Source organism: Cyclopterus lumpus, chromosome 22, assembly GCF_009769545.1.
Source record: "Cyclopterus lumpus isolate fCycLum1 chromosome 22, fCycLum1.pri, whole genome shotgun sequence".
NCBI lineage: Eukaryota > Metazoa > Chordata > Actinopteri > Perciformes > Cyclopteridae > Cyclopterus > Cyclopterus lumpus.
In genome coordinates this window covers 3532618-3586417 of record NC_046987.1, presented here as the reverse complement: position 1 = coordinate 3586417, position 53800 = coordinate 3532618, and the positions used below count along the sequence as shown (strand labels likewise).

Below are 53800 nucleotides of genomic sequence, written 5' to 3'. Positions count from 1 at the left end.
TATTAGGGATGAATTACGTTACACCTTCACTGACGGGCCATATGCGTAATACTTTGCTGTTCATGTAAACGCTGATCACTGTTAAAGCTTAGTGATGATTAAGAACTAAGACCTGAGAGGACTTTTTAGTGGCTAAAGATGATTTATGTGAAATCTTATTGTGTGCCGTATTCCCAAGCCTTGTTGAAAATGCATTAATGTACAAATAAAGACTACGCTTGATGGTGGAATGTGACTCACTCTTTTACAGCCGACGTCATCAATAATATGAGCACGCGTGTGAGCAACATAAGTCGTGTTTTGCTCCAGCCATTCAGAAATGTATGCAAGCTTTCAAGAGTGGCCTCAAGTTCTACAGAGTTCTGAAAAGATCACGACCGCTTCAGAGCGACGGGTGTTTCAGTTTAATCAGTGACCGTGTTAACTGGTGACTTTCAGCCAAACGTGTCCGTGCATTCCACCCTCTCACTAAGATCACATAGATCTGGAAAGTGTGTTTGTTGAGGTTGCATTCACCATCTTTGTTTGGTCGATGCCCCGACGTATTTAACAAGCTATTGGACTTCTGTTGCCAAACTTGGATTACGCTACACTTCTATATAGGCTGCCTTATAACGTATCTCTTATATACAAGAATCAAGAAGAACCCTGAACAAAGCTTAAAGCTGCAGTAATCGATATCTGTCCGACGGACAAAGTTAGCGACCAACCGGTGAACAAAGTGGAGCCAGAGGATGTTCTCAAGAGTTGGTGGAGACCAAAACGGAGGTAAAGGATGCTGGTCTGTGTCTGATGACTGTAAACATGCAACCGTTAGCCAAAAGGTTCGCGATAACGACTGTACGAGGTGATAATATGTTAGTGTTGTGTTTACACCTTGTTCTACCGCCCCCAAGTGGACAGAAACTGCAATTAATCCAGCTACAATATTTAAATAGCGACACATTAAAAATATTAAATGATAATTCAATAGAACCTGGTTCCTACTGGTAATAATAACATTGTACATAGCAAGTTAGTTGGAAAACTGATAACATCGCTAAAAAGAAGCCAATTCCAGAAACCCAACTCCAAACCCTGTTGGATTTTCTTTATTTTTGTATTGTTAGTTCAATGAGGGACATTTCAGTTGAAACATAGCTGCTTTCTTGTATACATCCGTCTGACTGCTCATGTTTCTTGTCATTTGTTGTAGGTTTTTTCATATCTCTCCAGACCTCAGCAATTGCTCAGGTGAGTAAAATGTTTTCAAAACCTATAGAAATGTGGCAAGAAGACATACGGCAAAACCCAAGTTGTAATACACAGAAATGATCCTACCAATCCCAGATTAAAAACCCTGCTTTTCATTTGGAAAATTCAAAAATTTAAAGATATCTTCTTTTTTAAAAGTACTGCGATGCTTAGTGACAATAATCGGTTAAATCACTCAATCCTGGAAAAGAAAACGTCCCTGTGAGGCATCGGTGACACACAATTTATAGTGGTTACCATCATTATATTCCTACAACTTCTCCATAATGTCTTTTTTATGCAAATAGTACACACATAGTACTCAAAAGTACACACAGCCCACGGTGCCATCTGTGTATTAAATAGTACATGGTGTATGAGGAGTTGTGTTGTGTCAGTAATGTAGGTCTGTCCATCTATTTAAGGCTGATTAATTAGAGCACTTTGAATAAGGCCAGAGAGAGAGAGAGAGAGAGAGAGAGAGAGGGAGGGAGAGGGAGAGAGGGAGAGAGGGAGCGCACGCGTGCGAGAGAGAGCGAGAGACCACCTTTATGAATAGTTAATCTATGTGCCAGTTCCACAGCCACCACGGGGACTGTGGTGATTTATTGGGCCAGATGACACAGTCTGTTTGTCACACAGTCTGTAAAAATATGCGACCAGATTTACAGTAATTCTTGAACCAATTTGAACAAACTTTTTCGGGATCAGAGCACGAGAGAGAGACGGGAGACTGAATTGAAAGAACCTCTGTAGTGAGATATCAATATTCACAACATGCTGTTGTATTCTGTTCTCCGCTCCCCTCACACGACCGTAGCATGTCCTTTTTATGTTCCCAAACTATAGGAAATACGACCAGGCTTTATTTGATTTTATACCTAAAAACTATGAGCTGCTCTTAATGGATGCCCGGAAGGATGAATTTGGATCCTTTCGATACTTTGTTACTCATCTTTCTAAAAATCTGCAGGGAAAGTTGACATGTTAATAGCTCAGTTGGGTTCTTCTTTTTCGCCCAATCTCACCACTGCCTGGAGATTTCAAACGGATAATTACACCCACTTTGCACATATTGGCCAGGTGTGTGTAGGTGTGAAAGTGGGCAAGGTTTGAAATCACATTTGTATGATTCATTTCATCAGAAATGCACAGAAGAAAGAGATGAGCAAAGCAGTGGAATGCAACCGGTTAAGATACACCTTTTAGTATTTTAACAAACACATTGTTTATGATGATGTAAAAGGGGTCGCTGGTAGCGATGCACCTACAGAGAATTAAGAGCTGAATCTGCAGCTCAGCTCATTATTTTTTTTCTGTCCGGCCCACAAGTTCTCACTGAAAACCCCACTGTTCACTAGCTGATGAGCACCAAGCAGCAGACAGACACGACAGCTACACACTGAGGAGCATTTAGCAGCTAAACAGACATAGATATTTCCCTCAGGAGTTGGTGGGGACCAAACATTGTGTTTACATTCTCAAGGTGGACGCAAACACAATGTCTTAAAGCGGATGTTGTGCTGGATGTGTAAATATCCAACTGTTTGCTAACGAGCTCGCCACGTCAACTTAAGAAGTGACGCTGAGTCAATGTTGTGTTTGTAACTTGTTTCCGCTGCCTCCAAAGCCAAGGAACGTTATTGATTTGCCTGCACTCCTCCCAGTGTGTCCATAGCTTTACGGAGTCCCAAGTGTGAGTTGTGTGAAGAGGAGGAACATTTTCTGTTGGATTCCACTTCCTGCTCTGTTGCTGGCCCCAGACCAGAGTTTGTCCATACTGTGTAAAGCAGTCTGGTATTATCTATTTGTTATATTATTATGATATTATGGGGTGACTGTGGGTCAGTGGTTAGCAGATCCGTCTTTCAATCAGGGGGTTGGTGGTTCAATCCCCGCCCTAGTTGAGGTTTTTTTGGGCCCTGTGGTATCTCGTTTTAAATTGTATTTACACCATTTGGCCACATTGTCAAATTTGTTTCAAAGCCTGGTCCTCCAGCTTGTGTTGCTCAGTAATATTGTGCTTAGTATTGCCACCCGTGGGAGGGGCTTATATTGCAACAGTGTAAAATAAATGATCGAAGAGGAAACTTTTTCCACAACAATAGTGTGTCACTTCATATTGTTTGTCATTGGAAGCAGCACAGAACCCCACTAGTTCTAGACGGTATGTCTAGTGGGATCTAGGTGCTGTGCTGTGTGAGTGTGACTGATACAGGTCTACAAATGAGTCGCTACAAATGAATATGACACCTTGGAGGAAGATAAAACATTTCAATACCAAGCTGCTCTGATCTTACAACAACCTTTATGGTCTAATGTAAGCAGTAAACAAACCAAACCAGTGGAAACCTTCACAGTCCGGCAGTCGGTTCCCAAGGGATCTAAAGAGAATGCAATCCCTTCTACAGAACATGAGTCTGACTGAAACTTAAAGGTGTATTCCAGCGAAACAGACCATCGATGTGTGGACCTGGTAAAGGTCCACACCTTTGAAACTGACGTCCCCAATTTGTGAGTCATGCGCTCTGCTCTAAATCTCTCTTTGAGCTCTTGATTAAATCTTCAGCTCTTCTTTTTTTCACACTGTGGCTGGCCACCTGTTTTAACGGGCTCCCGATAACGAGTAGACTGACCTTCATGGGTAAAATTGGTTTAGTTGATCTCCAAGAGAAGTATTTCTACAGCCTAATATTACATTCTGAGGCCCTGACAACATGGTTCTGAGTGGCTATTTTTTAGTTTTGTTGGTGGAGCACCTGCAGAACCAGAAGTGCAAAAAGCAGTAAAGTGTAGATGGATGGACGTTCCTCAGTCTCCTCAAGAAGAAGAGACACTGGTGAGCCTTCTTGACCAGGTGGAAGTGTTGAGGGTCTAAAGCATGGACTGTATATACGAAGTGGACGTAGTCGTCGAGATGTCAACAATTGGTTTGTGGACTGTTGTTTTGAAGCCTTGAGTTTAGCTTTTTTTGCGGTTGCCATGTTGGATTTCGGCCATTGCCATCTTGGTTTATTGCAACCGCCCATATTTGGAATGCAGAGGAGTGACGTGGAGACGCCCTATATGTCTCTGGAAGCGGTAGTGACCTGTCAATCACCTTGTAGCCCCGCTCTAAAGCTTTATGGTCTGTTTGGACCATCACTTACTAAATGAACATCATGCTGTATTGAAGAAGACTTGAAACTAGAGATTGGGACCATTAACTCATGTTTACAATGTTTACTGAAGGAATAAATCAAGAGAGAAGTCATTTTTCTCATAGACCAGAGGAGTCGCCCCCTCATGAAGTTTAAGGCACCACGGCCTAGTCTTCAGAGATGTGGCTCCCCAGAAACACAAAGCCGGCGACACACTGTCCCGTTGATACGGATGGGAGTGTGTGTGCCTCCTTTGGTCTACCTGAAGCCCACAATGACCTCCTTGGTCTTCTTTGCCAGATTATCCGGGTAGATTTGTTATATGTTCACATGCAATCGCATTTATGGTAATTTGTCAAAATATGAAATGGGAAACCATGAAAAAAGTGGTTCTTGACACAGCCTCAATAAAGAAAAGAAAACATAAAGTGTGAACAGAATGAAAATGCCACAGCAGCCACCATGTAGTGTCATAAAAACACTGCTTTTCATCTTCCCACTGACGAGATGTAGCTGCAGTGACCACAACGTCCACATTTGAACTCGCCCACTGAAGGGAAACCTTGCACAGAACTGAGTGATGAACACACGTTAACATGCATGCAGGAATAACGTGAACAGAGGAGCAGAACATGTAACTCTGCCCATCAGTGTGTCTCTCTGTTGGCCTATCCTTCACATTGGTGTGTATTTGACTCTGTGGGCGTGTGTGTGGGTGTGTGTGTGTGTGTGTGCGTGTGTTGTTCTGTGTGGGTGCTAGCTGTTTGTATGCACTGCATGTGTGAAGAGAAGAGGACGAAAGGAGCTGCTGAATCTCACCAAAAGATCTAACACACACACACGCACACACACACACACACACACACACACACACACACACACACAGGCATTCAGGAATATAAAGTGGAAAGCATCAGAATTCAAGGTTGTATATCAGGCTGCACAGTATAAATCCATCCATACAAGTTTATAATCTGGGTTTCTCATCACAACTACAATATTCCCAAATGATAATAAGGATAATAATAATTATGATTTGAATTATCAACAGTATTTACTGGCACCTAATTGTGCCACCTAAACAAATTCCTGTAATGGGCAATGCTGAGAAAGCATAAAGAAATGAGCATGTAGGAGTAGGTCATTTGAGCCCTTAAATAAATAGTGTACAAATGAAGGAAACATAATTCAACAATATTATTAACATTTCAACTAATTACAAAAGTGCAATACACAGCATTTATTATCTATGTAAAGATATAGTAATGTCTTCCCGAGGAGAGAGTGAACTGTACCTCTGTGTGTTGTAATTGTTCTTTGTTGACATAGACGTGCACGCTGTTAGTGCCTTTTGGTGCACGTGAGCGTCTCACGGACTCGTGAGGCGGCTTCAGGTGATAACAGTGAGCGACATCATCGCCTCCGTAAGGTAAATACTGTTAGCTCTGTTAGCTGCTCAGCCTCCTCCATGCTGAGATGAATTCATTCATTCTGACTGATATCATCCATCATGGAGTACTAAGCGTTTCTCTTTGCTGTTTTCAAATAAACAAACTGTATGACATCTTTCCTAGAGCAGCTGTGATGGACCAAACACACTCACTTTCTGCATTTGACATGAATTAATGCTCAAATATATATTCAAGAGAGCTGTGTAACATGTGTGTTAGCGAGAGAGGAAGTCACAACACAAATGGGCCCTTTGGTACATGTGGAACAAACAAAAACCAGGACCATTACAGCAGACCGGCTACATCTTTGCCATGAAAATGACTTAGACCATTTTTTTCCTCTCTTTTTCTCTGTCGAGGCTATAGAAGAGAGAGAGAGAGAGAGAGAGAGAGAGAGAGAGATATAGGTGGGCAGAATGGGACACCAGCATTAGGATGGAGAGGATCAGGAGGTGCCGATTATATAAGACCACCACAGATATCATGGTAAAGACCTGAGAGGGAGCAGGAGCTATTTTAAACCTGGGCTTGAGCTCAGAGAAAGAAACAGTGTGGGCTGATATGCTGGCCATCACAGAACGCTGTGCTTCTATATTTCTGTGTGTGTGTGTGTGTGTGTGTGTGTGTGTGTGTGAAGCGTGTGTTCCCCTGGCAGACAGCGGACTGGAACTGTTAAGACATGTTAGGTAATGCCGACTGGGGCTTCTTTGTTTGTTTTTTTATTACAGCGAAGCACCTTTCAAATTTGTTACCTTGTCATATCATACCAAAAAACATCTTGGAAACTGTTGGAGAGTCCTGAACAAATCCAGAATGAATCGCCCAGGGCTGTGGTTACATGTAGAGTATGGTGGGTGTATGTAAATAATACGGAATATAGAAATTCCCCTCTCCAGGGATTTAGCCATGAAACCAACTCAAATATATAGTGACTGATATTTCATCAAGACTGACTTTGTCCCAAACTTTTGAATTTACATGTGTGGCCCATTTGTAAAATTTAAAGATGTGATATTTATATATATTTTTGGCCACTTGGGGACATTGCAAAAAGCACAAAGATGTTGTCACATAATACAGTTGTTCAAGGCTAACCTAGTAAGAAACAGTTGCTTATTTACACATCCAGCAGACACATTAGCCGCTATATTGAAGGCCCTATTGAAACTGTAATATACGTAATATTATTAGTAATATTATATTCGATGGTACAACTTCTATTACTACTGCTACTGCATTTCGATCATTCCTTCCTTTACGGACAGTTTTCTACAATAATATATAAATATATATGAATAGATTGTTAGAGGTAGAGGAGTATTTCTAAGTCTAGAGGAATCCAGGTGATGTAGAATCAAGCTTTTAATGTGGGCACACCACCAGAAAAAAAAGACATCTCTCATCTAAATATGTGCAAAGTGAGATGTTTGGAGAGCAAAAAGAGGATGACAATAGTTTTAAATCACGCTTGTACATGGAGTTTTCATTAATAATACTTTAGATTATTGTTTTTTGTTAGTTTTGGATCTAGTTGTGACGTAATTTAATGCAACGTGGAGTTTGTTAAATAAAATCAAACTATGCCCAGCCTTATTTATATCATAGATTATTCTACACGGGCTCACCTTTTGGCTTAAAGTTATTTATTGAGAAAAACAGGGTTTTTTTCCACATGGAACCAGACTTTCTGCCATTTCTCGTCACCTTTCCCACTTTCAGTCCCAATGGTCAGATTGTTGGTTTTGAGGCCTGCATTTTCTATGACAGTCTGTGATGTTACAAACACTTTAGCGCACTCACCCGCATTCAGCTTTTTGGCGATCCTTAAAGGCTTACATTCATGGTTGCTTTCGGAGTTACACTTATTTGATGCTTCAGACCTGGCGATGTGACCTGGCTACACTGCTGGTCTCGTGCATGCAGACCAGAGTTCTGCCATAATCAATGCTTGCAGCTTTAATTACAAGTCGTGTTTCTGGTCTCTTGACGAATGCCAGTGTAATTTTCACTCTCCTTTTACCTCAGTCCTTCAGTCCTAAGGGAAATACCTGAGACTGCATTTACACTTCCTGTGTCATGGGCCACTTCCTGATGACCATGTGTATATGGCAGCCGTGCAGCATGAGAGGCGGTGTTGGTTTACGGATGTTTGTTGGCTCGCTGGCTAAACCGTTTTTGTTGTGAATAAACTGCCAAAGTAGTTTTTTCCTCTTGCCCATTCGTCAGTTACCAACTTCAGGTGCAATACCACTACCCTGTGGAATTGATGGAAGCAGATACATGCATGTGGTTATGCGTAAATGAGAGATTATTAAATAATATCTGGATCTAGATTTGAGAAGAAGGAAAGGCAAGGCAAGTTTATTTATAGAGCACAATTCGTACACAAGGCAATTCAAAGTGCTTTACAGTTACATAAAATTACAAAAAGGCAAATAAAATCATTCCATAAAAAACATTAAAATAATCATTAATTAATTATATTAAAAGCAAAGAGTGCAGATAAAATACTTTCAGTTGTCAAATAGAGCTGTATTCAGCCTGGATTTAAACATTGTCAGAGTTGAGGCCTGTCTCACATCTTCTGGAAAACTGTTACAGATTTTAGCATAAAAGTGAAACGCAGCCTCCCCGTGTTGAGTCCTGACTCTGGACCAGCAGGAGACCACTCCCTGAGCTTCTCAGAGCCCGAGATGGTTCATATGGCTCTAACATGTCACACATGTACATTGGTGCTAGACCATGAAGAGATTTGTACACAAGCAGAGTGTTTTAAAGTCTATTCTCTGAGCAACAGGAAGCCAGTGCAAAGACCTGAGCACTAGACTAATATGGTGGTATTTCCTGGTTCTAATCAGGACTCGAGCAGCAGCGTTCTGGACGTACTGCAGCTGTCTTACAGCTCGTTTAGAGAGCCCAGTGAGCAGGCCGTTACAGTAGTCTAACCTGCTGGAGACAAACATGTACAGATTGAATAATAGGGGTCCTAGGATTGACCCCTGGGGAACCCCACAGGTCAAAGCCATTTGGTCTGAGACACAGTTACCAATTTCAACAAAAAGAAGTGTATGTTGGCCCGAGTCTTCTGCAGCTCAACGTCCCACTGTCACTATCACACTGCCGACCCAAAACAATTAGCTAAAATAGGCCAGAGCAGAGCTGAGGGGACCTGCACAGTTATCCATTAACTGTGCAGTTACACATGACATCTATTGCTTCTGTCCATCCGGGGAGAGGGATCCTCCTCTGTTGCTCTCCTGAAGGTTTCTTCCCTTTTTTTCCCCGTGAACGGGTTTTTTCTATTTCTTTGAGGAGTTTTTCCTGATCCGATGTGAGGTCAAAGGTCAGGGCTGTCGTATAAATTGTAAAGCCCTCTGAGGCAAATTTGAAATGTTGTGATTTTGGGCAGTTCCCTGTCAGGTTTGTCACTCGCCTTTCACCTTAAACCTAGCCATTTAATCCATTGTTAATATCAAAATATTGATTTATTTTTAAGTGCCTCAAAATTAAGGATTAAATAGAATAACAGTTTGCATTTTAAATTACAACAAACAAAATATTTGTGGGGAATTTATGAAAATATTCAATTTGAATGGGCCCGGTCGGGCTCAGCCCAAAGAAACATCATGGAGCAGCCACCCTGTGGACTAACCACCCGCAGGGTCAAGCATTGGGGTCGGGTGCTATGTAGACTGGGGGGTGGGACGGGCAAGGGGCCTGGGCGAGCCGATCGCCGGTAGCATAGACTAGCTCTAGGGACGTGGAACATCACCTCGCTAGCGGGGAAAGAGCCGGAGCTGATGCAGGAGGTTCAGCGATACCAGCTCGATATAGTTGGGCTCACCTCCACGTACAGCACTGGCTCTGGAACCAAGCTCCTGGAGAAGGATTGGATTTTTGTGGAGTTGCCCAAGCTGGGCGGGAGTGGGGATACTCATGAGCCCCCGGCGGAGCGCCGCTGTGTTGAAGTTGCATATCCCTGGCGGAGGCCGCTAAAGTAGTCAAAAGGCTCACCTATGTTCACAAACTCTGGGTTGTGACCGAAAAAACGAGGCTGCGGATACAAGCGGACAAAATGAGTTTCCTCCATAAGATGGCCGGGCTCAGCCTTAGAGATAGGGTAAGGTGATGAGTTTCCTCCGTAGGGGGCCGGGCTCAGCCTTAGAGATAGGGTAAGGAGATGAGTTTCCTCTGAAGGGGGGCCGGGCTCAGCCTTAGAGATAGGGTAAGGAGACGAGTTTCCTCCGTAGGGGGCCGGGCTCAGCCTTAGAGATAGGGTAAGGAGACGAGTTTCCTCCGTAGGGGGCCGGGATCAGCCTTAGAGATAGGGTAAGGAGACGAGTTTCCTCCGTAGGGGGCCGGGCTCAGCCTTAGAGATAGGGTAAGGAGACGAGTTTCCTCCGTAGGGGGCCGGGATCAGCCTTAGAGATAGGGTAAGGAGACGAGTTTCCTCCGTAGGGGGCCGGGATCAGCCTTAGAGATAGGGTAAGGAGACGAGTTTCCTCCGTAGGGGGCCGGGATCAGCCTTAGAGATAGGGTAAGGAGTTTCCTCCGTAGGGGGCCGGGCTCAGCCTTAGAGATAGGGTAAGGAGTTTCCTCCGTAGGGGGCCGGGCTCAGCCTTAGAGATAGGGTAAGGTGATGAGTTTCCTCTGTAGGGGGCCAGGCTCAGCCTTAGAGATAGGGTAAGGAGTTTCCTCCGTAGGGGGCCAGGCATTTGTTCGTGCATCTAATTTGGATGCCTCCTGGGCGCCTCCCACTGGAGGTTTTCCGGGCACATCCATCATGGAGGAGACCCCGGGGAAGACCCAGGACACACTGGAAGGATTATATCTCCCAGTTGGACTGGGAACATCTCGGGATCCCCCCAGAATGAGCTAGAAAAGGTTGTGGGTGAGAGGAAAGCCTGGGTCAGCCTACTGGGCCTGCTGCCACCGGGACCCGATCCCGGATCAGCGGCTGATAATGTATGGATTTCAACTGTCCTTTCATGCATCAGAACAACACTTCTTGATATTGAAATCATGACTCAGTTGCTGCACATCGCCTGGTACAGAAACCATAAACCAGTCAAACTAAATAGCCAAACAATAAAGATGCCAAGTTGAATCAAAATAAAGTCCTTAGTTTAACGACTTAATTTGACTAAATGATGATAATGATACACATAATAATTATATACTTACAGCACAGGTTCATGCATGGTTTAGAGGAAAATGAGCGTAATAATAAGATCAAGTGTAGCTCTCTGAACAAAAGTCAGTCTCAAAGCTTTTTTAATGTAAAATGTGGTTGATACTTAAAAGTATGAGACTAAATGAGGAATTTGTAAACTCAGACATAATGTGACGGGTTTCATGCTTGTTGAAATACCACCCAGTCTGGAGCAGATGTTGTTTTAATGGAGTCTGCATTGCCATAAACAATAAGTGTCTGTTCATAACGTGTGATATTATCTTAATGATCTAAAGTAGAAACCAGGAGATATTGTTTTCTCAACAGCTACACATACATTTAGATCAGAGGACATACTTTGTTCATATCCTGTTCTAAGAAACTGTATCTGGGGGGAATTGTGCTGTCAGATATAACCTTGACAAGATTGAATCTGTTATATTCTTTTTTTTTAATCTTGCAGCATATTCTTTACGCCGACGTTTTGGTTTTGTTATCCGTCTTATGTGAAAGGAGTTGAAGGAGAAACCTGTACGTTTGTTTTTGCTTTTGGAACAGAAAAGGAAGCGACGCCCATGGAGACCCTGCTCTCTTCCCATTGGCTCACAGGCCAGCGGGTGTCTCTCTCCGTTATGCGTGCGCAGGTCTTTCTGGCCTCATTCATGTTTCTGTTACGGTATGATCTCCCTTTGTTGGTGGATTCATGGAACAGATCACGAAGGTCATGATAGATTAAAATATCAGAAGGGAATCTGAGACAGTGTGTCAACATGTTCTGGGTCATTTCTTTTTTTTTTTTTATCATTTGATGTTTGAAGTGTCAGTACGTCATAAACTGATGGTCTATCAGGACTGACCTGAAATAGAGCAACATGTGTTTTTAGACTTCATTGACAACTTTAACTACATTATTTCTGTCTGTTTTCATACAAAGTGCACTGATTCTACCACTTGAATTAAATCCAAAATATTGAGTTACAAGTCTCAATACAGTCGTTATGCAATTCGTGATTATAAAAAATTGTCATAAGTGCAGCAACCCACATAACTAATTGTGTGTTTTGTGGCAAATGATAAAAAATATCTTTCCTGGTGTGGGGTCAGTTTTCACACACAGTTCACAGTTCACAGTGCCAGCTGATACGACACGGCCTCATGACGCCTTCCCCTCCTGTGGCCGAGGTGTTGGGTTCACCTTGGAATAAAGGACAAGGACTCTTATTTCACACAGGAAAAAAAAAAAAATATTTCCAGGCTACAACATAACTGATAACCTGATATTGAAGTTGTGTCTGCTTGATTTGAAATAAATGATATCAAGATAGTGTCACGTGTTCACATCTTTCAGGCCAGCTCCCTAATGCTGCTTTATGAAACACCCTCCAGGTGAAGCCAGGTGGAGGGCAGTTTGTGTTTGTAAAGTGTGGCGCCCTCTAGTGGTGTGCCTGCCACAATGCTGCATTAACGTACAACCTTCAAACTGGTAAGAGAATTTGACCAAAATTAAAAATATATATAATATTCTCCTGACTTAATGGTCAATTCTGTTGACTTTATTATATCCTGCGTGTCTTTTTGTTTACATTAACATTATCCAATACTATATTGTCGAGTGCTAATGTACTATATATGCAGTTATTTGTATTGCAGTTATTTGTATTCTATTGTGTATATACTGCCCTCGATGGACTGGCGGCCTGTCCAGGGTGTCCCCTGCCTTCGCCCTATGTCAGCTGGGACAGGCTCCAGCGCCCCCGCGACCCTAATGAGGATAAGCGGTATTGAAAATGGATGGATGGATGGATGGATGGATATATATTTTATATATTTTTTATTTATTTTGTATATATATCTGTCATCCCTGTTCTTATATTTATTTTATTTTGTGTGTTTAGTTTATTTAGTCTGTAAAGTGTTGGGCACTACTATGACAACACATTTCCCCTTGGGGATTAATAAAGTATATCTCTATCTATCTATAAATTACATACAAGTGTATTATTATTATTATTGTGTGGTTTTACATTAATTGTGAGTTCTTAAAGACGTGCTTTTATTTGTCGTACACTTTTCGATATGCAGCCTCAGGATCAACGTGTTCTTTGTTGGTTCTCAGAGGTGTTGGGGGAGGAGCAGCAGACTGGATGGAGACCAGGGCTTCAAGGTCAGGAGGGGGACCTGAACAAAACCCGACCATATAAAAGTCACAAGAAATGACCCTAAATAGTTTAAAGATGTCATAGTTTAGTATTCCATAAAAGTCACAGTATAGAAAGTTATGAAATAAGGCATGGTTTGTCATAAATATGTCATACAAATATGAAACTATAGTATGCCAAAAAAGACAAAATATCATACTTGAGTATGAAACAAAAGTATATATTTGTATATATTGTAAAATGTAATGGTTTAATGTGTCCTAAAAGTAATGGCATGGTAATTTGCTATAAATGTATAATATGCCATCATAAGCTGTCATAACAATATATTATATTATATGCAATAAAATGTAGTAAAGTAAGCCATAAAACAGAAAATATCCTAGCATAATATTTTCTAAAGTCAAAAAAATATCAGTCTAGTATGCAATACAATTAAATAATAAATGTCACAGCTTAGTTTAAACTTAAACATTTCAGAAAATAAATATATTTTAAAATCTATAATAGAAAATGTCGAATTGTATGTCATACAAATATTCTAGTATGCATTAAAATCCAAATGTAATGAAAAATGCAATACAAAATATAATTGCATACTTTGTCATAAATAATAATGGTTATGGTATGGCAAAATCATTGTATTGTATACCATAAAAATGTTATTTATAATATAGTATGATATAAAACATGTAATGATTTCTCCAACAATGGCAGTGTAGTAAATGATAACAAATACATATTCTATATCTTAATAAACTGTTATGAAAATAGAATAATATATATATCATTATTTAATAGAAGAATCCTACTATAGTATGCAAAAGAAATGTCATAGTATACGTAAAAGAGTGTGATTAAAAAAAAGTAATATTATGGTATGCCATGAAAAAAAACGTATAGCATTACATGCCATAAAAGTATCCTGAAAATATGACAATTTATCATGATAAAAGATGTCATTGTGTAGAAAGTCCATAAAAGGTATGGTAATGAACAGGATACAAATTTCATAGTATTGTATGTCAAATTAATTTCATGAAAAATATATTGTTTGCGACGAGAGATTAATAGAAATATAGTGACTTATACTAAATGCCATACAATATCATATTTTGTGGCATTTAGTATACGTGCCATTAAACATTTTAACATACATTTTATGCCATACTAAAATCACCACAAATTATCAATTATGCAATAATAACAGAATGCTATACATTTTTTCAAATAAAAAAAACGTCATAAAAGAGTCATAGTACATATAACCATAATATATTATGCCATGAAAGTTATTCTATTAGTATTCCATGAAAAGATCATACCAAATAGTTTTTGCCACAAGACGCAAGGCTTTGGTGAGAGCAGCTCCACCTCAAATCCATTGAACATAATTAATCTGACGATCAGAGATATTAGAGCGATTCTAACAAAGTTTCACAGAAACAGGTCGCTAAAGTCTAAAGAAAGACAATGTTTTATTTTCTAAAAAAAACACAGAATCAGAAAATGGCATTCTTATTTTCACGTGTAACAGTTTTCTCTTGTACATTCGAATATTTACAATCCACAGTGGGCAGCATTGTTATTGCAGTTCCGTCATACACTCGAGGCTTATGTACAAGCCGATGCAGTAAAGTACAGTTTGTGTAAAAATGTAAAAACCTATCAAGTCCTAAAAAGATATTTTAAATGTTACAATAGATCCTTTTGAATCCACAGTAATAACTAAAAGAAAACATCTACATCAATCTTTGGAGTGTAGTAGGCACATTGGACTTCATATTGCAGCTGTCAATATCTTCTCTATCCATTCATATTTGCCAACATTATGTTCTGCAAACCGACATTGCAGTAGAAAAGTACCATAAAGGACAGAGAGGTATGCAGCATTGGAACAAGGCAGAGTTCTCACCACACGCAGTGGAAACAGAGTCTTTGGTATACAGTGTTCAAAACAACATGGCAGAAATGAAGCAATATTGTTTACATTACTAATCCATTCACTATGAGAATAGTTACGATGTTAATCCAGTCAAAGGTGAAATACTACAAAAAGGTGGAGTGATTGCGCAAAACCCGGGACAGGCTCCATGTCCGTGGTGTGGGTCCCACGGTGGAGCTGCATCACAGGGTCCAGTGCGAGGGGGGCTCAGCAGGTCACAGGATATCCAAGGTCCAGCTTTGGTTCGGTTTCCTCTGGTCACACGGGCTGAGGATCACCTGGTTCCTGTCGTACTGATGACCACCTGAGAAGCAAAGCCGATAACGCGCACGTCAGTCCTTTTGCTCAATGAAAAGCTTTAAGACTGTCGACTCCAACTGGGGAAATCTAAACGATCAAATCCAGTACAAGACGTGTTGAAAAGCAGCAAACTATTTGACTCGAGACAGAACAGATGTTTGTGACATCTTGCTGCAACCAGCCAGATGTTTTCCTCAAACTGCAGGAGACGAAGCTTTCAGTCTGATCACACACTGACACAGTGGAACCTTTGTGATCTACTCCATAATACGCAACGTTAAGACAGAGTCATCTGACCTTTGACCTCCAGGACCAGGTCAGGTTTGAGGTGGCAGTGCACGCGGCCATCTGGGGTGATGTTCCACAGGTGGTTGCCTGGGCCTCGCTCCGCGGTAACTCGCAGCCTGCTGCCCTCCATCACCAAGCTGCCGGAGGTCTCCAGGCGACAGTCCTCCACCAGCTGGAGACACACAGGGCGGGTGAGGATGCCTTGTTCTTAAACCAGCCGTCAGTTTTGTAAATGCATAAAACTAACTGGACATTTTAAAGCCATCACATGACGCATGGCTAGGATGCATCCCCCATTAAAAAATTAAAATCTCTTTCCGAATTTGCATTAAAGTACACAACGATGAATAGATAATGTTGTGCGATATACTGTGTTTGTGTGTGTGTGAGTGTGTGTGGGCAAAGAAAAACAGCATACAATGTAAAGAAATCCAGAAGATTAAAATTATTATTATTGAGGTCACTATTATTTTTGCCATTGCTTAACGTTCCACCAAACTGCATTGAAACCTGCTAACTAACAGACGACAGAACAAAGGTCTGTTGGGAAGTTATCTTTCAGTCACACAGTGCACTAAAGATAATAAGGCGGATATTTACGACGGTGTATTAGGACCGTTGTAAGGTCAGAACAATCATGATGGAGCCGCAGGAGGGAGATCAGAGGAAAAAACATTGAAACGCTTTAAAAAACAAATCGATTAAATCTAAAACATCTTCTTCTTTTTAATCTCCACAGTATTTGTAAACGGAACATTTCTGCATATCTTCTCGGAGCCGTTTGATGAAATTGCAATTGGCGATATGAAAAGCCTGTTTGCACACGCGATGTGGCCGTGGATGAGCTGGTGACCGGCGTACGGCCCCGTACGGCCCTCCCGTGGCATCATGCGGTACCTTGCAGGCGAGCTGCCCGTCCCGGTAGAGCCAGACCTGCTCCAACCCGCCCGTCTCCTCCACAGCCTGAACCCTCATCAGCGTGACGTCGTCCAACGTTCCCGTCAGGGACATCACGCATCCCGTCCCTGTGTTCCGCAGACGGACGTAAGCCTGCTTCTGTTGGGGGGGAAACATGCAAACACACATTTATGTTTAAAGCATATATATAGTAACTTGATAAACGTGACATTGGTATTCGATGACTCGTACAGTTTATTATTCAGAGAATCTAACTTGAGAACGGACAATAAATCAAACAGAGACACTAACGTGACGCAGGAGACTCTGTTCTAGAAGTATTTTTGAAGGGCTCCATATCCATCCTTCCATACCTGGAATAATGGACGTAGGGATCCTATTTTCTGTGTGCCGCTGAGCTTCCACAGGTCGGCCACTTCACTGGGCTGGAGAAGCAGCTGTCGACCGCGGTAGTTACTGCCTTCATACAACACCCACCTAGAGACAGCCACCAGTGTTAGTTCAGCTTCACAACGGACAAAACCCCCACAAATAAACAGTATATATTATATTATTATACATTTCCATTTCAAGCGGAGCTTAGTTGTGATTCCTGCTCTGAGGGAGCTGAGCTCTAGAAGCTAAGCTAACACCGTGGATTCATGTGTACCCGCTCAGCGCATCAGCGGCTAAAGTTGGAAAAGCTTCGTTAAAAAAACAGTTGCTATTTTAAATATGTATTGAAATTTAAAGTTGAAGTTATACAAGAAGAACAAAAAGTGCTCAAATGGATATCCATACGATAGAGTCTTAAAGCAACTTTAAGATAAAACGTGAATAACTTGAATTTGGTTGTGTTGGTGTATTTTATGACCCGTCAATCAAATTGGGATTATTAGCAGGTGTGATTGCTCTGAATGCAGCTCCTAATCCATTCAGATTATGCAGTGCAGTTGTACATAAACCAGGAAGATGACATACGTTCCTCCCTCCACCACCACGGAGCGGATGCGGGTGTCCAGGCCGGCCTGCAGCAGGTTCACGGCTCCGTTGGCCAGCAGCACTCGGCGTCCTCTACAGCCCGCCTTGCTGAACAAGATGATGGAGGGCAGAGACAACTCCTGGACAAGAAGACCACGCAGTTGGAATTGGTTGTTAGTCTCATCCAGCACAACTTACAATGACTTCATTACTAACGGTGCAAAATGAGCAACCCAGAGGGCTCAAATACCGTATATGTTTTCATATCGGCATGTGGACAAATACTCACTCGTCCGGCGGTCTGTATGGAGCGGATGGTGGCGTCTGGAGACAGGAAGCCCATGGCGTCCGTGTCGGGGTAGTCTCCCTCCTCCAACACATACATGTCCTGTGTGAACTGAGCTCCTTCATACGCCACCCAGCTGACCCGGAGACACACATTATGTCTTATTGTCTTATTGTGCTTCAATTTTGCCAAAAACCCTGCGTCCTTTTTAGAATCGCTTCTTATAACACTGCTTTATTATGGGGTATATAATAAAGCAAAATATCAATACACTTGAGTATTGAGATATCAAGTGTTGTGACACAGTAAATACACAAATAAATAAACATTTTTTTCTTTACTGACAGTGCTATATGTTTCAGGCACTGTGATACGTGCAGATCTCACTGTTTTGATTGCATGAAAAAAGTAAATATATAATACATCACACATAACAGGAGTTGTCTCTTGAAAGATACATATATGTATGTATTTATGACACAGACAGTTCCAGGTCTTGTGTGGTGTGTTGTGCCTACCTGCCAGCCAGCACCTTACAGGACTTGGGTGTGAAGTCCTGATCCAGAGCTGCATTGCTGTCCTCCAGAGCCACCAGCCTCCCCTGGAAGTCTGGCTCAGAATACAGCTGCATCTGGAACACACATGGACACAGAATCTAGCGACCAGACAACCAGGACGGGTGAGGAAACACGGGTCAATCTGTTGTATATAAAGTCCTGGATGGAGGGGCGATACCTTGAATTGTGTTGTTCCCATCAGTGCGTCCTGTAAAACGACAGAATGGAGGTATTAATCAAATAAAAATGCTTCTTCATTTGTGGCTAAAACTTATTTCAAAAGCTTAACTTTTCACAAGAAATGTGCATTTGCTCCAAACACTATGTACTCTATACTCCATCCTGTTTAACACATCACTTCTTACATGGAAGACCGGCTGTATGGATGAGATCTTGAAGTTCGAGGCTCCCCAGTCCTGTGGGTCTGCATACAGGCCTTTCTCCAGGACGTAGAGCTCTCCGCTGAATCCAGGCTTCTCAAAGCCCACCCACCTGCCAGGGACACAAAGACGTCAGCCTGAGATGCAAAACCCCCCCACGAGGTCATTTACTAGAGCCGTCTCTTTATTGTCTGGCCGGCTCTCGGATTCAAGCTCTGACTTGAACTAAACCAGGTTAAAGCGATTCACTCAGCGGGATGTTCTCATGTTGCCGTGTTTGGGAACTTCTTCTGGTCATCAACATGTCTAGAAACGAAGCAGGCGCCAGATCGTAGGCACGCACCAATATGACAACGGTGGACTCAGAGAACAAAAACCCAAATATAGTGATGGACAAAGCTCCTTCCGAAGACGGGCCAGCTTTGAATGTTTACAAACTGAAACCTGGAAAAAGAAGCTTCTAAAAGTAGATTTTAATAGTAACTAAAGACGCACCATTCTTATTCATGTCATCAGCGTAAATCCTTGCCCTCAAGAGATGGAAGATTTGTTTCATTCTTTGTCATTCTTCCCAAATTGATCAGTCATTCATAATTGTACCCTGTGTGTGAGTGTGTGTGGCTGTACGGTGACATAACGCTGAGTCATGGATGGAAGGTGAGACGCACACACCCAACCACTAGAAGGGCGTGGCCCCCCCCTGTGAGTCGTTGACTTACACTCCACTCATGACGTTGACGGACTGAGTTTTGGCGCCGTGGCCGAAGTCCTCCATGCTGGGGACGGGACCCAGCAGGTCCACGTTCAGCCCCAGCTCATTGAAGTGTGGCTCACTGAACAGCTTCACGTGAGGGGACTGGAACTCCTGGTGAAGAGAAGACAGTGGAAGGATTAGAAAGAAGAGACACGCCTCTCATTTCTACGACGGCGTATTAGAGCCTTTGTGGGGACAAATAAATCTGCCGGGAGAGAGGGATCATTTTAGAGAGAACAAAAATTATTCTAACGTTATATAATAATAAAGTAAGCAGGCATAATACACGGCAAGTGGGTATTCTCTAATCTTCAGTCTTTTTCTCATGCAAATCTTTGACTTTTTAAACTCAAACAATATTAAAGTTTTGTCTTGTAGTTTCTGTAAACAATTTCATCTCAAAGAATATCCAATTTTTTCTTGGAATTTGACCCCCCTCCCTTAGTTATTATTTTGTTTATACCTATGATGACCCTAATACGCAGTCATACATTTCGAGTCCTCACTGTCTCCAACACAGGAACCAAGTCCTTTAGGTTGCCAGTTCTTCAGGTATCAACAGCTGGAAGTGTTTACATGATTAATGCTCTGTGAGAGGTGGAGCGCAGAAACACCACAACGATCAGTGCCTGGTCCCACAGATGGAAACACGACCAAGCCAGAAGTCCTGCAGATTACCATCCCAATGGGTCAGTAACTTTGCAGGTGACACTTACTGGGCATACAGGCCGAAGTGACAGCAGCCCATCCTCAGACCCTCCCCAGTCACTGCAGTGGGGATACTCCCCCTCCTCCAGGATGTACTGCTGGCCTTCGAAGTCTGCCTCGAGGTAGCCCACCCAGCTGCCAGGACAAAGCACACAATCAGTCAAACGTGAGCCGGGTCCTATCATCTGATGTTTGTTTAGCACACAACAGTGGTGGATTCACTTTGACCTTCATCTTTCAGAAGACAACACGTCAGCTGCTGCTGCTGATCACCCGTCTGCATCGGTTGACTCAAACAGATACTTACAGACCACCAAGTATCTTTATAGACCCCACTGTAGACATCGTCCTCTCGCTCTCGTCTGGTGTGCCTGTTTGCTCCTCTTGCAAGTTGTACACGTCGCTGTCGACCTCCGTGCACTCTCCCTCAAAGTTGGGCTTCTCAAACACCAAGGCCTGGGTAGAAGAAGGGGAGAAAGGAGTTCAAGATGAGCGGTAATTCGACTGGTGTGTAGAGTTTGTGATTCTCTAAGGGATAGTAGAGTGACACGCACAACCTTTTGCGTGGTTTCTACAAACAGCCGTTGATGGATGCAAAACACATGTACTGCAACACACCTTGAATTCGTGAGGATGCTCCACCCTTATTGGTCCCTGAATTGAAGAGACACACATTTGTCAGACCGAGACAACTGACAAAAGGACAGTAGAGTGCAAACGTTTGTCATATATGTTTTGTACCAATCGGAGGGGTCTGATAGAACCGATGTAGGGCTCAGGGAAACCCCAGTTCTCTGGGCAGGGATACTCCCCCACCTCCAGCACGCCAACAAAACCTCCAAAGCCCGGATCGGTGTACACCAGCCAGCTAAAGACACACAGAGACAGCATGGATGAGCAAAAGGAGGGGAGGCAGGAATGACTAAAGGGACTAAATATGCAACCGCATCTCTACACCAGTTATAAAATGTGCAAACCATCAATAATCATCAGCGGATAAAACAATGGCAATCACAAGCTTTGGCCTGCAGCATGCATTGCTTCACAGATAAGGAACAGATGCTGCACCAATACGGCTACCTCTTAGCAGCAGGGTGGCCACCGACACTATAGACTGAAAGACGCTTCTACAACGGAACAACAACCATTGACATCCACTTCCTCTCAATGAGTGACACAAAAGAGCTTACACTCCAGAGTGAACCTTGATGGAGCCGGTGGTCTGTGGCATCCCGTAGGAGCCGATCTCCACGGCCTCGTCGCAGTGCGATGACATCCTCCCCAATCCGTCCACCTCTGCAAACAGGTCGATTCGGGGAACGCTGTAGTCCTACCAAGTACAACGTCAAAATGAAATTGTGTGAGAATTTGACGTTTTTAGGCTTGAAAATTAATCTCGACCCCTGAGGCTGGGTAACTTTGAAATGTGTGAGCCGAGACAATACTGCAGTGTCATAGTGTCAAGCTATGATTTGTTGTAATTTGTTACTGGGCTTTGAGTGTTACAAAAAAAGTTAAACTATTTTATCCTTAACAAATGAAGACAAACCTTTCTAATGTTAAATCTATATAGAAGAACTTCAGCTACATAAGAGATACACAAAATGATGAATACATCAGATATTGACTGAACAGAGAGTACATATCTGAGCAAGCTGAACAGCTTTTGGCACGAGACAGTTTTATGATATGAGGATTTAGTAAAGATAACAATATGGATGAAGTATGAACAGATTCCCTTACTCTAACTGCCAACCGAATAGAGCCTATGACCATTGGAGCTGTTGGTACTGGCTGACCCATCTGGTCCAGTGTCTCTGGAGTTCCCTCCTCTGCCCACATGTTCACTATGTGGTCTGTAGGACCTTCCTCAAGGGCGATGATGCGACCCTGGAAGCCCGGTTTCTCATACAGCAGCCAGCTAGAGAAAAGGAAAATCATTCAAAATGTGACATTTAATTTGTTTATGGATAGCGAAAGGAGATATTACACAGCTTTATGGCTGGATAAGGTCAAAGAGAAGTGGAGAGAATCTAGTTCTGAAACATGCCCGTGCTAAAGTGCCAACTGCAGACATGTGACCTAGATAGTCATTTATGCTGATAATCTATACTGCAGGTTTTAGTGAATAATCACGCATGCAGGTTTAATGAATGCTACCGAAGACGCGTACCATCCTCTGGTTACTCTGACTGAGATGACAGGGGACAGCTTCATTGTGGTGGCATCTTCTAAATCACAATGGAGTTCAAACGCCTGCCCTCCAAACTGAGCGTGCTCGTGAATGACGATCTGGATGGGCGAAAGACATTTCATGAGAATATGCAGCAGCAAACAATGTGTTATTGACACATAGCATTACACACATTCCCAGACAATGGCATTTAAGCATACCTTTCCAGGCCTTTTGTGGAAGCCTCTTACTGCAGGTATCTGAAAGAAAATGTCATATTTTGATTATGAACTTGAGCCTGTGCTTTAAGAAGACTTCAGTCTTTCAAACTGAAGAGATAACTTCATTTGTTAAACCTCTTCAGAGCCAAATCATTTCTAGAAGTAGTAATCGTTTGTTTCAAATGTGTTCTTTTGAATCTTTTTGCTAACTAATTCAACCATTTACCCATTACTTTTAGCCATCAATTTGAATAATTGACCCATTACCTTTAGCCCCCCATTAAAATAATTGAACAATTCCTTTTAGCTATTTCAAACATTATCTGTTACTTTTAGCTAGCAGTTGTAACCGTCTACCCATTCCTTTTAGCTATCCATTTCCACTATACGTTTAGCTATCTAACCTATATTGTTTTACAGCCCGAGCGCTGGGAGGTGCCCCATGGGAGGGCCCCATGTGCGGAAGAGCCTGGTATCTTTACACAGGGAAGTCAAACCCTTTTTGCTTCATGAGAGACTAAGCAGCTTTCATAGGAATGAATGGTTTATCCAGTTCTCTTTATACATCCACGATATCCCCTGCAGAAGTACCCAGAGGTACAAGTCCCTCTGTTGGAGAACTTTGTGTACATTTTGGTTGGAAGTTACTAAAATAACTGTCTGGTGATGCAAGGATCTAGGAGGGAGAGATATGAAAACTTGTTGTGCAGCAGGTTTGATATGCACATTGTGTTCATCTAAACACAAACACGTTTTGCATAGGTCTGCTCTATTTGCATTTCAATGCAAATATGTAATTGGCACGTGATGGTTGAGCTTAAGAAGATCTTGGCTAAGATTCTCTGTGCAGAATTCCACACGGAGGAATTCCTTTATCTTGTTCTCACTTGCAAATGATTCACGACTTTGTTGCAACACCACCAGAAAACAAAAGAACAGGATATGAAAGTGAGACATGTCACCATGGAAATAAATGAGGAAATATCAACATTCTGCGTAAGAGAGCAAACCCCATTCAGGCTTAGGACTTCTAGTAATAAATATTTAAAAAGTGGAACAGAAACCACACTTATTCAAGCTCATTTTAAAGACTGACACTCCTACCTTAGTCTTAGAAGTAGTATGTCCATTTTGAGAAGTCTGCTGGCTGTTGTTTCTGGCTGGAGGCAGTCCTGCAGGGCCCTTCAGGCCAACATCCACATCAGGTGCCCCCAATATCGAGGCCTGGTCCATCACAGTACCCTCGGGATTCAGTTTAGTTTTAGTCATCTGTGTAGAGCCCTGGGAGTTCTCAGAAACGGATTTGTACTTCTTGAGGTATTTCTCTAAATGATCAGGCAGCTTTTTTTCCGGGAGTGGCTGAGGAGGAAGAGGAGGAGGAGGAGAGGAGGGTTTGAGTGTTGACTCACTAACTGCACCTATACCACCACCCACAAGTGGGCCTTGGTCCACACCCTTCAGACCCTTCTTATCCGCTTCAACTGCAGGCAGAGGTGAATCAACAACTCTCTGATCTCTAAGCGAGCTCTGTTGTTGGTTAGAAAGTGTGCTTGTTGAGGTGGAGGCAGCTTCCTCTTTGGACTTCCTGGAGGACCGAGGGGAATTCAGTAAGCCGGAGAGGATGGACATCCTTCCAAGTCGTGACGTCAGTTTCCCAGGCTCTCCTCCATTGTTTTGTCCCTCTTCTTTTCCTGCATCAGTATTTGTCTCATCATCCACTCCACTTTTTCCTTCAAGCTCACCAAGTGATTTCATTTGGTCCATAGCATTATCTTGTGGATGTTTTTCCAGGGTCCGTCCTTTCTTGTTAGATGCTCTTTGTTTGATCACCATAGCTGGGGAAAGATCCCTAAAACATTTGTCAGTATTTCCTAAGCCAAACTGGAATCCTTCTGGATCAAATGTTCTCTCAAAATGGTCCTCCTTTATGGCCTGCATGGCAAAGGGTGGAGATGGGGACTTTTTACGAATATGTCTCTTTGTAGGTAGTGAGAAGGGAATGCTGCCTTCCTTAATAATCCTGATAAAATCATTCAAGTCATCGGGCTCAAGAGATCTACCCTCACTGGCTAAAGCCTTTAGTTTGTTTCTTTTATGTTGCTTCTTCCGTTTTTGATGCTCCACATCGAACCGGCTAGATGGAGATTCCTTTTTTGGCTGAAGACTTTTAGATGTTGCAGATGTTTCAGCTGTTGCAGAAAGAGACAAACTGCCATTGAAAGTTGGTTTTGCAGGCTTTTGGGGTTCACTGAAGTTTATGGTTTTCTCATCTCTTGAAGACGCAAGTTTCAAACCGCTGTCCGTTTTGGCTTTTTCTTTGGTGTCATCAGCATTCTTCTGGGCATCAGTGCTGTTAAGTGCTATATCCGGAACAACAATGGACTTTTTTTGTTCTCCACCACTTTTGTTGATAGATGCATCTTTTACAAAAATAAATTCTGATTCTTGCTTGGCATCTATCTTTGATTCCATCATCTGCTGATCCTCCTGCTTTGTCAATATATTTTCGACTTCAACGCCCTCTATAATTTCTTTTGTTTTCTTCTGATTCTTGTCAGCCTTCCTGGCGGATTTTTCAGTTTTGAGCACAACAGGCTTGGCATCTGGGGCTTTGAAATCTTTGGATTGATCAGTGTTTTCCTCTGTTTTCAAATGTTCGTCTCTGATTGAGAGTTTCTGGTCCTTTTGGGTGCTAACTTTAGAGTTAGCATTCTCAATTACAATCTCATTCACCTGACTCTTTATTGGGGAATCCTTTGTTTCAGTCTTCACTTTAGCTCCATCATCACACTGAATTTGGGTGGCTATAACTTGTAATTCTTGAATTTGGCTTTCTGATATCTTCTTTGGAGCTTCTGTTTTCATTGTGGTCTTATTCACCACACTCTTAACTAATGAATCCTTTATTTCAGACCGTACTTTAGCTTCCTTTGCACGTTGAGTTTTGGTGCTTCTTGGCAGTTCTTGAATTTCGCTTTCTGATATCTTCTTTGGAGCTTCTGTTCTCATTGCTGTCTCATTAACTGATGAATCCTTTATTTCAGTCTTCTCTTTACCTCCCTTTGCACCCTTGGTTGTTGTGCTTATAACCTTTGGTCCTTGAATTTCGCTTTCTGATATCTTCTTTGGAGTTTCTGATGTCATTGCTGTCTCATTAACCAAACTCTTCACTGATGAATCCTTTATTTCAGTCTTCTCAGCTCCCTTTGCATTCTGGGTTGTTGTGCTTATAACCTTTGGTTCTTGAATTGCGCTTTCTGATATCTTCTTTGGAGTTTCTGATGACATTGCTGTCTCATTAACCAAACTCTTCACTGATGAATCCGTTATTTCAGTCTTCTCTTTACCTCCCTTTTCACTCTGGGTGGTTGTGCTTATAACCTTTGGTCCTTGAATTTGGCTTTCTGATATCTTCTTTGGAGTTTCTGATGTCATTGCTGCCTCATTAACCAAACTCTTCACTGATGAATCCTTTATTTCAGTCTTCTCTTTACCTCCCTTTTCACTCTGGGTGGTTGTGCTTATAACCTTTGGTCCTTGAATTTGGCTTTCTGATACCTTCTTTGGAGTTTCTGATGTCATTGCTGCCTCATTAACCAAACTCTTCACTGATGAATCCTTTATTTCAGTCTCAGCTCCCTTTGCACTCTGGGTTGTTGTGCTCATAACCTTTGGTCCTTGAATTTGGCTTTCTGATATCTTCTTTGGAGTTTCTGATGTCATTGCTGTCTCATTAACCAAACTCTTCACTGATGAATCCTTTATTTCAGTCTTCTCAGCTCCCTTTGCATTCTGGGTTGTTGTGCTTATAACCTTTGGTTCTTGAATTTCGCTTTCTGATACCTTCTTTGGAGTTTCTGATGTCATTGCTGTCTCATTAACCAAACTCTTCACTGCTGAATCCGTTATTTCAGTCTTCTCAGCTCCCTTTGCATTCTGGGTTGTTGTGCTTATAACCTTTGGTTCTTGAATTGCGCTTTCTGATATCTTCTTTGGAGTTTCTGATGACATTGCTGTCTCATTAACCAAACTCTTCACTGATGAATCCGTTATTTCAGTCTTCTCTTTACCTCCCTTTTCACTCTGGGTGGTTGTGCTTATAACCTTTGGTCCTTGAATTTGGCTTTCTGATACCTTCTTTGGAGTTTCTGATGTCATTGCTGCCTCATTAACCAAACTCTTCACTGATGAATCCTTTATTTCAGTCTCAGCTCCCTTTGCACTCTGGGTTGTTGTGCTCATAACCTTTGGTCCTTGAATTTGGCTTTCTGATATCTTCTTTGGAGTTTCTGATGTCATTGCTGTCTCATTAACCAAACTCTTCACTGATGAATCCTTTATTTCAGTCTTCTCAGCTCCCTTTGCATTCTGGGTTGTTGTGCTTATAACCTTTGGTTCTTGAATTTCGCTTTCTGATACCTTCTTTGGAGTTTCTGATGTCATTGCTGTCTCATTAACCAAACTCTTCACTGCTGAATCCGTTATTTCAGTCTTCTCTTTACCGCCCTTTTCACTCTGGGTGGTTGTGCTTATAACCGTTGGTCCTTGAATTTGGCTTTCTGATACCTTCTTTGGAGTTTCTGATGTCATTGCTGTCTCATTAACCAAACTCTTCACTGATGAATCCTTTATTTCAGTCTTCTCAGCTCCCTTTGCATTCTGGGTTGTTGTGCTCATAACCTTTGGTCCTTGAATTTGGCTTTCTGATGTCTTCTTTGGAGCTTCTGATGTTATTACTGTCTCATTTACCAAAAGCTTAACAGATGAATCCTTTATTTCAGTCTTCTCAGCTCCCTTTTCACTCTGGGTGGTTGTGCTTATAACCTTTGGTCCTTGAATTTGGCTTTCTGATATCTTCTTTGGAGTTTCTGATGTCATTGCTGTCTCATTAACCAAACTCTTCACTGATGAATCCTTTATTTCAGTCTTCTCAGCTCCCTTTGCATTCTGGGTTGTTGTGCTTATAACCGTTGGTCCTTGAATTTGGCTTTCTGATACCTTCTTTGGAGTTTCTGATGTTATTACTGTCTCATTTACCAAAAGCTTAACAGATGAATCCTTTATTTCAGTCTTCTCAGCTCCCTTTTCACTCTGGGTGGTTGTGCTTATAACCTTTGGTCCTTGAATTTGGCTTTCTGATATCTTCTTTGGAGTTTCTGATGTCATTGCTGTCTCATTAACCAAACTCTTCACTGATGAATCCTTTATTTCAGTCTTCTCAGCTCCCTTTGCATTCTGGGTTGTTGTGCTTATAACCTTTGGTTCTTGAATTTCGCTTTCTGATACCTTCTTTGGAGTTTCTGATAACATTGCTGTCTCATTAACCAAACTCTTCACTGATGAATCCGTTATTTCAGTCTTCTCTTTACCGCCCTTTTCACTCTGGGTGGTTGTGCTTATAACCGTTGGTCCTTGAATTTGGCTTTCTGATATCTTCTTTGGAGTTTCTGATGTCGTTGCTGTCTCATTAACCAAACTCTTCACTGATGAATCCTTTATTTCAGTCTTCTCAGCTCCCTTTGCATTCTGGGTGGTTGTGCTTATAACCTTTGGTCCTTGAATTTGGCTTTCTGATACCTTCTTTGGAGTTTCTGATGTCATTGCTGTCTCATTAACCAAACTCTTCACTGATGAATGGTTTATTTCAGTCTCAGCTCCCTTTGCACTCTGGGTTGTTGTGCTCATAACCTTTGGTCCTTGAATTTGGCTTTCTGATATCTTCTTTGGAGCTTCTGATGTTATTACTGTCTCATTTACCAAAAGCTTAACAGATGAATCCTTTATTTCAGTCTTCTCAGCTCCCTTTGCACTCTGGGTTGTTGTGCTCATAACCTTTGGTCCTTGAATTTGGCTTTCTGATACCTTCTTTGGAGCTTCTGATGTCATTGCTGTCTCATTAACCAAACTCTTCACTGATGAATCCTTTATTTCAGTCTTCTCTTTACCTCCCTTTTCACTCTGGGTGGTTGTGCTTGTAAACTTTGGTCCTTGAATTTGGCTTTCTGATATTTTCTTTGGAGCTTCTGTTGTCATTGTCGTCTCATTTACCAAAATCTTAACGGACAAATCCTTAATTTCAGTCTTCTCTAGAGCTCCCTTTGTACTCTGGGTTGTTGTGCTTATAACCTTTGGTCCTTGAATTTGGCTTTCTGATATCTTCTTTGGAGTTGCTGATGTCATTGCTGTCTCATTAACCAAACTCTTCACTGATGAATCCTTTATTTCAGTCTTCTCAGCTCCCTTTGCACTCTGGGTTGTTGTGCTTATAACCTTTGGTCCTTGAATTTGGCTTTCTGATACCTTCTTTGGAGCTTCTGTTGTCATTGCTGTCTCATTAACCAAACTCTTCACTGATGAATCCTTGATTTCAGTCTTCTCAGCTACCTTTGCACTCTGGGTTGTTGTGCTTATAACCTTTGGTCCTTGAATTTGGCTTTCTGATACCTTCTTTGGAGCTTCTGTTGTCATTGCTGTCTCATTAACCAAACTCTTCACTGATGAATCCTTGATTTCAGTCTTCTCAGCTACCTTTGCACTCTGGGTTGTTGTGCTCATAACCTTTGGTCCTTGAATTTGGCTTTCTGATATCTCCATTGGAGCTATCATTGCTGTCTCATTTACCAAACTTTTGGATTTCTGGTCTTGTTGGATGCTAACTTTGCTGTTAGCACTAATAACCGCAGTCTCATTCACTAAACTATTTACTGATACATCCTTTGTTTCAGTCTCTTCTTGAGCACATTCAGCACTCTGGGTTTCACTGCTTACTGATTTTAGATCTTGAGTTGTATCCATCTGTAAAATGTGTCTTTCTGTAGTCTTCTCTGGAGCTTTTTCTGTCACAAGTCTCTGTTCTATGTCAGCATTTGGACATTTGGATTCTGCTGATCGATGAGCATTCCCCTCTGCTTTCCTATTTTTAATGTTCTCATCTCGGTCTCTTGCAATCAAGGTTTTCTGTTCCTTGTGTCTCCTAACCTCAGAGTCAGCAGTCTCATTTGGTAAATTCTTCATCAATAAGTCCTTTGTTTTACTCTCTTCTTTAGTAGTTTTAGTTTTAGTGCTTATGGCTATTAGTTCTAGTGTTGGACTTTTCTTTTCAACATCAGCATGTGTGTCCCCCTGATATGCTTCCTTATCCCTAACCTTCTCATCTTTGGCAAGAAGTACTTTGGATTCCAGTTCATTTGTCACAGTTTGTGTCTTCAGCAGCTGATCTGTTTCCTTATTACTCTTTGCATTTTCTTTTACGATGATCTCACATTCCTGCTTTGTATCAACCACACTGGTCGTATTTTCATGCAGTGCACTTCTTGCTTGCTCTGCCTTTGTCTTCTTCTCTTCCAGGGCATCCGTCCCTACCATCTGTGGTCCCTCCTCTGAGTCAGGCTGTAAACGTGTCTCCCCTGATGATAGCTCTGTTGGCTTCTGTGTTTTTGGAATTTCTTTCTCTGCTTCATCCTTGATAGTTATGTCCTTTAGCTCCTTTTTGCAACAGTCTTGTGAGTCACTGCTTTCCACCGCTGTGTCGTTCAGCTTTTTATTTGATTTTGAGTCTTTCGTCTGTCTTTCAAATTCTCCTTCCAGTAAAAGAGGCTCTTTGTCGAGCTGATTTTCAACATTCTTGGGCAATTCACAAACAGTCACAGTCTGTGTTTGAATGTCCAAATCCTCTGCTTGTTTCCTGCCAGTCTCCTCTTTACTTTTCTCCTCTACCTCAAAATCTTTTACTAAATCTCTGCTTAATGTGGGCAATCTATCATTTTTAAGAATGATATTTGTTGTTGGATCCTTCAATAACTCTTTTTGCTGCTCTATATTGGCCATGTTAGCGTCAACTGAAACAGCCATACAATTGGCTGAAATGCCTTCTGTTGGCTCAGCATCTTGGTCGTTTGATGCCAATTTAGCAGGAAGACCAGTTTTGCAATTAGATTCCTCAGAAGTGACCTCATTTGTTTCTTGAAGGGAAACACTACCTTCCTGATCAGAGAGGGTGATTATGTCACAGTGACTGCTTTCAACCGGTTTGGCTGACATATCAGTTACATCCTCATGAGCGGAGATGAGATTGAGCTCTGGAAGGCCTCTCTCCTGGATTGAATCTGGTTTACTGTGACTTATCAACTTTGTTGTCTCTAAAATGTCTTTCTCTTTTACTTCTTCTGGACAAATCTTTGGTGAAATCAATGTTTCTTGTTCCTGTGTGGTGTTGTCACTTTGAATCCGAGACTCAACCTTTGTTGGTTGTTTGGTCTCAAGTTGGCAATCAATCTTAGCATCAATTACATCAGTAACCGACAACTGAGATGGACTTGCCTTGGCAACCTCACAGGGGCCTGTAACTGGAGAAACATTTCCTTGAGTGTTTTCTAAAATAATGGCATTGTTGTTTTGTGTTTGATGGACTTTTGAAATCTCCTCAGTTGCAGGACTGGTTCTGCTCTCCTGTAATTCTTTTGTCTCATTTCTTTTGAGCTTGTTTCCACTGGGACTGGACTGATTCTCTGTGAGTTGTGTTACTCGCTCTTGTTCCTTTGTAGACAGAGGCTTGACTTTCAGTATGTCACCACTGGTCTTGTCCTTCACTTGATCTGCTACGACACGCTCAGACGCTGTGACAGCTGTCTCCGCTGTCTCCGCTGTGTCCTGATTAGAGTCTTCCCGTTTAGATGTGGATGTGCTTGCAGAATTCTCAGTTGATGAAGGTTTTCTGGATTTTTCTTTGTTGGAGCTCCTCTGACTTCTTGTAGGAAGCTTGCTACCAGATGATGAGGGATCTGCGGAATCCTTTACCGGACCTTTATGGTGCTTACTGTTGTCGCTCTTTTTGGAGATCCCCGATGAGACATTTCTATCTTCCTTGGTGGGAGGTGGAGAGACACACAAGGTGGGTGTGTCACTCTCTTCATGGCTAATACTGCTTTTAGAGAGGGGTTTGGATGGTCTGGTTGCTGTTTAAACACACACACACACACACAGTTTCAATACAACAACAAAATATTGAATGACATTCCTACATTATTTGCTTTCTTGTGTGGTAAATATGAAACTTGAGCCAGGAGACGCCAGTTAACCAGTTAGCTTAGCTTAAGGAAGGGGGGGGGGGGGGCTGGCTCTGTCAAAGCTCACAAATGAGCACATTATATCTTGCTTGTTTAAGTGTAAAAACAATATGTTGTTGTCTTACGCGTTATAGGTTATACAGTGCATCCGGAAAGTATTCACAGCGCTTCACTTTTTCCACATTTTGTTATGTTACAGCCTTATTCCAAAATGGATTAAATTCATTATTTTCCTCAACATTCTACACACAACAAGCCATAATGACAAAGTGAAAACTGTTTTTTGCAAATGTTTGCAAATCTATTAAAAATAAAGAACGAAAACATAACATGTACATAAGTATTCACAGCCTTTGTCATGACACTCAAAATTTAGCTCAGGTGCATCCTGTTTCCAGTGATCATCCTTGAGATGTTTCTACAACTTGATTGGAGTCCACTTGTGCTAAATTCAGTTGATTGGACATGATTTAGAAAGGCACACACCTGTCTATATAAAGTACCACAGTTGACAGTGCATATCAGAGCATAAACCAAGCCATGAAGTCTAAGGAATTATCTGTAGACCTCCGAGACAGAATTGTATCGAGGCACAGATCTGGCGAAGGGTACAGAAAAATGTCTGCAGCATTGAAAGTCCCAATGAGCACAGTGACCTCCATCATCTGGAAATGGAAGAAGTTTGGAACCACCAGGACTCTTCCTAGAGTTGGACGCCCAGCCAGACTGAGCAATCGGGGGAGAAGGGCCTTAGTCAGGGAGGTGACCAGGAACCCGATGGTCACTCTGACAGACCTCCAGTGTTCTTCTATGAAGAGAGGACAACCTTCTGCAGCACTCTACAAATCAGGCCTGTTTGGTAGAGTGGCCAGATGGAAGCCACTCCTCAGTAAAAAGCACATGACAGCTGCCTGGAGTTTGCAAAAAGGCACCTGAAGGACTCTCAGACCATGAGAAACAAAGATTGAACTCTTTGGCCTGAATGCCAAGCGTCATGTCTGGAGGAAACCAGGCACTGCTCATCACCTGGCCAATACCATCCCTACAGTGAAGCATGGTGGTGGAAGCATCATGCTATGGAGATGTTTTTCAGCAGGAGGAACTGGGAGACGAGTCAGGGTTGAGGGAAAGATGAATGCAGCAATGTACAGAGACATCCTGGATGAAAACTTGCTCCAGAGCGCTCTGGACCTCAGACTGGGGCGACGGTTCATCTTCCAACAGGACAACGACCCGAAGCAGCCAAGATTACAAAGGACTGGCTTCGGGACAACTCTGTGAATGTCCTTGAGTGGCCCAGCCAGAGCCCTGACTTGAACCCCATTGAACATCTCTGGAGTTTCTGAAAACGACGCTCCCCATCCAACCTGATGGAACTTGAGAGGTTCTGCAAAGAAGAATGGGAGAAGCTGCCCAGAAATAGGTGTGCCGAGCTTGTGGAGTCATACCCAAGAAGACTTGAGGCTGTAATTGCTGCCAAAGGTGCTTCAACAAAGTATTGAGCAAAGGCTGTGAATACTTATGTACATGTTATGTTTTCGTTCTTTATTTTTAATAAATTTGCAAAAAACAGTTTTCACTTATTATGGGTTGTTGTGTGTAGACTGTAATAATTAATTTAATCCATTATGGAATAAGGCTGTAACATAACAAAATGTGGAAAAATTGAAGCGCTGTGAATACTTTCCGGATGCACTGTATGTGGGACAACACACAAGATATAATGTGTTAATCAGTGAGCTGTAGAGGTGCTGGCAGGCAATCTTGTTTGTGCTTTTCTTTGTGCTAAGCTAACCAGCTGCTAGCTGTAGCTCCATATGTACTGCACAGATATGAGAGTAAAAATCTATCTGATCATCTAGTGTGTAAGCAAATTTACCGAAATGTTGAACAATTCCTTTAAAACAATTTCTAAACCTCAAAGTGAACTGTGTCTACAAAGTTGATCTTTCATTTACTGTCAACAGAAGAGACCAAGCCTTTCTGATTTAATGAGTAAACAGTACTGGAACCCGAGCAACACGCAACACGCAACACGCAACACGCAGCACGCAACACGCAACACGCAACACGCAGCATGCGAGGATTGTACGGTCTTACCTTTCTTGGGGCTTTCAGGGAGTGGGGGTGGTGTCTCACGACCGGTTCTCTGGCCAGGTGTCACTTCTCGCTGCTCTGGACTCTGCTTCTGGACTGTGTTGGTTCGGTCTGAATCCGCCGGAGCAGAAGTCGTTTTTTTATCGTTGGTGCCACTTGTTTGAGTTATCTCGTCGTTCCTTTTTTTCGTCGGCGATGAAACGGGCAACCGACTCTTCGATGCCAAGGAGGCATTATTCTCCAGACGGTTTTGCCCTTGTTGTTTGACACCAAGGCCCTCCCTGTCAGATGGCTGTCCTGTTGTAACACTCCTCTCCACGCCATTCACCAGGTTTATAAAGTCACTGTCCTCGTCTGGTTTTTCCTTAATAAGCTTTGTTCCGAACTTGTGAGAAGTGTCTCCCGACGGAGCTTTCTCTTCAACACTTTGTTTCCTGACAGCTTTGGTGGCAGTGAGCGGAGTTTTCAAAGCTTCTTTGCTTCTGGGTTGTTTCTGCAGTTTGGACCCAGAGGCGTCAGTCACTGATGGTTTATCTGGTGTCACTGGTGATTTCACATCAGAATCTGATGCTGCCCTTTTGGGGATTTTAGACTTTGAACTTAAGGAACTGCTGCTCTGGTCCTTTAATGTTGGTAACATAGAAACTGTTTTATCACTGCTAGGTTCCCTCTGTGGTGGCATATCATTGGAAGTTCCCACCCTCGTGCTCCCTGTGGAGGCCTTCGCCTTTGTTGTTCCATTTTTGGTCTGGCTGCCAGCTGCTGAGGATGGGGTCTTTGCTCCACTTGCTGTGGTATGCCCACTTTCTGCTGCTTTAAGCCCTCGTTTGGAGGCTGTAGTCTGGCTGGTCCCTTGGCCTCTCAACCCAGAGCCCACTGCTTGAGACTTTGCTCTGTTCATGTCTGAAGCTGCAGAGGTATCATCAAAGTCAGAGGCCTTGGAGTCTGTTTTTTCCTTAACTATGGGTTCAGGGGTATTTGTGTCAGAGTGTGTAGTCCCGTCTGTACTTCGCTCAAGGCTGGCTTCCTTGAGTTCCACATTGTTGTTTTGGAGGCTTGGCAGTCTGAAGGGAGAGGGGGGTAGAGAGAGAGAAACTATTTTAGAATGAGCTAAATAACCACATGCAGCATGAGTAAATAAGGAACAACGAGTAGTACGTTTCATTTCGGCTTAAGTATCTGTAAGTAAAATAACTACGGAATAGTTTGACAATAGTTTTGGGAAATACGCTTCTTATCTTTCTGGTCCTTGCTCTAAGTTAGATGAGTGGATTGATGACACTCATCTGGACAGCAAATATGTTACATATTTCCCAAGACACCAATACATTCCTTTAAATACTCCCTGCAGTAGCTCTCAACCTATCAATTAAGTGGAGGGTTAGTGTTATTCGTTCTTTAAAAGCAGTAGCTGTATGTACAGCCTTCTTTTCTATATACATGTGTCTTAGTGTAACCATGTCACCCTAAAGTCAAACAAAGCGTCAGGGTTTGCAATGACTAACGTATTCAGGTAGAGTATATACACCATGGGTAAACAGCAACGGTGACCTTCATTTCAATTACAAGGTCACAAATCAATTTTGACTCCATTATTATTACTACCATTATTGTTTAGTAAGAAACTAATAATTTTTAGCAACTTAAAGGGTCATTTATAGCACTTCATGAGAATACGTCACTGATGTACTGTCCATGAATATTTCACACGGTCTGCATTGTTCTTCTCTGGTACATTGGGGCTTGGGAACTTAGAGCTCAGGTTGCATGCAGGCGTAGCCCTCTTTAGCTCCCCTGTTTACGGTTTCCCGCAGCATCAAAGGGACTATTAAAACAGTAACCACGGGAAATTAAAACGGACAGATACTCACGGTTCCCCTCCTGTTGTCCCAGAAGTCTTTGTAGTTGAATCTCTGCTGAGCTCCTCTTCCGCTGGCTCGCTCCCGTCCAAACCTGGCTCCGGAGTCACCAACACCATGTGGGCAAAAACCTTGCTTTTCGAGGGCAGGTGAACCGTCTTGCGCGTGACGCAAATGTCTCTGGTTCTGCGTTTGTCCTTAAGTGAATTTTGCTTGGAGCCTGTGCCAGCGTCAGGCTCTCCCGGCTGTGGTACGGTCGCCTGGAACTCCCCTGCAGTCGGTGCCAAGGAGCTGGCAGACTGTGGCAGGCTGCCTCTGGACTCTGAGGGGGCGGGGCTCCGAGGGAGCGAGTCGTCCTCAGGAATCACCGTGACAGGTATCGCCAGCACGGGAGGCGAGTCCGCTCTGGAGCCCTCCTCCTCTCCTCTCGTTATATCCCTCCTCCCCTCCCCCTCCCCCTCCCCTTCCTCCTCCGGCCCCAAGTAGGTTTCCACCCATATCGCTTTGTGGAGATCACCTCGGGGCGCTGACTCGCTCTCAGGTGAAGGGCTCCATGGCGGGGCTGAGTCGTCCCAAGAGAACACCTGACCCCTCCTCTTGTTTTCCCTATCTACGTTCCTGGAGCCCCCGCCTTCCTTTGGGGAGTCGATGAGGTGTGAGGTGGAGGACTGAGAGCCTAAAGTTATCCCTCTCAGCGCGGTGCTGTGCCCCTTCTCTCCAACTTTCACGGAAGCCTTCTTTGATGCTAAGATGATGGAGCTTAAGTTCGGGGACTTTGGGGCCTCGGCCGCCTTGGAGAGGGAGATGTTAATCGTCGACAGTGTGGTCTGAGTGACTGTCTTGTCCTCACCGGACCCCTCTGTGCTCTTAGGAATGTTTTCATCGAGCCCGTCTTGCAGCCTCTTGCTCACTTCCTCCACCACCGAGTCTGCGAAGCCCAGTTCTGAGCCCGGATCAGCTCTCAGTTGAGTGGTGGAAGCAAGGTCCAGAGCCGTGGGGGTCACATTCCCAGAATTCCTTTCATCGCCAGCTGTGCTGACCCGGCACACGTGCACCTCCCTCACGCTGCTCCGGCCGCTGCTGTCGCTGTCTGCGAACGGGAGCTCGGCTCCGTCTGTCAGCTGAGAGGCCGAGCTCGAGCATTGGCTGAGGGCGTCGCCGCCCTCCATTCCCGCTCGGAAGTCCTCATAACGAAGCCCCGTTGGGCCGCTGCCTTTTCGGGAAGGAGTCGGCGTCTTCAGCGCGTCGTCCTCCTGCAGAGACGGAGGTGATTGTGGAGACACGGGGGACGTTGGGGCGCTTGTGTCGGAGGAAGCCTCTGAATGCTGCCGGCTCTTCTTTCTCCGGGAGTTGAAGAAGTGGCTGAGGCGATCCAGCACCCCCTTCTTATCCTCCGAGCTCTGGAAGAGGACAGACGAGAAGCAGAACAAAAGATCAATATTGAGGTGGAGAGAGCAGCTGGCAAAGCCTTTTCTCTCTGGCTTTGCAACAAAAAGAAGAAGAAAGCAAGCAGGACATGAAATGTAAAAGGTATGCTCTGCAACAGATATCCAGCCATATGGTAGGCATGAAAAACAGACATAGTTTTCACCATGCATTGACCTGTGAGGAGCAGCTGAATGTATGGACTACCACTCACACACACACACACACAGGTGAGACTCACACTTACCTTTGAAGTCAAATTACACTCAAAGACAAACAATATCCAAAGGCCTGATCTTCAGGACAAGAAGGTTATCTCTTGTATGTGTACACGTATGCGTGTTTATTTTTGTTTTACATGTTTTTTTTATAAAATGCTGAAAAGAAATCAATAAAGATATTGTTGAAAAGAATAATCAACCTACGTCTTTGATATCTTTGATAAATTGTGTGTTGTTGTGAACTAAACAACACACACAATTTGACAACGGGGACCAAATGAGGATGAAAAAATACATTAGGGAGACTATGCATGAAAATACAGATGCATTGTTTTTAGTCACACAAATTCAACGAGAAAATATAAGTTATAAAGATATTCTGTGGAAAACGATTTTGTTGTAAATACATTTACAAAAAAAAAAGTGTCTTTCCGCTTCTAAATTCATAAATGAATCGAGGTCAGAGAAATCATGTGACGACTGGAAATAAATATTATATAATTATCGAGGAAATTCAAACCATGGAGTAAATTATACTTAATTAAAGAGGGAATGCAGTCTACAAGTAAATGGAAGATAGAATTTTGTATATGTTTACATATTTATGTCATATATATATATATATATATATATATATATATATATATATATATAAGATGATCTTTAATTTATTTATATATAAATAAATAAATAATAAGTTATATTGTCAAAACCGTGTCTTTTCCTGTTGTTTTTTTGTTGTTTTTATTTCCAGAAGGAAATAAAAAGGTAGTATAAAGAAAATACCACAACTTATCTTGAAATGGTTTACTTAAATAATCCATATTCTAATAGCTAGAGCCTATTTGAATGTGTAAATATCTAAACTAGAGCGGAGCAGGTTAAGAGCAGACACTCTGGTGCAAATAACAACACACTGGTAAAACAACCAGGCTGGAGCAAGACGACTAATAACTAACTAGCACATAAATCTTCTTCCATGCTCTGCTCAAGGGTCAACCACACAGGCTTAGGGCCAAAAACAGCCCCATAACCAATGAGAAATATACTATTATTTAATATCAAAGAGTGAGACAGCAGCAGTGGCTTCCATATGTTTACTCAGTTATAAACCACATTGCCGTGCAGCCAAACAAGAGAAGAAGAAAACCAAGAAACCACACTGTGCCTTCATGAAACACACCGTTGAAACCCAACCGTAGTCACAGAATAAGGACAAGAAGCACGAACCCCGGTGGAAAATATACATCAGTTACATACCATCTTGACTTCCTGGAGCCTAAACTGTTACATTCCTTTGGTGTTCTCTGCTCATTAATGCTTAGGTCCCAAATATAGCAAATGAAAGCAGATCATGTCTGAAGACATCGCGATTCTTAAACTCGATGTTCCCACATCTTGAGCCGATTACAGAGCAAAGAAAAGAGTCTTGCACTGTCTGCGTGACTCGTGAGTGTCTGTGGTTAAAAGTCCCAGCTCTGAACACAGTGTCTGACTCGAGGGCATGGCCATTTGCATCACAGCTGACTGTGTCAACTAGGAGAGAAAAAAGATATTATGAAAGATGGTTGACATGGCAAACGAGAGAAAAGAATTCACAACCCAGTGATATTGAAAAGGGTGTGGACAGGCCGGCTGGAGACCCACCCTTCCCCATTCTAAAGCTGGGTAAATCAATGGGACATCTGTTATCTACTCGGCCTCTATTCACAAAGAATTCGGTTTGTAAAAGTTTAGACTCATTAAACCTATCATTTAGATAAAAAAACTGTACAGTGCAATGGGCCAAAGGTGCTGTGGCACTATGTAAATACATGTGTAATCCACAGTGTGTTAAGAAGGGCTCTGATCCTCTCAGTCTGTTGTTCGTGATAAAAAACGGTTTTGTTGCGGTCAAACGCTCCCGTTATTGCACTGAGCAAACAGCCCATAAAGACGGCCTGAGGCCGGCCTTCCACTCCATGTCGGAATATGTGTGGAGGGAAACACAGAAACATGACCCGGACAGCTTCCTTTGGGTCAGAGCAACATACCGTACCTCCATTTCCTTTAGACTCATTCACAAATCCACCGCGCTGACGCAGAGTGAATCAAAAAGTAAAGAAAAGATGAACGAGTATCCCGTGTCCGGTGTCGGCTGAAGTCTTGAAAGGCTACCTGTCGTCCCCGGAAGCAGAGCGGCTACTATTGGCTCTCCTCTGGGCATGCCCTCCTGTTTACTCATAGCAATGACAAATGTCAGGTAGGTGGAGATAGAGTACCATAGCGGTGTGCGTTATGGCCCACTTCCTTATCAGTCAACGCTCTGCTTCATTCTCTGATCTCAGCAGCAGATAATCAAAAAGGCACACGCAGGTTGAATGCTGTTGATCTTAATTACAGAGGGGCACTGGATCTGTCAGGCTCCGTGCCAAACTGTAAAGCATCACTTCTTCACGACTCCCCCTGACACAAATAGTACTGAGAGCAGGTCGGACCGGTTTGAGTCCATGGAAGTAGCCCGGGGACAATGAGCTCCCATGGGATTAAACACTTCTCATCTTAAAGGGGAAGCACACTTCTACCATTCCTGCACATGCAACCACTTGTGAAATGTGTAGAAGGTGCATCAATAACTGAAGCTGTTGAATGAATGTAGAGGAGTAAAAAGAGCAATATTAGTCTAGATTATAACAGTAACTCAAAGCATAATAATCAGACACATATACTCAGTATGTCCCAGCAACAACACTTTTGTTTGTCTTCTTTCCTTTCTTTGTAAAAGTGTGATGGCGGTCAATATGAATCCCACTGGAGATTTGTTTCAGGACAACACAAACTAAATTACTACTTAGGTTAAGCCATGCTTTATCAAGAAATCATTTTAAAGTGTTTTCCAGTTGTTTGGCAAACAGTGTATTGCAGATACTGCACTTTTAAAAAGTGCAAACACACACACTCTCACACACAGGTATGTGTATTATCTTGAGTTAATAGTAAAACGTGTTCACAAGACCAACCGTGAAGTATTTGGAGGGTGAAGTAGAGCCCTGTGGCTGAGCCATGTCGAAGCTCATCATGGAGGAGGCGTCCGAAAGAGGGTCCCAGTCCGATTCTGTCCGGAAACTGCACTCTGTGGACACACTGATCTGGTCGAAGCTCCTGGTAGAGAGAGGCAGGAAACAGGAAGGGGGGGGGGGGATGTTATGTCATTGGCCTTTGTTTCTCCCCTCAATGTACATGGTACGGCTTTATCAAACTCCTTATGAAACCTTTATGTGCCCATAAACACATCAATTATAAAACATAAGGCGATGAATCGGTCGAGTCCAGACATACACACATACATGATCGGGGCCGCCCCGGGACGGACAACACACACCGAGCAATTAGAGTGCCGTGGAGGATTGTCGAGCCTGCGTGAGGCCTGAGGAGGCGTGAGAAGGAGGCTCCTTACAGACGACATCACACCCCGTCCCTGCAGAGAGGTCAATACAGGGACCGAGGGACAGGCGGCGCTCCACCTTGCCTCAACAGAAGATGTGCCCCCTCCCACCATGCTGACAGCGCCGTCATGGGACACAGGTGGCGGTATGACACCATGCCGTTGCCTCCTGAGGCTTCACAGCCACCAGGACACGAGCCTCTGCAATGGAGGGGTTTCTCCACAAGGGGGCAGCGCCAGCCCGGATTCCAGTGGCAGCAGAGGTTGGCACCGATTCCTGTTTTGCAGCGTTTGTCTCAGTGAAGAAAAAGGTGCCGCGTGCTTTTGGCAGCGAGGCCGAGCAGTCGGTGACCTCCATGGAGACGAGCTCCCCCCTTTCTAGTAGCAGCCCCTGTTGGGTTACTTTGTTAACTCGCGTGACGTGCAGCGTGTGGCCACGTCTTGAGGGCTTGTGTTTATGCTCGGTGTGCTGTCGACCACGCCTCGCCCGGCGTGAACCCGCTGATCCTCTGATCGCTACTCTGCTGGAGTTGTCCAAACGTCCCGAGTCGTTCTCATGGAGGTCATAGAATCACGGCCTTGTTTCGTGGGTACGCTTCTGTCTGTTCGTGAGGGTATTGTTTTCTTCCCCGTGGCTTATATTGTTTTGTAAGTGTGTCTCTGTGTGTGTGTGTGTGTGTGTGTGTGTGTGTGTGTGTATGTGTGTGTGTCATCGTGGTAAAATGTGGTTCTGGAGACACATACTGGAGCAGGAATTACCACAGAGGAGGTTTCCAGGACTCGTCCGGTGTTTTTGTCCCGTGATGGTGTCGCGACACGCACAAAGCTCTACGGGTGTGTAGGTGAGATCAGAGTGAAGGCCGGATTGGGAAATGGGTGTTATCCTAAAGCAAGATGGTCTCGAGTTACACACATGAACTTTGACCTTTTGACTTTAGGAGCAGTGGGCTGCTGGTGAGACTCCTCAGAACACTAGCATACATTCACTGAGACAAATCAGGCCTGGGGCATAAAGTGGGGTGGGGGGCCCCGTTCCTTAAGTCCGGCCCCCTTTGCTCAGACCACACCCATTGACGAACTTGGCCAACAATTTGAGCTGGCGCATGAAAAAAAAGAAAAATTAGCAGGTGAAAAAAAGAAAGAAAAGAAAACTAGAGAGAAAAGAGAAATAAAGTGAAACTTGACAAATTACTTTCTTTCAGTGTGAAATCGAGTAGGAATGAGGAAATTCATTGTACACCACACACATCTTGACAAAACATTAGAATTGAAGTTTCGACACACATTCTATCTAGATTTCAGATTTCTTTCCCACCTGAAATTACACAACGTCCCCCCCGAGGAAAAACATGCACAAACTTGTTGATTTCCATCAAATATTGGCCAAGTGGGAATGGAAATGACTGCAGTCTGCGATCGTGCCGATACACGTACAGTAGGAGAAGAGAGGAAGAGGCCTCTTACAGTCACCTGGTTTGGAGTCCTGTGAGACGGTCATGCACTCACCTGGTGGTTTGCCAGATCAACAAAAGAAGGACTTGCTTGGTGTGTTTGTTGTCATTAATTTGATGCAGGTCATTTCCAGAACACTGCGTAATGATTGAATATGTCTTTTTGTGTGGCACCAGTAAATGGTAAACATGTTTGTTTATTATCCTTACTGTTATTATTATTTTTGATGCAGCCTCGTTTGTATAAAATGTGACGTGAGGACTGTGGAGCACGCAGAAAGGGGAAGAAGTCGGCGTTTAGTGGACTCAGGTCAGCGTGATGCTCCGCTGAGGATCCAGATCTGTTTGTGGCTTAAAAGCAGAAGACTGCGCTGGAATCCGGCCCACCACGTAAACGTGTGTGAGGGAGCAGCGGGTTGGAGGAGCAACGGGTTGGAGGAGCAGCGGGTTGGAGGAGCAACGGGTTGGAGGAGCAGCGGGTTGGAGGAGCAACAGGAGCAGCGGGTTGGAGGAGCAACGGGTTGGAGGAGCAGCGGGTTGGAGGAGCAACGGGTTGGAGGAGCAGCGGGTTGGAGGAGCAGCGGGTTGGAGGAGCAACAGGAGCAGCGGGTTGGAGGAGCAACAGGAGCAGCGGGTTGGAGGAGCAGCGGGTTGGAGGAGCAACGGGAGCAGCGGGTTGGAGGAGCAACGGGTTGGAGGAGCAGCGGGTTGGAGGAGCAACGGGTTGGAGGAGCAACGGGAGCAGCGGGTTGGAGGAGCAACGGGTTGGAGGAGCAACGGATTGGAGGAGCAACGGGTTGGAGGAGCAACGGATTGGAGGAGCAACGGGTTGGAGGAGCAACGGGTTGGAGGAGCAACGGGTTGGAGGAGCAACGGGTTGGAGGAGCAACGGGAGCAGCGGGTTGGAGGAGCAACAGGTTGGAGGAGCAACGGGTTGGAGGAGCAACGGGTTGGAGGAGCAGCAGGTTGGAGGAGCAGCAGGTTGGAGGAGCAACGGGTTGGAGGAAGTACACATTTATTTTATGGAGCAGATATGATCTCATATTATGGCGTACAGATGGAAAAGAAGGTGTGACCAAAACAAGTTGGGTGCAGGAAAGCAGAGTTGGCTGGCTGTTACACCTGTCACCTTTTCACATTATATACAGACTCAAATAGATGGATCTGAAATCTGATACTATTATTAAAATACATAACGACGCAGTACATTTATAGCTATGCATTTATCATCACAGAGAGGCCCACAGCTTGTTAACTAAACGCTGGTTTCATATCAGTTCTCCAGGCCCTGGTCTCGGTATTAAGGACTGAAAAAGTCAGCTCGGTCTCTCAATCGAAACCCGGTTGCCAGGGGGAGCAGGGGGCCGCGCCCTCACCAAGTCCCCAGCCCTGTGAGGCGGCCAGGTCCTGGTGGGCCAGAGCCTGGACTCCCCTTCCCACCGGGGCCTTTTTGAGCCCACTTAGAGTCAGCTTGGGTGCACGGCCACGTCTGTGTGAGCGGTCCCTCCCACAGCGAGCGTCCCTCTCTGTACACAGGGTGCTAAGATCACATGGCTTTTTCCATCGGCTTCAGTCCAACATGATTTAACCAGAGAAAGTTGCCCATTCTGCCTCTGGAAAAGGACAAAAATCCCCCATCTACTTAATCCACTGCAGACTTTAGGCCAGCCCAGAGATTAACAGCACACCGTTGTGTGCCAAGAAAAGTGTATCCACGCTCAACGTCGATTGCCCAAGACTAAACGGGTAAATACAACAAGCAGACCTGCAGAGCTACTGGATAAACTCACACAAGGGTTGGCAAGACAAGCTGCTGACTCACTCTTCGTTGAGCACACGTGTTGTGAGGCTGTAGCTGAATGACGGATGTCTTGATGGACAATATCTCGCTGTACACAATAGACTGGGATACACAGAATGGGCAGGGCTGGACTGCCTCCAGATGTAAGGGCGTGCTCCAGGGTCAAGCTGCCCAGAGCCAACGTGGAGCTGGAGGACAATGCAGCTAAGAGCACAGGCTCGTGCTCTGCACTGAGGCTGATTGATCCCTTTCCATGCTGAAACAACAGAGCAATGTGCGGGGGGGGGAGACAGACGATAAGATACAAATAGGCTTAAACTTGGCTTTCGCAAGTTTGAACAATCGCCGCGGGGGCCGAGCGCTTGCAGCCTGCTGGCTGCTGCAGACCCGCCCAGCATCTGGGAGCCACTTCTCTTCCCCTTGGACCGGTGGGAACCACAGCCAGCATGTCTGGCAGGATTTTCAAGCCGCTCTGCTCAGCTGCAGCGTGTGTGCGTGCTTTGGAACCCTGCAGCGTCTTGTAGTTGCAGCGCCAGAGTAACAATGTTACAATGGCAGCTCGTGCTGCTGACATGTTGACTTCGGAAGCTCACTCTCACTCTCCCCTCCCCCTCGTTCTATTTCGTTCTAGCTGTTACTTCGTCTGTCAACGACCGTATAATTAGACATGACGATATCCATGGTGATACCACGTAAAAATGTTGACCTAAGTTCCTATTTTAGAAGATTTATAGACAATATTTAATACTTTGACTTGATTTAGTAAGTCAACATTATGATAACTTTCTTTTAATAAATTAGACTTAAAGATATATATTTTCACATTTTCACTCAACTACATATTTTTTTCCTGTATGTAATGAGCTTCCAGATATGATTATTGATGCACTATTGTGACATGTTGACCGCAATTTTACTATTTCTCTATATGTTCAGAGTGCATATATTGTTGCAACAAAGTGCAAAGTGAAAAGTCCAGGAAACGCAGCGACCAATCACATGCGTTGTAATGCACATCACGTGATCCTACTCATCCAATCAAATATGTGTATCGCGGCTCTGGCGAGATAAACACACATGTGAGAGACGGGACGGAGAATATTGAGAGAATAGAACGTGAATCAGAAGTTATTTCACATGTCGTTCTCCAAGAAGAGAAAAGTGGACAGAGACCAGAGTCTTGAACCAAGAACCACAGACTGTTATATGTTCAGTCTTTGGTTCTAAACCAGTACGTCTCATATGTTCAGAGGCCGTGGGGATTATTAAAAGCAGCAATATGAAGCTCCACTACGAGACAAAGCACAACTCTTTAGACCAAACGTACCCACTGACATCAGAGATGAAGTCACATGAAATAACCCTCAGAGCTCAATATGATCAGAATCATAACCCATTAATTCACTGACCAACAATGATGTGAACAGAGAGGAGAAAAGAGCTGAAACATGAGGTTTAATAACCAGATTTATCACATTTATCTCATTAAAGAACAATATAATAGTGTTTCTTTAGGTTCACCTGAATGAACTGAATGTAAAGCTGCAGGACAAAGACAATTAAGTTTAGATAATTTTTCTAAAATTATGCTTTTAGTTATGTATTGTAATCTTTAATGCATCCTTTATTTTACTTGAAACTAGAGAAGATTTGTAGATGATGTATTTATAATTCATCAAATCTGATATTGTTGAGGTATCTCTAGGAAATGACAGTCAGTCGTTGACTGCATAAGACGTTGATACAACTGTTAGGCTTCATACTTATTGGCATAAATCATAGCACAAGACCTTTGATGAGGACATTCTCTGACTGAACATTTATTTAACAGCTGCCTTCGGGGCTGAAAGCACATTTCTGTTTCAGGCTGGAACACAATGCAAAGTGAGCAGAAGAGCAAAGCTTTGATTGACAGAGGTTTAAAGCAGAGAGGCAGATCAAACTTTGCCATGTCCTCCCAAAGCCACGCCCAGTGTGCTGCAACGATGACGACGACCTCAGACGATCTCCAGGTTCCCTTCTCCAGGAGAACCACGTGACAACCTCCGCGGGCCCAAACCCCTTGCTACCAACCCCTCCCTTTTGCAGGCCTGGAGGTGTGTGGGCGTGACTCTGTGTGAGAGAGTGCTTGTGTGTACAGTGTGTTGTGTATCTGCTTCTGGGGTTTGAAAACCCAGAGTTTCAGGACCAGAACTGGGTCATGTTGACTTTAGTCGTCCTATACCTGCCTGTTGGCTGCTATCAACGGGAGTTTAACAGCTGTGTTTGAGGGCCTGCTGCAGCACAAAAGGACACCAGCAGCGTGTCAACACCTAGCAACCGTTTCATGTCAACATGTATGGAGCGTGCAAAACACCGACTTACGGAGAGGAATTATCATTTATGCAATAAGCAAAAACAAATATGCGCACGTGTGCATTATAGATCCCTCAACTTCTGCATTCCACAGTTCTACAGAGAGGGCTCTGGTGGAAACACTCCCTAGTGCAGAATAAAAGAACAACAAATGGTATAGTGCATGGTTTGAGGGACTGAACAAAGACAGCGGCCTACAGAGCCAGCAGAGTACAGGCCACAAACCAACTGCTCAAGAGTCACGACTCAGGATCTGAACGACAAGTCGTACCGGGATTTTGTAGAAAGAAAAGTGAGCAAACGTACCGCCCCTTCAGCAAGTGTCGTCCGCAAGTGTCGTCCGCAAGTGTCGTGTGCAAGTGTGAGTATGCAAGTGTGAGTATGCAAGTGTGAGTATGCGTATATAAGTGTGCGTATATAAGTGTGTGTGTGCAAGTGTGAGTATGCAAGTGTAAGTATGCAAGTATGCGTGCGCAAGTGTGAGTATACAAGTGTGAGTATGCAAGTGTAAGTATATAAGTATGCGTGCGCAAGTGTGAGTATGCAATGAGTATGCATCATGCAAACTTCTGAACATCAACGCTTCTTGAATATTTCTCTCCTGGTCATACCTCAGTAGTCACACCTGCAAAAGGCACTTCTGTTTCATTTATGCGTCAACAACCATATTCAAAAATAGTTCTAAACAGTATGCAGCACTAGGCGAGCCGTGCCTTCCTCCTCTGATGTGCTGCCATCTGTTAATGGCAGCACTTTATTGTTTGCACCCATTAGCTGGAAATAATTATCAACTCCATTACAGCGAATGCGTGTCTACTCATCAACGTGTCAGGGCTGTCAGTGAGGGATGCTCGTCGGCCGGCATGAAACTTATAATAGACCTGTCAGAAGAAAAGTCACCCCGAGTGCTCAGTCACATTTAACAACACTTCCTTTCCGATAGCATTGCTTCTCTTCCATCTGAGAGAACTTGAACCGGATTGTTGCACCGGTAAGTCCAGTTCGGGTTTTCAATGATGCCTCCAATCCTGACAGCCTGAATGTGAATCTGGTATTTAATGAATGACTTGAAGCTACCACGAGGAGCTTTTAGTTTGTGTGGTCTTTGGCAGTCCCTCTGGACAAAAGCTTTCTAGAAACCAGATTCCCTTTAGAAAACCGCTCATTGGTAGTGCAGCAGGGTCTGACAGTCTGCCACACTCAGCCCTGGTTCTGGTTCTGCTGTTGCCTCCCTTCCCTCCAGCGGGACCAGCAATACGGCTTGGGCCTCCAGCGGTGTGGTGTTGGTTCCCAGCCAGGACCAGGACCAGGAGGAGGAGGAGGAGGAGGAGGAGGAGGAGGAGGAGGAGACGCTGCTGCCAATCTCGTCACTGATGGTCTTGTTTACCAATGCCGGTCATATACTTCTAAAGACGGTATGAGCCTCCTGTGTGGAGGCTTTCCCCTGTCATCAGATGGCCGTCGGGTCGGTCTCGGCATTCTTAAATGTCATAAGGAAGTTTTGTATGTACTGTATGTGGAGAATTTTTGTTCCAGAGATATTATTCCTCATCACCACAGAGCTGATGAATAGCTGCTTCAGATTAGGATCTCGTTGAAGAAATTCTCAAGAACCAACGCTTTCACTTTCACTCGTCTCGGTGCTCCTACAACATGTTCCCGTGTTTAAATGGCCTCATTTCACCCCTCAAAAATCAACCAAAATCCCTCACTGCTTGGAAAGGAACACACCGGCAGCAGTGAGGGCCGGGGTTGGAACCTCAGTACCGAGTGGGCTTTTTCACAATCAGAGTCACTTGAGGGGCCGACTGGTGCAACAGCTCAAACACTGGATTTCTGTTTTGACAGTGGGAAGGAAACATATCTCGTCTGGATCCGTCCCATCAGGGCCCATAGATGATATTAATATTTAATAATAAGGTCAATATTGGCACTAAAACTGGTCGGGAGTATCTATCACCTTACACCTACTCTTTTTCCGTTCTTCCCTTTCACAATAAAAGCCCCAGACATACACACTCCTCGCTGCTTAACTTCACACAGAGTCTCTCTGGAAGGTTGGTGATCAGCACCAGTGAGACCGGATCTAATCAGACACGTCACCTTTCACGTCGACCCGCGTAACACGGACGACTGATCCTGAATGGTTTTCATTCGACCATCAAAATGACGGACGGCCTTCAAATTCTTCCCTCATTGTTGAAAATATTTGGTCAATGGCGGAAAAATCTTAACAAGGAATTAACAAGTGTAACAGAAACGTTTCAGACGCCACGCCCTCACCTGGGGGGGGAGGGGGGGGGGGGGGGGTTTCAGAGAATAGCAACGGCAGGAATCTGCTGGAGGACAGGCTCATCTAGTCTGTTAGATTTGGATAACTACATGAGCCGTTTGCATCCTGTTCAAATACCGGACGGATAGCTTCTCAACAGAGCACGCGGGCTTTTGTTATATATATTGGTGCGGGAACATGAAGAAAGGACAGCGCCTCAGAACTCAAACAAACAGTCCACAAAAACAAACCAAAAGCTTCTTCTAATCCCTCCGTACGATCTGTGAGGTTGAACAGTACTTTCCCCGCTCCCATTCTGCATTCACTATTTCAAGTGGTCAGATTGCAGCGAGCCGCATGACACGGCGGATGGAACATACTGGAACTGAAGGGCTCTCCTGAAGCGCTCTCCTGCAAGACAAGCCCAGCAGTAGCACAAGCCTGACCGGTCCAGGTGTGAGTGCGTTTGCACAATCCTAAAAACTGAACACATTTCTTTGCATAAATAAAATACCTGTACATGTTATCCTTGTCAAATGAGGGATTGAGGTATTATCAATATATTGATGTATACTATAACATAATAATCCCTGATCCCTACACAGAGACTTGGGTTTCTTTGCTCACACCTGCTAGAAATAGAGAATGTTTCGGCTCTCTGCCGGGTGTTTGTATGTCTTCCGTCTGTGGACAGATTTTGTCATTGTGCAACATGCGGTCCCAAAGCTTTACAGATGTGTAGTTGAAATGAAAAGGATCCAAGCCAGGCTGGCGGATGTAGCCGCTTGGGAAGGGGCCATTGAGCCCCCCTGCTTTGTGTCCTCGGTCATCGCAGCCAGTTTGATCCCATCACCAGATGGTCTCCAGCTTTTTGTTGCCAATTAAAGTTCATACGATCGACTCGTCTATTAATGCTTTACCGTAATTGTTTCAGCTCTGGCGGAAAACCTTGGATTTAAATGTTTAGAGACACATTTAAATCTTTCCTGCTGAAGTGTCGAAATGCACGTCGGGACGAACTATGTGTCTCATAATCTGCTGGAAGTGGAAGTAGGCCATGTGTTTCAGAGCCGGTCTCAGCCGGTGAGCGATGAGTTCATTAGTAAACAGGGAACATTAGCTTGATGCACCAAGGCCCGCTCAACACAAAGAGACGGTGATTTCAATATCACACCCAATCAAGTCGAGTGGGGAGGACATCATCATTGTCATGTAATTAAAATGAACATCATATGAGTCATATGATTAGGATTTATCGGTGTGCGTGTGTGTGTGTGTGTGTGTGTGTGTGTGTGTGTGTGTGTGTGTGTGTGTGTGTGTGTGTGTGTGTGTGTGTCTCCCCCCTTCAGTCACAACTTCAACTTGATGGAGCCACATACAATTGGGCTGAACAGGGAAATGCAGGATACCTGCAGGGCAGGTTTGACCTCCTCCCATCACAACACCATCTTAGTCAAGTAAACGTTAACCCGACTGCATGTGACAACAACACCTGAGTCAGAGGACACGGCTCTCGGCTCTGTCAACACACTGGTTGGGACGCAGATCAGAGCCACGCCAACTGAAGACACACTGAGAAAGAGAAGTGGAAATATCTGGGCTAAATAAAGCAATGGAAATGTCTCGGTCATTATTGTGACCACTCGGGGTGAACCAGTGTGTTTTCTTGAATCTTGAATGTATCCAGGGAAGAGTGACTCAGCTCGGCTCCCCCATCAAGGACCACAGTAAATGGTAAGCGGACTGTACTTGTATAGATCTTTTATAGTCTTCTGGCCACTCAAAGCTACCAGGCTACCATGCAAGATGCCCCCTGCCCATCAGGACTAACTAACATACGGACATTCACACACCGGGGGGACCGGACCCAGAGGAGTTATTAAGTTATTACGTTCTCCAAGAAGAGAAAAGAGGACAGAGACCAGAGTCTTGAACCAAGAACCACAGACTGTTATATGTTCAGTCTTTGGTTCTAAACCAGTACGTCTCATATGTTCAGAGGCCGTGGGGATTATTAAAAGCAGCAATATGAAGCTCCACTACGAGACAAAGCACAACTCTTTAGACCAAACGTACCCACTGACATCAGAGATGAAGTCACATGAAATAACCCTCAGAGCTCAATATGATCAGAATCATAACCCATTAATTCACTGACCAACAATGATGTGAACAGAGAGGAGAAAAGAGCTGAAACATGAGGTTTAATAACCAGAGATGAAGTCCCTGCTCACATTTATCTCATTAGGAGATGACAAGAACATAATATCGTGGTTTTCGTTATTGACATCACTTCACCTGAATGAGCTAAATTTAAAGCTGCAGGACAAAGACAATTAAGTTAAATTAATTTGTGTCAAATGCTTTCTTTTTTGTTTTTCATTTTTAAATCCAGCACTTATTGTAATTGAAATTAGAGAAGAATATGTATTTGAAGAGTATCTATTATTTATAATTCATCCAATTAAATTTGAAAACTGATTGTTCAATTGAACTTTCTATATTTGAAATGACATACAAGACGTTAATAAGCTGTTAGGCCACTTCATACTTATGGGACTAAATCATAGCACAAGTTCGACATTACTGTGATGTTCTGGACCTTTGATGAGGACCTTCTCTCACTGGACCTCGTTGAGCATTGATTGAAAACCCCAAAAACGAGGTGCCTTGCCCAAGTACACATAACATGCGCTAGCGGAGTCGGGGATCGAACCGCCGACCCTCTGATTGAAGGACGACCCTGCTCTACCACTCTGCGTTGTTTTTTGCATCCACTTTGCACACCTTCCCACAGAATGAAGAGCTCCCATGCACAACTACATCATGCATATGTAATGTGTGCGCACGCCGGGCCGCGCTGGTTCCGGTTGTAAAGGGCCCGCGGGGTAAACAGTCGCTGAGAGGGGAGGAACGCATTGCTTCATGCTAATGGAGAACGTGCTTTGTCCTTTGGAGGTGTGTTGATGTCAGACTATCACATAGCAACAGGTGAAGCAGATTTACATATCAATATGTGTTTTCAGAACAAACGACTATCAATATGAAAGAAAGGGAAAACTTGAACTTGTTATCTTACAAGTGGCTGTTGAAGCTGTCCAGTTCATCAGGGAAGAACACCTCTCCTCCTCCTCCTCCTCCTCCTCCTTCTTTGTTCTTGGATTTCTTCCGTTTCAGACTGAACGACAGCAGCCGCCTTTTCTTCTTCTCTTTCGGGGCAGCGGGTAACACGTCCCCGTCCAGCGTGGCGTCGTGTCCCGGGCTGAGGGGACCGGGGCTCGCCGGCAGAGTGCCCGACCTGTCCCGGGGGCTGGTCGCTGCTTCATCTGGGCAGGAGTCCGAGCGCTTGCGCTCCTTGCTCTCTTTCCCAGGGGACTTTATTTTAAACAGGCGCTTCACTTTCAGGGTGGTGGACTTGCTCATGGCGCCCGAACACCGGGGCGCTGCTCCGGGTACTGCGAGCAGGAGAATGCGGGCACGAGGAGCGGACTCCTACTTTTGAGCCTTCGGGAGGAGGGATTCACCCGAGCAACCTGCAGAGCGAGTTCCCGCGAGGGCTTTTGAGCTGACGAAAACAAACGAACACTTCCGACTTCCGCCTTCACAATAAAATCGATGTCATTATACAACATAATATGTACACACAAATATATATATATATATATATATATATATATATATATATATATATATATATATAATAATAATAATAATGCATTTAATTTATATAGCGCTTTTCATAGTACTCAAAGACACTTCACATAATTAAAACATCCTAAAAGCTAAAAATAAATAAATAAGAATAGCTAAAATACAGGTAAAACAAATAAATAGGGACTTATATATATATATATATATATATATATATATATATATATATATATATATAAAAGAGACCTTAGATAGAAGCCAAAAACAAAGCCATTTCGGATAAAGAATTCAAACCAACGGAGGTTTGAGGGCATGAAAGAAGAAAGGGAGATGGTTAGTGTGCGTGCGTTTATGTGGCTAAATTATATGTATAAATATCCTATAAAAGGATATATACAATGCCTGGGGGCGATTAAAGGAAGGTAACAACTTCCTTATGCAGAATAAACAAAAATGCAAGTTAAATTTCAAGAAAAGGGAAAAGGGAATAATTGTATAATGCTGGAGCAGGAACTACCACAGAGGGGGTTTCCAGTATTATGTCTGTCTGTCTGTGGAGAGATTTTGTCACTGCGATAGTGTCACAACGTGCAACATGCAGTCACGAAGCGTGACAGGTGGAATGAGATCAAAATGAAGGCGCCGTGTGAAGATGGGTGTTCTCCGAGTTTTTTGGGGGGTTGTTTGCCACCTCGTGTGAATTCTTTCATATCACTAAATGTCTTCATGTCTGTCTAATTTCACCTTTCATGTGAATGAAAAAGATCAAATACAATTCCCCCGACCTCAGTGTCCTCAATGGTAGCTATCATTCAGCTGCATGTTATAATATTCTATTCTCTCCCAATCTGTGTAATCCAGTTACTCAGCCAGAACAAAGCAACAAAGTTATTGAACATGAAATGCCCTAACACATACTACCTACTACCCCGGGCCTTGAATATGCAGCTGAACTTGTTTCAGGTAATGAGGAGCTTCCTGCAATGGAGCTGCAGCTCTAAAAGGGCTAAGCAGGAGGAAATAGTTTGAGACTGGCATGGCTGGGTCAACCCACTAGAGGCCACGAAGGGGTCACCACTGCCGGCCATTAGTAGTATCTGCTGTACAAGCACCCTTCCTGACCCCTTCAAGCACACTCGGAAAGTTAAGTTCAGGCAAGAAAACCACTTTGTTAAAACATCATGGTTTGGCTTAAAATAGGTAGTACGGTTAGGTTCAGGCAACACAACTAAACCAGGACCATAAAACCACAACTTGGTGTCGAACACCGGCCTCCTAGTTGAAAGTCCTGTTTATGAACCTATTAAAAAAAACAAAGCTTTTATTTTGAAAAGTAAATATTTTTACCAGCATTTTCTTGCATGATACAGCATGCTCTTGGATTTATCAACACTACGTTTTCAATTTACGCTCACCTTGATACACATCCATCCATCCATCCATTTTCAATACCGCTTGATACACATGTGCCCTTTAATTACGTTATCTCTCATTATAATGCTTTCATTTAAGTCTGGGGGGATGTATGTTTGG

At 43.6% G+C, this 53800-nt stretch overlaps 1 protein-coding gene across 1 annotated transcript; it reads right to left on the bottom strand.

Moving 5' to 3' along the window:
• Window positions 1–14610: 14610 nt before the first annotated feature.
• On the bottom strand, window positions 14611–52228 carry crybg1a (crystallin beta-gamma domain containing 1a). Its single transcript, XM_034563449.1, has 25 exons — window positions 51696–52228; window positions 40313–40454; window positions 36145–37067; window positions 35680–36093; window positions 33812–34872; window positions 28773–31600; window positions 23751–28334; window positions 22647–22685; window positions 22426–22544; window positions 21996–22173; window positions 21443–21582; window positions 20994–21120; window positions 20871–20906; window positions 20560–20708; window positions 20261–20387; window positions 19510–19655; window positions 18776–18902; window positions 18589–18618; window positions 18372–18484; window positions 17857–17989; window positions 17568–17707; window positions 16961–17084; window positions 16587–16745; window positions 15699–15861; window positions 14611–15405 (listed from the first exon to the last, which is right to left on the bottom strand). The coding sequence occupies exons 1-25, from the start codon at window positions 52037–52039 to the stop codon at window positions 15317–15319; spliced, it is 12435 nt and encodes a 4144-aa protein (XP_034419340.1). The 5' UTR covers window positions 52040–52228; the 3' UTR covers window positions 14611–15316.
• Between the last annotated feature and the right edge of the window lie 1572 nt (window positions 52229–53800).

Bases quoted from the DNA above. Each gene is read 5' to 3' on its own strand.
- crybg1a (XM_034563449.1), bottom strand. From the start codon at position 52,039: ATGAGCAAGTCCACCACCCTGAAAGTGAAGCGCCTGTTTAAAATAAAG. The intron at 21,121-21,442 runs GTAAGCTCTTTT...GTGTGTCTTTAG, and splicing joins ATCAAGGTTCACTCTGGAGT to CTGGCTGGTGTACACCGATC. The intron at 20,907-20,993 runs GTACAAAACATA...TCTTCAATTCAG, and splicing joins CTATCAGACCCCTCCGATTG to GGACCAATAAGGGTGGAGCA.